The sequence below is a fragment of the Salvia splendens genome, chromosome 20, assembly GCF_004379255.2.
Source record: "Salvia splendens isolate huo1 chromosome 20, SspV2, whole genome shotgun sequence".
NCBI classification, from domain to species: Eukaryota; Viridiplantae; Streptophyta; class Magnoliopsida; order Lamiales; family Lamiaceae; genus Salvia; species Salvia splendens.
The window spans coordinates 7,097,887-7,169,501 of record NC_056051.1 but is presented as its reverse complement, the minus strand read 5'-3'; the positions used below and the strand labels follow the sequence as shown (position 1 = coordinate 7,169,501).

The 71,615-nt window shown below is 39.3% G+C and overlaps 5 protein-coding genes and 1 pseudogene across 8 annotated transcripts in view; 3 read left to right on the top strand and 3 right to left on the bottom strand.

The window, feature by feature from the left end:
- The window catches only part of LOC121781386 (receptor kinase-like protein Xa21), a 7,009-nt gene extending 4,103 nt beyond the window's left edge, over positions 1-2,906 (top strand). Inside the window, exon 4 of the mRNA XM_042179134.1 lies at positions 2,023-2,906. Within this exon, the coding sequence (XP_042035068.1) occupies positions 2,023-2,906 (884 nt within the window). The remainder of the gene's footprint in view (positions 1-2,022) is intronic.
- A 24,343-nt stretch (positions 2,907-27,249) lies between these two features.
- LOC121781385 (receptor kinase-like protein Xa21) lies at positions 27,250-28,569 on the top strand. The gene has a single exon (XM_042179133.1). It carries the CDS (start codon positions 27,250-27,252, stop codon positions 28,567-28,569), a length of 1,320 nt encoding a protein of 439 aa, XP_042035067.1.
- A 130-nt stretch (positions 28,570-28,699) lies between these two features.
- On the top strand, positions 28,700-29,936 carry LOC121781384 (annotated as a pseudogene).
- Positions 29,937-30,121: 185 nt separating this feature from the next.
- On the bottom strand, positions 30,122-33,088 carry LOC121780662 (uncharacterized membrane protein At4g09580-like). The gene is made up of 4 exons (XM_042178280.1): positions 32,325-33,088; positions 31,133-31,403; positions 30,635-30,805; positions 30,122-30,535 (listed from the first exon to the last, which is right to left on the bottom strand). Exons 1-4 carry the CDS (start codon positions 32,672-32,674, stop codon positions 30,407-30,409), a joined length of 921 nt encoding a protein of 306 aa, XP_042034214.1. The 5' UTR covers positions 32,675-33,088; the 3' UTR covers positions 30,122-30,406.
- A 1,469-nt stretch (positions 33,089-34,557) lies between these two features.
- Positions 34,558-37,363, bottom strand: LOC121781261 (NAC domain-containing protein 30-like). Its single transcript, XM_042179004.1, has 4 exons — positions 37,227-37,363; positions 36,145-36,317; positions 35,736-36,007; positions 34,558-35,237 (listed from the first exon to the last, which is right to left on the bottom strand). Exons 2-4 carry the CDS (start codon positions 36,302-36,304, stop codon positions 34,773-34,775), a joined length of 897 nt encoding a protein of 298 aa, XP_042034938.1. The 5' UTR covers positions 36,305-36,317; positions 37,227-37,363; the 3' UTR covers positions 34,558-34,772.
- A 14,574-nt stretch (positions 37,364-51,937) lies between these two features.
- LOC121780831 lies at positions 51,938-57,093 on the bottom strand. Of its 4 annotated transcripts, none has more exons than XR_006046100.1 (13): positions 56,659-57,093; positions 55,514-55,833; positions 55,139-55,216; positions 54,916-55,018; positions 54,730-54,818; positions 54,438-54,549; positions 54,114-54,167; positions 53,985-54,033; positions 53,331-53,431; positions 52,955-53,073; positions 52,570-52,881; positions 52,109-52,333; positions 51,938-52,038 (listed from the first exon to the last, which is right to left on the bottom strand). XR_006046100.1 is itself a non-coding variant. In XM_042178468.1 (12 exons), the coding sequence occupies exons 1-12, from the start codon at positions 57,049-57,051 to the stop codon at positions 52,225-52,227; spliced, it is 1,839 nt and encodes a 612-aa protein (XP_042034402.1). In that variant the 5' UTR covers positions 57,052-57,093; the 3' UTR covers positions 51,938-52,224. The 4 variants fall into 4 exon arrangements, 2 of the variants coding, with proteins under 2 accessions (XP_042034402.1, XP_042034403.1); XR_006046101.1 differs by having other exon boundaries at positions 51,938-52,013; XM_042178468.1 differs by having other exon boundaries at positions 51,938-52,333.
- Positions 57,094-71,615: the final 14,522 nt, after the last annotated feature.

Here is a 71,615-nt window from a genome sequence, read left to right as displayed (position 1 = left end):
CTATTTTCGTTCGTCCCCCAAAATTTGTCCAATTTTACTTTTTATCATTTTTAACTCATTCCTACTCACATTTTATTATAAAACTAATATATAAAAGTAGGTCTCACAATCCACTAACTTTTTCAACTCACTTTCCATTACATTTTTTAAAACCCGTACCGGGTCAAAGTAGGACAAATTTTTGGGGACGGAGGCAGTATGTTGAAAATTTTGTGTAAGGATACACTTAATCGCAATATTAGTCAACGAAATATACCATGGTTTGTCAATTTAAATAAACAAAAGTCAAGTTTTTCTCGTTAATTATGTAGAAAATATTGTAAAACGATAATAAAGTCCACTTTACCAATTCCACAGTAGATTGCCCTTGTAAATCCTACAAGAATAAAGTCAAGTTCTGGTTTTGAAAATTGAGAAAACCATCTTTCTATTAAAGGAAGCTAGCAAAACTATTCTACTACTTCAACACTCCAAAAAAGTATGGCAAAACATGTCATCTCAACTCCCTTCCTTATTCTCTTCATCCTATTCACCACCATTCCTTCTTCACATTCAAACAACCATACTGATCTCGAAGCTCTTCTGGCCTTCAAGAATTCCATACACGACGATCCACTGCATGCTTTGATCTCATGGAACGAAACAACGCATTTCTGCGGATGGAATGGCGTCTCATGCAGCAAAAGGCATCCAAACAGAGTCGTCTCTCTTTCTCTGAGGTCTCAAGGCCTAGTGGGATCACTCTCGCCTCACATTGGTAACCTCTCTTTCCTCAATTTCATCAACTTGCAAAACAACACCTTCAGCGGCCAAATCCCTCAGGAGATTGGTCGCCTCGGAAGGCTTCAAATGACGAGTTCAGTATGTTGAAATTGGCAGATTCAAGTTCGCATGAAAGAGATAGTGAGATGCGGGTGATTTTCGAACATGAAAGCAATGTGCATGGTTGGAAAATATCTTCCTCCAGCTGTCATCGAGCTGGAGTCTAGTCAGCATGCACACGTGGAAAGGGAGTTAGTTAGCTCGTTAGTTGGTTGTGTTGCTTCTTAGCTTAGCTTTTCTTCTTTGTATAAATAGCTCCTTTTTAGATCTTTGTAATCAGTTTTTGATGATCAATAATATGATCCATTCTGACAATTTTCTCTTATGATTCTACATTTACAGTTTTCTACATGGTATCAGTGATTTTTTTTTGAATTTTCCGCTGTTTCTTCGTTGATTTCTGATTTCCACCGTTTTCGATGGCTCCTCGCAGCGACGGCGGCGGCGGCGTTCAGATCCAGCCGGCGGAGAATTTCTCCAGCCCTTACTACCTTCATCCAAGTGATAATCCTGGTCTACAATTGGTACCTCATCTCCTCACCGGTTCCAATTACATTAATTGGAGCCGATCTATGTCGACTGCTCTTTTAGCTAAGAACAAGTTATTTTTTGTTAATGGAGTTTTGTTGAAACCTACGGATGATGATTTGCTACATTCAGCTTGGATTCGATGCAATAGCATGGTAGTCTCATGGATTAGAAACTCTCTTTCACCTCAGATTTGTTCTAATATCATGTACCTTGAATATGCGAAGGAAATCTGGTCAGATCTTCGCGATCGCTTTTCTCAATGTGATTCTACTCGAATTTATCAACTTAAGTAGAGGATAATGACTCTGACTCAAGGAGATGATGATGTGAATAATTACTTCACAAATTTGCGGATTGTATGGGATGAATATAGGCATACTCAACCACTTACATGGTGTGTTTGCACCAACTGCAGATGTCATAGTGCAACGAAGTGGCAGCAACATCAGGAAGAGGAGTGTGTTATGCAATTCTTAATTGGCTTAAATACTTCATACTCTCAGATCCGGTCTCATATATTGCCTATGGTGCCTTTGCCTACCTTGTCTAAAGTTTTTTCTCTAGTTTTACAAGAGGAAAGGCAACGCACAATTGGAGGAAATAATGAATCTCAGAAGTACTCTCTTGCTCCTCCATCTATGAGTGAGTAACCGTATTCGGCAAATGCAGCCTCCTCTAACTTCAATAGAGGCAGATTATGCACTCACTGTGGGAAAACAAATCACACAATTGATAAGTGCTTAGCTCTTCATGGTTTTCCTCCAAATTTTGGTAAAGGAAAGTTCAAACTCAGTCCAAACTCGAAGGATTTTGGTTCTGCTAAGTCAGTTAATTTTGTTGATGACTGTCTGCCTGATTCAAGCTCAAGTGATAAGGCTCCAGCAACTTTTGCTATTATGCCTACTTATGATCAGTGTCAACAGCTAATCTCTCTTTTGCAGAGTCAACTTTCCACTTCTTCCCTTTCACCACCTGTTTCACCAGCACAAAACTCTCCTGCTCCCACTATTTCCCCGCCTTTCACAGGTACTACTCTCTTTCATCCTCTCATAGCTAACATAAATGTTTCTTCTCCTATTTGGCTCTTGGACACAGGAGCTACTCACCATGTTTTCCGCAACTTATCCCTATTCAAATCCACTTTTCCTGTTCAAAATGCCTCTGTGAAATTGCCTAATGGTGCCACAGCTTCCATCACTCACATAGGAACTGTGTGCTTAACACCTTCTATCACTCTATATTCTGTTCTTCATGTTCCTTCTTTTTCTTTCAATCTCATATCTGTCAGTTCATTGACAAGCTCTATGTCTTGCAATGTGATATTTTCTCCTGACTCCATTGAAATTCAGGAAGCTTCACAGGCAATTGTGATTGGGAAGGGTAGAAGAATTGGAAACCTCTACTCCTTAGATGTAAAACCTGATCATGAATTCACTCGAGGTTACTCTACTTCTGTACCTACTTCTTTGTCTGTTTCACATCCTCTCTATGTCAATTCTGTTACAATTGATGTTTGGCATAAGAGATTAGGACATCTATCTTACACAAGCTAAAATCCATGTCTGATACTCTTATCTTTCATGAATAAATCTCATTCATTGTGTGATATCTCTCCTCTTGCAAAACAGCAACTGTTACCTTTTCAATATTCCATCAATGTTGCTAAAGAACCTTTTGATCTTATACATTGTGATGTGTGGGGTCCTTTCTCCCCAAACACACAGCAAGGTTACAAATATTTCCTCACCATTGTTGATGATTGCTCAAGATTTGTTTGGACTTTCTTAATGCAAACTAAATATGATGTTAATCTCATTCTCACTCAGTTCTTCAAAACCATTTCCACACAATGCTCTAAAAACATCAAAGCCATCCGAACAGATAATGCTCCAGAATTTACCATTCCTTCTCTATACACCTCTTTTGGTACCATTGTACAACACTCTTGCGTTGAAACTCCTCAGCAAAATGCTAGAGTTGAGAGAAAACATAAGCATCTTCTCAATGTGGCAGAAGTCTGTTGTTTCGGTCGCATTTACCCATTGAGTTCTGGGGGGATTGCATATTGAGTGCTTCTTATTTGATAAATAGAACCCCTTCATCTGTTCTTCCAAACAATCTCACCCCTTTTGAAGTTCTGTTTCAGAAAAGTCCATCCTATACTCATTTAAGAGTGATTGGTTGTCTATGTTTTGCTTCTACTCTACGTAGAAGCAGGGATAAATATTTTCCTCGAGCAATAAAGTGCATTTTTCTGGGGTATCCTTCTGGATACAAAGGGTATACACTTCTGGACTTAGGTTCCATGCAAAAAATAATATCCAGAAATGTTGTGTTTCATGAAGATGTTTTTCCACTTGCTCATCTTCCATCATCTCCTTTCCCTATATCTTTTCCTTCTGTTTCTCCTGAATCGTCCTCACAACTCACCTCTCCTTCACCTATCCCCTCTTCTTCTGAACCCTCTTCTCCACCTCCCTTAATTTATACTGATCCTCCAGTTCCTACAGTCACCAGAACTGGTAGAAGCATCAAAACTCCATCACATTTGACAGATTTTATCTGCAACTCTGTTGCTTCATCCACTTCTCACCCCATATCTGCTCACTTTACTCTCTCAAATCTATCCCCTGACTACCTGAAATATGTCATTCTTATGTCTGCCATATATGAACCTCACACCTATAAACAAGCTTCTCAAATCAAAGAATGGCAGTTGGCAATGCAAGAAGAATTAGCTGCCTTTATCAGAACAAATACTTGGTTTATAACAATGCTACCACCTGGGAAAACACCAATCGATTGCAAATGGATTTACAAGGTTAAATATCTTGCTGATGCTACTGTTGAAAGGTACAAAGCACGGTTAGTAGCCAAAGGTTTCACTCAACTAGAAGGTGCTGATTTCTTGGACACCTTTTCTCCAGTGGCTAAACTAACAACGGTGAAGATGTTGCTTGCTCTAGCACCATTAATGGCTGGTCTTTATCTCATTTGGATGTCAATAATGCTTTCCTATATGGGGATCTAGAAGAGGACATCTATATGACAATACCACCTGACCTAGAGGTTGACAGACTCAGTGTTGAGGGGGCCACACCTGAATCAACACTAGTCTGCAAATTGAAGAAGTCTTTATATGGTCTAAAGCAAGCCTCGAGACAACAGTACCTAAAGCTATCAGAAGTTCTCAGAGGATTCGGTCTACAACAATCAGCATCTAATCACCCATTCTTCTTCAAATCTGATGCAAGAGGCTTCTTTGGCATTATGGTTTATGTAGATGATATATTGGTGGCAACCACTGACCCTCAAGTGACTGAGAATTTCAAGGAGTTTCTGTCACAACATTTCAAGTTTAAGGATTTAGGAACACTAAAGTATTTCCTTGGTATTGAAATTGCCATAAATAAGAAGGGAATACAAATATCACAAAGAAAATATGCCATGGATTTGATTAATGATGCTGGATTACGGGATGCAAACCTTCATCTGTTCCTATGGATCCTATGAAGAAACTACAACTGGATTCTGGTTCTCCCCTAGAAGATCCCTCAAAATACCGAAGATTAATTGGGAGATTACTCTTTCTTTGCATCACAAGACTAGATATAACATTTGTTGTCCACAAACTAAGTCAGTATGTATCCAACCATGCATAGATCATTGGGATGCAGCTGAAAAAGTTCTGAAATATCTGAAAAGAACTCCAGGTCATGGTCTCTTCTTCTCCAGCAGCAGTAAGCCCACTCTAAGCATTTTCTCAGATGTGGATTGGGCTGCATGTCTTGACACAAGGAAATCCATGACATGATATTGCTTATTTCTTGGTAACTCCTTGATTTCAAGGAAAGCGAAGAAGCAAAACACCATCTCTAGATCATCTGCAGAGGCAGAATATCGTGCCATGGCTCAAGCAACATGTGAGGTTGTGTGGGCAAAAGCTTTACTTGAAGATTTTGGAGTCAAGATTGAGAAGGTTGTGCCTTTGTATTGTGAGCCTTTGTATTGTGACAACCAATCGGCCATCTACATATGCTCTAACCCCGTGTTTCATGAGAGAACAAAACACATTGAGATTGATTGCCACACAATTAGAGAAATGTACTTGAAAAGTGTGATAAAGCCTCTGCATATTAGAAACAATCTGCAGGTTGCAGATATCTACAAAGCCTTTGGGAGATACAGGGAGATACAGCCTTCCAATCCATATTGGACAAGATGAACTTCAATTGTTTGTATAGTCCATCTTGACGGGGGATGTTGAAATTGGCAGATTCAAGTTCGCATGAAAGAGATAGTGAGATGTGGGTGATGTTCGAACATGAAAGCAATGTGCATGGTTGGAAAATATCTTCCTCCAGCTGTCATCGAGCTGGAGTCTAGTCAACATGCACACGTGGAAAGGGAGTTAGTTAGCTCGTTAGTTGGTTGTGTTGCTTCTTAGCTTAGCTTTTCTTCTTTGTATAAATAGCTCCTTTTTAGATCTTTGTAATCAGTTTTTGATGATCAATAATATGATCCATTCTGTCAATTTTCTCTTATGATTCTACATTTACAGTTTTCTACACAGTAATCATTCTTTTAAAGGCGGGATTCCAACAAACCTATCACAATGCACAAATCTTTACTACCTAAATATGATTGACAATGAGCTCATGATACGAGCATTATTTAGTTAGTTAAATTAGAGATTTGTGTATCTTTTCCACATCTTTGTTTATTTGCGTATCTTTTCCATATCTTTGTTTTCTTGTTAAGTAAGTTAGTTATTAGCATTATAAATAGGAGTTATTGTAATCATTTGAGAAATCAATCAAGAATATCAATATTATCATTCTCTTCTCCAAGTGAGAAACCGTCGTACTCGACGGGCACTCGCCCGCTACAAACATTTATCGATCGCCGATCTACGGACGTCGATCAGCCCGATAGGAGGTTTATCCTTTCAGCTCACCGGAGGCATAGTCCCCGAGATAGCTTCTCTTGTCAACCTCCAACATTTAGGCTTGTTGAGAAACATGCTTTCGGGGACTATCCCACCATTCCTAGGAAACCTCACAGATCTAATACAACTTTCTTTAGTAACGTGCCGGTTACAAGGAGAGATTCCAGAGTCGGTCGCTAAGCTTCGAAAATTGCAGCGACTAGTTATGGGCAGCAATGACCTGACGGCTCTATTCCATTAGGCCTCTACAATCTTTCAAATGTTGAGATTCTCGGATTTGATTACAATCGACTCCATGGAAACATACCTATCGACATAGGCTCTACAGTTCCCAAGTTGAGGATAATTTATTTGGATTCTAATAATTTCAGTGGAATGCTTCCAGCTTCGCTATCTAACTCTTCCCTAATCGAACGCATACAAGTACATTCTAACAGTTTCACCTGAATTATGATAGATTTGACTAAGTTTTCAGCTCTTCAAATTCTTTTGGCTGAATCTAACCATTTCAATGGAGATATACGTAATATTTTATCATCTCTGACAAACTTCACCAACCTTCAAATGTTGAGGTTGTCTGAAAACCATTTCACTGGTTCATTGCAGGATTCCATTGGCAATCTTTCGAATCACTTGTTGCTCGTAGCACTCGATAAAAATCTGTTAAGTGGAAGCATCCCATCTAGTATAGGAAACCTTGTTGGTCTCACTACTTTAATAGCTGATACCAATAATCTAAAAGGTCCAATTCCATCCTCCATTGGAAAACTTCATAGGTTGCAAGAAATCAGTCTCCATAAAAATAGACTCACATATGAGATTCCATTTTCATTAGGCAACTTGACATTGTTGAACATGCTTAACTTAGGATTAAAAAATCTTTCTGGGAGTATACCTCAAAGTCTTGCCAATTGTACCAACTTGTTATTGTTAGATCTTTCAGATAACAATCTACGTGGTTTAATACCTTCCGAAATTACTAAGCATTCCTCCATTGCCATTGCACTGAACCTATCTCGCAACACCTTCACTGGTACTATTCCATCAGAAGTTGGGGCTTTTAGAAATATTGGGGTCATGGACTTGTCTCACAATAGTTATCCGGAATAATTCCTACATCTTTGGGGATTTGCGTGATGCTCAGCTCGCTTTACCTAGAGGGAAATTCTCTTGAAGGTGAGATACCTGACAGTCTGAGGGCTTTGCGCGGTTTAGAATATTTGGATATTTCAAGGAATAACCTTTCAGGGATGATTCCAAGATTTCTTGTCGAGTTTCGCTTGTTGTATCTCAACATTTCTTTCAATGAGCTGCAAGGTGTAGTCCCAACTCTTGGAGTTTTCCAAAATGAGAGTGCAATCTCACTTGAAGGAAACCAAGGCTTGTGTGGAGGTATTGAAATCCTAAACCTTCCTTCTTGTCCATCATCACCAAAATCCAAGAAGAAAGGTTTAGGTAAAATCTTGATACCAACTGTTGCTGGAGCCCTATGCCTAGCCCTTGCAGCGTTCATATGTGTGATCATATACAAGCGACGAACATTACAAAATGTTGGAATCCTGATACGATGTGGCGGGTCTACAAGAGAGGAAATCGGGAGGTCGTTTGGCCATCAAACCCGGAGGAATAGCAAGAAGATTTGGACGTTAGGGTTAGCACAAATATCTCGGCAACTTTGTTAGGAAGATTTGCTTTCTTTTGTTTATTTCAATTTTCACATAGTCTATAAATAGGAGCTCTTGTAGAGATATCGGATTATCTTTGGAGAGATTAGATTTAGGACGATTTCATATCGTAGGCCTCCTTTGTGAGGATTTGTTTGCTTTTGTTCTTCTCAATTCCAGTTAATAAAGCCGAGAGTTTTTCATTCCCAAAAGTTATTGAGTTTTATTATGGCAATTTATCAAGCATTTGGTGTGTAAGTGTGTGGTGTGTCATTTCATCGAGCACCACTCGTGCTCACAGCAGATCGGCAGTCTTTCACTCCTAACAATTGGTACGGTGAACGATGGTCAACTCTAGGGGCGATTCACGCCTAGACGGTTTGGAGAAGGCTACCGATGAACTCAACGCCCAGTTCCAGCGGACGGATGAGCGGGTCTCGGCGTTGGAATCAAAACTCGACTCCTCGATAGTCGAGGTGCGCGGGGGTTTCGCATCCCTCACTCCCGGTTCCAAAATACCACCGGAGGACGACACTTCCTCTAAAAATCGGGAATCGAATTCGGTCTCAGCCGGTAACAATTCAACGTCACCTATGCCGACTTTCGATGGCATTGACGCCCTCGCATGGTTAGCAAGGGCGGAGCAATATTTCTTTATTTCGGATGCGGCGCCAGAGAAGCGGGTGGGCGTGGCCATGGTGGCCCTAGCAGGCGCCGCCCTTCCCTGGTATCAGCTGCTGCGGAAACGGGTTCCAGACCTATCCTGGCCCGGTTCGCACGAGAGTTGATGAAGCGTTTCGGGGGAAACGGAGCCTTGGATGAATTTGAGGCTTTTGCGGCCGTGCGGCACACGAGTTCCCTCGCTGAATATGTGGCAGCTTTCGAAGCACGCCTCGCGCAAGTATCGGATATAGCTTGCCACCAGTATCTCGGATTTTTTATGGCAGCCCTCCGCCCTGAAGTCCGCCTCCAGATGAAGGCCACCAAGAGTACGTCATATGAGGACGTCGTCGAACTGGCTTTGGATATCGACATGCTAGCGTCCCAGCCCCCTCCGCGGTCAGGTCCAGCCACCTACACGGTTCAGCAGAGACGCTCATTCTCAAAAGGGGACTCGAACTCCCTCTTTCAATTCTCGTCCACCGGGTCCTCCTGCCCAGTGTCCAAACCTGTCAGGAGTATTTCATCGGAAGAGTATAGGAAGCACATCGCTGCAGGCACTTGTTTCAAATGTGGCCTAAAGTTCGGCCCCACACATCGGTGCCCCCCAAAAAACTCTGAACGTACTGGTCTGTGATGACGAAGAACCTGCGTTCGAGGGCCCAGACTCGGACGACCACCTTGATCAAGACTCAGAAGTCGAGTAACATTCTCTTGGATCAGGACATGGTTGCCAAAGTTGGTGATTTTGGTTTAGCCAAAATTATGTCAAGCATTTCACAAGGCTTATCATCCGCGGAAGGAAGCAGTTCTTATGCAATAAAGGGTACCATAGGCTACATTGCTCTAGGTTTACTTCAAATTTTGAACTTTTTAATTGACATGGTTTCTTATATGCAAATAGCTAAGTTTGTCTTATATGCATGTATTTTAATCAGAGTATGGCATGAGCTACGTTGCATCAACTCAAGGGGATGTATACAATTACGGAGTTCTAGTGCTAGAGATGTTAAGGGTGCCTAAATCTTCAAGACTTCGTTACCACGGCCTTAACCAACCGTGTAACAGAAGTAGTGGATCCATTTCTGCATCAAAAACTTAATGTTGAGGAAAAGTATTGGGATTGTATTGTTTCAATTCTAAGGATTGGAGAGAGATGCACGAAGCAACTTCCAAGAGATCGCATGTCGTTGGCAGAGGTTGTTAATGTTAGAATATGGAAACCAAATCATGGGGAAATCAAATCATGTAACTTAGGAAAGGATCTTGTAATTAATATGTAATTGATAGCACCCAAAATTAGGGGATTCTTTACCATATGTAATTAGAGCAATCCTCTATTAAGAGGATTGCTCCATTGATGAATACAACACAAAAAAACACGTCTCTAACAATGTCTTATTCCCTCTCGGTTATCCAATTCAACATGGTACCAGAGCAGGTTGAGAACTAGGGACTCAGAATTTAACATCATCATCGTCCAAATACCAATCTCAAACCCAGGCCAAGAGGCAGAAACCTGCAATCATCAGGAAAAAACAATGTCAGAATCAGACAAAGAAAATAAGGGTCTGTTGGTGAACGTCCCTGACGACATCACAATGAAGTTTGCAGAATTCCTCCGAAACCTCCAGACCATACCAATCACCCCGCGACCAACGACGGTGAACGCAGACAACCTCGGTGAGGTAGTCGTCTCAACCAAGTTATCGGGAGACAACTACCCACTGTGGGCGAACCTGATCAAATGGGCGATTGGGGGAAAAGGCTTAACCTCCCACATCTCGAAGCGATCAGAACCTCCGGCAGAAACCGATCCCAGCCACGAGACATGGCAAAAATTGGATCACTGTGTGTTTGGGTGGATCATCAACAACATGGAACCCGAACTCGTGAATGAGGTATCACAATATCTAACTGCTCGAGAGCTTTGGGAGGGGCTAGCCGTGACCTACGGCAGTGGAGGCGACTCACTCCAGGTATACAATCTACACCGAAAAGCAAGCAACATCAAACAGGGGGAATTAACACTCGAACAACTGTGGAATCGACTCCAAAGTATTTTGATGTCGATTGATAGGAGGAAGCTAAATCCGATGAAAGACCCGGAAGATATCGCAATCTATAACCGAGAACGACAGGAGACCCGGCTATTCCAATTTCTAATGGCACTCAATGATGGGCACGAATTAACCCGGAGAGAAATTCTCAAACGGGAACCCCTACCCTCAGTCTGGGACGCCTACGGGACCGTCCGACGGGAAGCAACAAACGACGGAGTCCTCAAACCCCAGGTCGCCGATGGAAGGGACCTTCAGACCAGTGGTGGAGTCGGAGTCGGACTTGCTTCGCATGGCGGAGGACGGCCGGGGCAGACCCCGAATCGAGGAGAGGATCGTCGAATCGATGAGGACCGGAATCGACAGGTTTGCGGTCACTGCGGGGGGAGAAAACACACCAAAGATCAGTGTTTTCTCCTCGTCGGCTACCCCGAATGGTGGGACGAAATGAAGAAGCGGAGGGCCTCGCGAAATTGGTCGAATTAGGGAAACAGAGTCGCTCCGGCAGCGGGGGAGAGAGACTAGGCTACCGGCGCCGCAAATGCAGCGGGCAGCTCCGGACCCACCACCACTGGAATGAGCGAAGCAACCGGAACGGAGAAAGCAGCGGCGGCTCATATTGGGGAAGATATTGCGTCGGCTCATATTGGAGAAGGTAAAGAGGGGTTTGATTATGCGGCCCCCAAATAACCTTAAATTAGAGATTGACCGCATATATTCTCACATTGTTGGAAAAAGGCCCCCAGACTCTAGGGAATTAGAATTTGAGCCACAAATTAATTGCAAAAACAGTTTTCAAATCCTAGAGAATATGTCTGCAGCCTGTAGCACGTCCGAATCCTCACATAAGGATAAGGATTGGATTTTCGATTGTGGGGCAACCGACACTATGTCATTTGATAAGTCTGATGACTTTACTGGGATAACCAAACCTCACAAAAAGTACGTTCAAACTGCCAATGGGGAATTACTTACTGTCCAGGGAACGGGAACTATTCAGATTTCACCCGCTCTAAAAATCTCAAATTGCCTATATGTGCCGACCTTGTCTCGTAAATTGTTGGCGGTTAGTCATGTCACGAAAGAACTGAATTGCACCTTACTAATGCAACCATCATTTTGCATGTTACAGGATATTCAGACGGGGACGATTGTTGGGCGTGGCACTGAGCGACGTGGTCTCTACTATGTGGATGAGGTAGCTCAACAGAGTATCGCGATGCTGACTCACGGATCCACAGACAGACAGGCTTGGCTATGGCATCGTCGCTTAGGACACCCATCACTAGGTTATCTTAAAGTTTTGTTCCTTAGTTTTGATAAAATTTCTCATATGGATTGTGATACATGTTTTTTGGCTAAGAGTCATCGACATTCTTTTAAACCTAATGATACCTGTGTGGATCAAGTTTTTTCCCTTATTCATTCTGATGTGTGGGGACCAGCGCCTATTACGGGTTGTCAAGGGTTTAGATATTTTTTACTCTTTACTGATGACTGTTCACGCATGACATGGATCTATTTCTTGAAATCTAAGTCAGAAGTTTTTGATAAATTTGTCATGTTCTACACTTTTGTGCGAACCCAATATAAGAAAAATATACAAATCCTTAGATCGGATAATGGGGGAGTATGTCAATGCCCAAATGCAACAATTTTTTTGCCAACAAAGGCCTCATACACCAAACCACTTGCCCTCACACACCAGAACAACACGGGGTAGCAGAACGAAAGAATAGGAAACTCCTTGAAATGACCAGAGCCCATATTATAGAATCCAAAGTCCCAAAATCTTTTTAGCCCGAAGCCATGGCTACCTCTGTCTACACCCTAAACCGTCTGCCCACTAAAGGACTCAACAAAAAATCTCCTATCCAAGTCCTATCTAACCATACCCAAATACCTCTTCCACTCACCCTTGAACCCAAAATCTTCGGATGCTCCACCTTCATTCACGTACCCAAACACGAGAGGACCAAATTCTCCCCTTGCGCGGTAAAAGGTGTCTTCCTAGGATATGCCCAACAACAAAAAGGTTACTGGTGCTACGACCCCAAAACCAAACGCATGTTCATCACAATGAACTGTGATTTCGTAGAAAATGAGTACTTTTATCACCAACTTAGCGGCCAGGGGGAGAGAAATCAACCAACAGAAACTATGAGTGACCCGCTAAGTTTGTTTCCAAGTATCCTTACCAGCCCTACGCCAAGTCCTGGTCTCGATGTGGGTCCAAACGAGAAGGTTAGCTTTAACACAGAGCAGACCTCAAACACACCGTCAGAGGCCACTGAACCTAGTGACGAGCTCACTATCACCTCGACTGATAATCCTGAGGTAAGAAATTCTGATCCAAGTGAATCGACTGTTATTGAGACTGATCTTGAGCGTAGAGAGGAGACCATCCAAGATGAGACTGGCGCATCAGAACAGCATATTCTTCCACCACGGAGCAATAGAGGAGTGCCCCCAAAAAGATACTCCCCGGATTGTAAGGGAAGAAAAGCTCGCTATCCCATTGTCTACTCCATGACAGCCCCGATGACTGAAATGGCACGAGCATTTGAAGCTGCCCTATATGAAAATGAAATCCCAAACTCAGTGGAGGAAGCAATGAAGCACAAACACTGGAGAGAAGCCATGAAGAAAGAGATGGATGCTCTTCTCAAGAACAATACATGGGAAAAATGTGTGCTACCAGAAGGGAAACGACCAGTCGGATGCAAATGGATCTTCACCATAAAAAGACGAGCCGATGGTTCCATTGAGAGATACAAGGCAAGGCTGGTAGCAAAAGGCTACACTCAGACGTATGGGATTGACTACGCCGAAACTTTCTCACCGGTGGCTAAAATGAGCACAGTAAGAATTCTATTGTCTGTTGCAGCAAATCAGAACTGGCCTCTACATCAGCTCGACGTTACTAATGCATTCTTGCATGGAGAACTGAAAAAGTAGGAAGAAGTATACATGGAGGTCCCACCTGGCTATTCTGGTGAATTCGGCCTAGGAGAAGTATGTCGCCTAAAGAAGACGTTGTACGATCTGAAACAGTCACCCAGAGTATGGTTTGGGAAGTTCAGCCAGGCAATGCAGAAGCATGGATACCAGCAAAGCAACTCAGATCATACTCTTTTCCTCAAGAAAGAAGGTGACAACATAACTTGTCTTCTAATCTATGTGGATGATATGATAATCACATGAAATGACACAACTGAGATCAAGAAGCTACGAGAAAATCTTTCTCAGGAGTTTGAGATGAAGGATCTAGGAGACTTGAAGTATTTTCTGGGAATTGAGGTTCTGCGATCAAAAAGAGGGATCTTCCTGCCACAGAAAAAGTACGTCCTAGATCTGTTAACAGAGACAAGGCTACTAGAATGCAAGCCAGCAGAGACGCCAATGGTACAAAACCATGGTTTAAAAATAGATGAAGGAGCAAAATCAGTGGACAGAGAACGCTACCAACGCTTGGTTGGAAAGTTGATCTATCTAGCTCATACAAGGCCAGATATCGCATATGCAGTTGGAGTGGTAAGTCAATTCATGCACAAGCCGCAAGAAGAACACATGAATGCTGTGATAAGGATAGTGAGATATCTTAAAGGGATAGTTGGCTACGGAGTCTTGCTAAAAAGAGAAGGACAATTAGAAGTCTCAGGCTACACCGATGCTGACTGGGCAAGCAATCCAATCGATCGAAAATCAACAGCCGGATACTTCATGTTCATAGAAGACAACCTCGTCACTTGGAGGAGTAAAAAACAGAAAGTAGTCGCACTCTCTAGTGCTGAAGCTGAGTTTCGAGGAGCAAAAAGTGGAATAACCGAGATTCTGTGGATACGGAGACTCCTAACAGAAGTAGGCTTCCCGCCCGCTCAGAAGAGTCAACTGTTCTGTGACAATAAGGCTGCAATCAGCATAGCCAAAAATCCAGTCCAGCACGACCGAACGAAGCATGTGGAGATTGATCGACACTTCATCAAAGAGAAGATAGATAAGGGAATTATTGAGTTGCCCTTTGTCCGCTCAGAAGATCAACTAGCAGATATCCTAACCAAAGCGGTCCACCCAAAGGTGTTTGAAGAAGTAATAGACAAGCTAAGCATCGGAGATGCCGTCACTTAGCTTGAGGGGGAGTGTTAGAATATGGAAACCAAATCATGGGGAAATCAAATCATGTAACTTAGGAAAGGATCTTGTAATTAATATGTAATTGATAGCACCCAAAATTAGGGGATTCTTTACCATATGTAATTAGAGCAATCCTCTATATTAAGAGGATTGCTCCATTGATGAATACAACACAAAAAAAACACGTCTCTAACAATGTCTTCTTCCCTCTCGGTTATCCAATTCAACAAATAATGAACTGAAAAAGATAAGAAATGTATTTCCAGTGTATTGAAGTGTGATGAGAAGTGATGGCTCAATACTGACATAGAAGAACTCCATTTTGGAGTAAAGACTCAACAAGAAACAAAGTTACTCGGCTGTTAAAATGGCTTGTTTCAGCAGCCGTTGGATGAAGTTTAAATAGTTAGATTTAATCCAAGACATTGGATTAAAAGTAGCTGTTAGTTTCTGTTTTAAATAAGAGCCGATTAGTTAGAGTTTTTGAATTCAGTTTGTAAGCTAGTTTTCTCCCAAACGTTTCTGTGAAATAAAATTCTATTTTTCGCAACAAACATCGATCAATTCGTTCTCCAATTGTTAACAAATTGGCGCCGTGTGTGGGAATCGAAGGAGGCGCGATTGATTTTCTGGTTTGTTGGTGAAATTGCGAAGTGCCATGGCTTCTAGATTTGAGGCTGAGAAATTCACGAGAAGAAACGATTTCGGCCTATGGAGGATGAAAATGCGGGCTATGCTAATTCATCAAGGGCTTGCTTCGGCATTAGAGGCAGGTGGAGAGAAGGATAAGCCGAAGGAAGGGGAGAAAGTGGATCTTGATGAAAAGGAGGTCTTGAAGCAAGCTGAGATTGAAGCGAAGGCTCATAGCGCGATTGTGCTGTGTCTTGGGGATAAGGTTCTCCGGGAAGTGGCGAAGGAGACGACGGCATCCACGGTTTTCACGAAGCTTGAGAATCTATACATGACTAAGTCATTGGCGAATCGGCTGTTTATCAAACAGAGGTTATATTCCTATCGGTTCTCGGATGAGAAAGGTATATTGGAGCAACTTGAGGACTTCAATAAGGCAGTCGATGATCTTGAGAACATCGACGTTACGATAGGAGATAAAGACAATGCGATATTGCTTCTCAATGCTCTGCCTAGATCATTTGATAAACTTCGAGATGCGATACTATATGGACGTGAGGGTACTATCACGCTTCTTGAAGTTCAATCAGCCATAAGGGCGAAGGAGCTGCATAAAAACGGGTTCGCATCGAAATCTGAAGTGATGGCAGAAAGCTTGAACATTAAGAAGTTCAAGAACAACAAAAGGTTCCAAAAACCAAATCGAGAAAGTCAGGAACCCTCAATGAATGATCAAAAGGAAACTCGATCGTGTTACTGGTGTAAAAAGCCAGGTCATCTCAAGAAGGACTGCTTTGTTTGGAAGAAAAGGCAGGCAAATGGTGGGGGAAATCGTGTACCTTCCACTGATTGTGTTGAGGAAGGTGATACCCCAGAGACCCTAAATGTGATGGATGGTGGTTTGGGAGGTTCTTGGATTATGGACTCTGGGTGTAGTCTTCATATGAGTCCAAATCTGGATTGGTTTGAGGAGATTCAAGAGATGACCGGATCAGTGATATTAGGTAATAACCAAGTCTGCAGTATTCAGGGGATTGGCAAGATCCGGCTAAGGATGAATGATGGATCAGTGAAGATTCTTAGTGAAGTGAGGTATATACCAGATGTTAAGAGAAACCTTATTTCACTTGGACTCCTTGAACGCAAGGGATACACTTTTAGCTCTACGGGTGGAAGAATGCTGGTTACAAAGGGTGAGAGGGTGCTGATGCAGGCAGAAATGAGAGGTAGTTTGTACTACCTACTGGCTACTGTCGAGGTTCCAAATACACAAGCTAATGCAGTGAGATTAGATGACTATAGGCTCTGGCATATGAGGCTTGCTCATGCGGCTGAAGGCACAATAAAGGAGCTAGCCAAGAAAGGGATTATTCAGAGCAATGAGTAGATGGATTCAAATCCTTGTGAAGAATGCATTCTTGGAAAATCAAAGAAGCAGCCTTATCCTAAAGGTAAGCACACTTCATCATCCATCCTTGATTATGCTCATAGTGATCTTTGAGGTCCGGCATCTGTAGTTTCTATTGGGGGTGGGAAATACTACATGAGTATGATAGATGACTACTCCCGCAAGATGTGGATATACATCTTGAAGGATAAATCAGAAGCTTTTAGTAAGTTTAAGCAGTGGTGTATTGAAGTTGAGAAAGAAAAGTCTTGTGTTCTTAAATGTTTGAGAACGGATAATGGTCTAGAATACCTATCAAAGGAGTTTGACAATTATTGCAAGGAGAATGGCATTAAAAGGCACAGGACCGTGCCACTAAACCCTCAGCAAAATGGTGTTGCCGAAAGAGCACATAGAACAATTTTGGAAAGGGTCCGGTGCATGCTATTATCATCTGGACTTGGAAAGGAATTCTGGGCCGAGGCTGCAACCACTGCTGTGAAACTCATCAATAAATGTCCCTCATCTAGCATAGAAGGTGACACACCTGATTGGAGATGGTATGGCAGTCATGCTGGTTATTCAGATCTAAAGGTGTTTGGATGCAAAGCTTATGCTCATTTAAAACAGGGGAAGCTGGATGCTCGAGCCATTAGGTGTGTGATGTTGGGATATCAGCCTGGTGTCCTTGTGGTGCATTGAACCAGGGAATCACAAGATTGTGATTAGCAGGGATGTGGTGTTTTCTGAGGCAGAAATGTGGTGCTTTCTGAGGCAGAAATGTCATTCTTGACTAAAGAGAAAGTGGTTCTTGACAACACTGAGCCTAAGAGTGATTCTATCAGTAAAACTGACTTTGAGGTGGAGCATGGAAAGCCTGAGAAACCGATTGAATCAGAGGATACTCAAGATGATACTCATGTTCATGATCAGAATGATTTGAAGAATTATAAGTTGGCCAGAGGCAGAGGCAGAAGGGTGATCAAGCTGCCATCCAGGTTTAATGACTCTGAGATGTTATTTTATGCTTTGTGTGTGGCTGAGGATGTTGAGTACACAGAGCCATCATCTTATAAAGAAGCAATGCAAAGCAAGGAACGGGAAAAATGGATGGCTACAATGATAGAGGAAATAGATTCCTTACTCAAGAATGGTACTTGGATCTTGGTTGATAAACCAGATGGTAGGAAAGTGATCAGCTGTAAATGGATCTTCAAGAAGAAATTGGAAGGTGTTGATGGTGATCAAGTCAGGTTTAAAGCCCGGTTGGTGGCAAGAGGGTTCACTCAAGAGCATGGAGTTGATTTTAATGAGGTGTTTTCCCCTGTTGTAAAACACACTTCAATAAGAATGTTGCTAGCTTTGGTGGCCAAGTTTGATCTGGAAATAGAGCAGCTTGATGTAAAGACTGCCTTTCTACATGGTGGGTTGGGGGAAACTATATACATGGCTCAACCGGAGGGGTTTATCAAACCAGGGAATGAACAGAAGGTTTGTCTACTTAAGAGAAGCCTATATGGTCTGAAACATGCTAGTAGGCAATGGAACAAGACATTTGATGATTACATGATCAAAATTGGATTCTGTAGATCCAGATATGATTCTTGTGTGTATATCAGAAGAAGAGGTAAGCATACTACATTTCTTTTACTTTATGTAGATGATATGCTTGTGGCTGGAGTAAATAAGCAAGTGGTTCAGGAAGTGAAGGAGGAACTTAGTGCAGTGTTTGAGATGAAGGATCTTGGGGCAACAAGAAGGATTTTGGGGATGAATATTGTCAGAGATAGAGTTAAAAGGCAAATATGGCTCACACAATCTGATTACATTTCAAAACTGTTGAGGAGGTTTAAAGTGGAAAACATGAGGGCAGTTGCTACTCCACTGGCAATGCATTTCAAGTTGAGCACTGATCAGAGGCCTAAGAATGAAGCTGAGACTAGGGAGATGCAAAGGATTCCCTATGCTAACATAATTGGCAGTATTATGTATGCTATGATTAGCACAAGAGCTGATATTGCTCAAGCCACCAGTGTGACAAGCAGATTTATGGCAGGCTATGGTAAGGAACATTGGACTGCACTCAAATGGCTTCTGAGGTATTTGAAGGGTGCAGCTGATGTAGGCATATTGTTTGGAGCGAATGATAAGGATGGAACTGATGCTATTGTGGGGTTTTGTGACTCAGACTTTGCTGGAAACCTTGATAACAGAAAGTCACAGTCAGCTTACATATTCACAATGTATGGATCTGCCATTAGTTGGAAATCAAATCTTCAAAGTGTGGTGGCACTCTCCACAACTGAGGCAGAATTTATATCATTAGCTGCTGCCATCAGGCCCGTCCCTTGGCCCGTGCGGCCTGTGCGACCGCACAGGGCCCCCAATTTTCAGGGGCCTCTGAAATATTTCAGCCCATATACATGTATTCCTATTTTTTCAGCCCAACAAAGCCATTTCTCTTGTATAGCAACGCCCAGGCCTTTTTCTAGCACCGTGACTCCGATTCTGATCGGTTTCTTTTCCCGATCGTAGACCTGGGAGCCGTCTGTTCGTGTTCGGTGTTCCTCATCGACAAACGCCGCTGGAGAAGATTTCATATGAGAACATCGTCGAAGATTTCATTTCAAAGAACACCAAAAGAATGATGTTGTTCAAGTAAAGACTAAGCAATCGAGGTTCGAAATGGTATATTTCTTTAATTATCATATAGCTTTAAAATGCATTGTCTTTTTTTCTATAGTGGTAGGCCTCATTTTAGATTTTTGCACAGGGCCTCTGATTTGTCGGGACGGCCCTGGCTGCCATAAAGGAAAGCTTTTGATTGAAGCTATAGCTATTGGATGTGATAATAATAGTGCCATATATCTGGCCAGGCACCAGGCTTATCATGAGAGGTCCAAGCACATTGATGTGCAGTATCATTTTATCAGAGAGGGGACTGAGAAAGGGAGTGTGAAAGTCTTCAAGGTTCACACTTCAGAAAATCCGGCTGATATGTTAACCAAACCATTGCAAAAGGAAAAGTTTCTGTTGTGCATGAAGTTGGTAGGGTTAAAGAGAAGAGAGGTGGTCAGTCATTGAGCAATCAAGGTGGAGTTTGTGATGAGAAGTGATGGCTCAATACTGACATAGAAGAACTCCATTTTGGAGTGAAGACTCAACAAGAAACAAAGTTACTCGGCTGTTAAAATGGCTTGTTTCAGCAGCCGTTGGATGAAGTTTAAATAGTTAGATTTAATCCTAGCCATTGGATTAAAAGTAGCTGTTAGTTCTGTTTTAAATAAGAGCCGATTAGTTAGAGTTTTTTGAATTCAGTTTGTAAGCTAGTTTTCTCTCAAACGTTTCTGTGAAATAAAATTCTATTTTTCGCAACAAACATCGATCAATTCGTTCCCCAATTGTTAACATGAAGCGCCTTGCTTCGTGATGTTTGTTTCTATCTATAGCAATATTTTCAAGTGTAATTGCTGGGCAGTTTCTCCTTGCTTGTTGTAAAGGCAAATTCGTTATGTTCACTCTCATTTTCATATTCTTATGTTATGTCTCTTTTTTAAGTTCTGATGTTATAAATCATTTCGTGATGGGGTACGAACTAAACCCTAATGGCAAGCCCAATAACAGTGACGGCCCATCAGCCCAGAGCCCAAGAAAGAGTACCTGTTCGGCACCAAAGAGTTCGGCACGACCAAAGAGTTCGGACTCAGCCTACAGCTCGGTAAAAGCCGACCAGTCAAGCTCTCCTCTCAGATCGGCAAGAGCTGATCGGTAAAGTCCAGCAGTTCGGTCTCAGCATTCGACCGAACTAGGAGTTAGTGGACTCATGAAAGGCCTCCACGACCTCCGCTATACCCACGATCTATTTAGTGGTACGAAGCAGTTATTGAGCAGTTATTGCTCACCCACGATCTTGTTAGTGGGGCTGCAAACCACGACCTTAGTTCAATGTATAAATAGAACTTAGATCAGATAGAAAAGGGTTAAGCTCTCTAGAGATAAAATCATATAGCAAGGCTGTGTTGTAAGCTGTAATCCCAGATCAAGCAATACAATCTTGCCCTCCCTTCTTCCCGTGGACGTAGATTTACTTCAGTAAATCGAACCACGTAAATTCACCGTGTCGTAATTTATTTTTACGAGCATTTATCATCATCAGAAATTCGCGGAATCATCACTGGCGCCGTCTGTGGGAAACGAAGAACAAAATTTGTGATAAAGCGAATTTTTGATCCATTTTTTCCACCCAAAAAAATGCATACCAGATCGCAGAATACCCGCATTCCTGCCCGTGAGAACCCGGAGGAAGCCAATCCATCCCATAGGTCTGGAAAACAACCTAGGGATAAATCCACCACCAGTTCTCATGGCGAAGGAACAGGCCGCTCCAAAAATCGTCCCACTGAGTCTTCCCAGCAGCCTGATTTGAATGAGGCTGTCAAGCTGTTCTTGGCTGAGAAGCAGGATGAGTTCTTAGCCTTCCTGCAAAAGAGCCAAGAGCCGAAGACGAAAACGGAGGATTCTCCTTCTTCATCCAGACATGAAAGTCACTACCGCAGTAGTGCCGTGTCTTCCAGGAAGAAGAATCCTCAACCCCGACATATTCCTGTTCCTCCTCGGTACTTCGATCCCGGCGACAAAAATCGCCAAATTAGAACACAAAGACGAGTCCGGTCAAAGATGTTTATTTCATCAGACCAAAGACGAGTCCGGTCAAAGATGTTTATTTCATCAGACCAAAGACGAGTCCGGTCAAAGATGTTTATTTCATCAGACCAAAGACGAGTCCGGTCAAAGATGTTTATTTCATCAGACCAAAGACGAGTCCGGTCAAAGAAGTTTACCTCATAAGACCGGGGACGACCACGTCTAGTCAAAGAGGTTTACTGCATAAGACCACTTCGGTTAACTGGGAAAGTCCGATCCACGCGATAAAACTCGCCGAATTAGGACAAGGGAAAGTTCGATCCCGGCGACAAAAATCGCCAAATTAGAACACAAAGACGAGTCCGGTCAAAGATGTTTATTTCATCAGACCAAAGACGAGTCCGGTCAAAGATGTTTATTTCATCAGACCAAAGACGAGTCCGGTCAAAGATGTTTATTTCATCAGACCAAAGACGAGTCCGGTCAAAGATGTTTATTTCATCAGACCAAAGACGAGTCCGGTCAAAGATGTTTATTTCATCAGACCAAAGACGAGTCCGGTCAAAGATGTTTATTTCATCAGACCAAAGACGAGTCCGGTCAAAGATGTTTATTTCATCAGACCAAAGACGAGTCCGGTCAAAGATGTTTATTTCATCAGACCAAAGACGAGTCCGGTCAAAGATGTTTATTTCATCAGACCAAAGACGAGTCCGGTCAAAGATGTTTATTTCATCAGACCAAAGACGAGTCCGGTCAAAGAAGTTTACTTCATAAGACCAAGGACCAAGTTCGGTCAAAGAAGTTTACTTCATAAGACCGAGGACAAGTACGATGAAATTTTTTCGCTAAGCTGTAAATACAGTGTTAGAAGCGAAAACAAAATTTCATTTTTCAAATCTTGTTCGGCATACAACTCAGCTACCATACAAAATGGCGTTACGCTATTACAAAGGACTATTCTACTGTCCAGGGTTGCTGAAGTTAAGCCACCTATCTGCAAAATCCTCTGGAAGCCGAGTTCGGTTGTTCCGAGCAGATGAAGAATAAGCAGGTCGACGAGATGCTATCCTCGACCCAACGCCTCTTCCCCGAGCCCGAGAAGTCCTAACACCTCGGCGATGAAGAGTCTCTGCAATAATCATCTGCTGATCTTGCTCGCTCATAGTCACAACTCCTCGGCGAATTTCAGTCCGTCCCTGTCTTGACGATTCCGGTTGCTCCTGAGCCCGTTCTCGTCTTGACGTTTCCGGCTGTTCCGGAGTTCGTTGTTGACTGGAAGTAGGATTTTGAACAAGGGAACCAGAGGCTTGATCTGGAGTGCGAGCATCTGTTGGCACGACATGCCGAAGGAATCTTTCTATGGAGGGGCGCCGAGAAAGAACAATGTCGTACCGAGAAGCCCAGCGCCGTAATGATTTCACAACTTGTTGGCAAGCCGAGCTCTCCAGCGCATTGTTCCTCCGGAGTACATGATATTCCTCCCACAGTTCGTCAACTCGACTCTGAACATCTGATATGGTCAAGCCCCCGCGCACACGGATGTAATCCTCGTACGCAGTCCTCTCAGCAATGGTCGTATTCAGCTCGGCCTCCAGATCCTTCTTATCGGACTCTAAGTCCTTATTATCGGCCTCCAGCTTCACTAAACGAGCCAGAAGCTCGTCATTCTTCGTCTGATCGGCTATAGCTCTTTTCTCAGCTTCGTCTAAAGCCGAAGAGTACAGCCGTTTCCAGTGAAGTATCTCCATCTCCTTGAGTACAAAGCAGCTATATTAGTTCGGCAGATGTACCGAGCAGATAGTAAAATACTACAGGAATAAAGGCGAGTACGAAAAGCTATACGAAGACAAGTGTAGAGAATTTTTCATTCACAAGGAAAATTTTTTTACACTAGGAGGGCTTCAAGGCCATTTTACAAGGAAGAAACTAGACTAAGAGAAGGGAGACGAAATCATACTTCGCCAGCTTCGTCTCCGGCTCCTTGGTCTGGTTCAGCTTCTTTCTCCTGAACTACCTCAGCCCCGGCCTCGTCTCCTGCCGGCCTCGCCTCCGCCTCCTGATCGGCTTCCTTCTCCGGATGCCCGGCCCGCTCGACTTCGGCCTCCAGCTCCAGCGGCTCGGCCTCACCCTCTCCATTGTAAGTCGAAGCGGGTGAAACGGGTCCCACGGAGGCAAAGATAGCCTCCAGGTTCTCGTCCCGATCAGCTCGACAACTCCGGACTCGGTCTGCAGAAAGCAGGACCGAGGATGAAGCGAGCTCCTCCAGGAGCGGCAGATTCTGAAGCCGAGCTGCTATCTCTCGGCTGTACATAGGCAGTACGACGTCGGCCCCCTGCTCGCCCTTATCGGCAATTAGCCTTACCAGGCTACCGACAAAGGCCGAGAACTGGCTGCTCAAAAAGAGTTTCTCCGTGTAAACACGGAGAGCCTCCCCTTGGGCAACCACGGCAGCAGCATCGCTCCGCTTCGTCTGCTCTCGCTGGATGACGAGCTGGTTTTTGGCAAACTGAGCTTCATCCTGGGCCGAAATCCTAGCAGCTCTGGCCTTCTCAAAGTTAGCCTCAGCCTGTTCGGCCCGATGACAAGCAGCCGCCAACTTCCTCTGCATCTCGGCATAGTCATTGGACGCTTTGGAGAGCTCGACGGCGACGAGCTTGGAGAGCATATCGTTCCTCTGAAAATGAATAAAGAAAAAAGTCAACAAAGGGGCCACAAAAAATACAGGAAAAAAGCAAGGCCAGAAAATCAAGAAGAGAATTCACCTCGGCGAAGTCCGTGGGCCATAAAAACGGCTCACAGATATGTTCCGAAGGAGGCGCCAAGACCACATCTTTCTCTGGCACTCTCGGGGGCTTCTGGGCCTTCCCCCTCCCCTTTGCCGAAGTCGACTCCGGCTTCTTCGGATCCGAAGAGGTTTTTTGCCTTTTCGGAGTCCTCTCGGCATCAGAAGCCGAGCTGGTGGTTTTCGGCCTCTCCGGCTCCTTGGACTCCGAAGATTTTCGGGTAGCCTTACTCAGCATGTACACTGCCAAAAAGCAAGAAAGCAAAGTCAGGTTTTCTTCGTTAAAGCAGTAGAGCATAAAGATAAAGAGAAATCCTCACCCTCGGCCTCTTCGTCCGAAGACGAGATGTCGAACACGACGTCGCCCTTGACGAGCTCAGACTCCGGGTATTGTTTCCTAACTATGGGAATCTTGTTGAGCTCGCCATCGAGCTCGTCCAACGGTTCAGGCCGAGGGTGACGGATAACGGACTCCGGCCCTCTCCAGGGAAAACTAGGAGCCGCGGTCCTATCATAGTAGAAGAAGCGATTTTGCCACTTCGGCCACTTCGTTTTACAAAAGGCTCTAAAGGGCTGTAAAGGGATCAAGTAAAACCAAGACCCCTTCCTCTTAAATTGAAAGAATTTAAGGATCGCCTTCAAAGACAAATCCCTTCCTAACCTACGGAGTTCGGCAGCGAAGGCCGACAAGTGCCTCCAAGAGTTCGGAGTCACTTGGCCTAAAGGAAGCTGAAAAAAATCTAGTAAATCTATAAAGGCAGAAGGGAGGGGGAAACGAAGCCCGCATTCTAAGCAGGCCTCGTACACGGTGGCGTACCCCTCCGGCGGGGAGTCAGCCCTATGATCACCGTCAGGTACCACCGCCTTCCCCCCAGGAAAAAAGTATTTTTCGGGTAGGGATATCACAGTATCCTTACTCAAAATACTAGGGAAATACTCTACGGTCTTCTCCCCGGACTCTTTCCGGCCAGAAGACCCCTTATCCCCTTTCCTACCGCTACCCGACTCCGAAGAAGAAGAAGACATTTTTCTTACTTTTTGAAGATGAAGAAAGTCTGAAGAAGCTCTTGAAAGCGGAAGAAAATTTCTCGAAAAAGAGAGAGTATAGAAGACGCAACAGCAAAAGTGTTCAAATGAGGAAAAAGGAGCATACTTATCAGATTCGGGAAAGATTTCGAGATCGTTGCGCCGTTTCGAATCCCACCTTTTCAGGATTCAACGGCCGGATTTTACTGTCGCATTTAATGCAGGCACGCGCAAGGCACGTCCCCTGACGTCAGCCTCCCCCTTACCATTATCCAGAATGCCGAAGTGACTCACCTCGCCGAAGTGATTCACTTCGCTTTTCGGGGGGGGTAGTGATGGGGTACGAACTAAACCCTAATGGCAAGCCCAATAACAGTGACGGCCCATCAGCCCAGAGCCCAAGAAAGAGTACCTGTTCGGCACCAAAGAGTTCGGCACGACCAAAGAGTTCGGACTCAGCCTACAGCTCGGTAAAAGCCGACCAGTCAAGCTCTCCTCTCAGATCGGCAAGAGCTGATCGGTAAAGTCCAGCAGTTCGGTCTCAGCATTCGACCGAACTAGGAGTTAGTGGACTCATGAAAGGCCTCCACGACCTCCGCTATACCCACGATCTATTTAGTGGTACGAAGCAGTTATTGAGCAGTTATTGCTCACCCACGATCTTGTTAGTGGGGCTGCAAACCACGACCTTAGTTCAATGTATAAATAGAACTTAGATCAGATAGAAAAGGGTTAAGCTCTCTAGAGATAAAATCATATAGCAAGGCTGTGTTGTAAGCTGTAATCCCAGATCAAGCAATACAATCTTGCCCTCCCTTCTTCCCGTGGACGTAGATTTACTTCAGTAAATCGAACCACGTAAATTCACCGTGTCGTAATTTATTTTTACGAGCATTTATCATCATCAGAAATTCGCGGAATCATCATTTCTATATTCTTCAAGATTTGTTTACGATACATGTGTTTTCATTGTGGTAAATGAGATAAGTAGCACATATGAAATATATACGTCTACGAAATAATATGTGCATTTAACATTTCACTCTATCAACGATTTAAAGTAACATTTAACATACTACCTCACTTTCTTTTGAATACATAATTTAAGAAAAAGATGTTTAGGAAGTTAAGTGGAAAAAAGAATAAATTAGGATGTGAGATAAAAATAAAGATGAAATAGATAATAAAGTAAGAAAGAATAATGGTATTATATTTAAACAAAAAAATGACATACCTTAGTTCGGACGTAATAAAAAGAATACAAATCAGTTATGGTGGGGTTGAAATAGTAGTATAATTTTTCTATAACATTCCAAATTTTTAGAAAATTTAAAAAAAATAAATATGAATAATAAGGTTGAAATTTTAAATTTTAAAACTAAAATTAAAAGAAATTAAGAAATATTTACTTTACTTCATATAAGTATATTTAATTTAGATAAGTTTATTTTGATATATAAAAAATATTACTAATATTTAACATTAATTAATATTTTAAGATGAGAATATATTTTTAATGGACTTCGAAGAATTAATACAATTAAGAAAAAAAATTCAAAGCCCAATTTACTAGTACTATAACATAATTTAAGATATTTAATCAAGTAGACTGTTGTTAAAAATCGAGTCCTTTTAAGTATGAACACAAGTTTAGCTGTGGAAAATTGGATAGATTATCTTTCTATATATTTAAGGAAGCTAGCAAAACTATTCTACTACTTGACGAAACCAGAAAACCATGTCATCTCTACTCTCTTTCTTATTCTCTTCATCCTCTTGACTACCATTTATTCTTCACATTCAATCTCTTTCTTATTCTCTTCACCCTCTTGACTACCATTTATTCTTCACATTCAAACAACCATACTGATCTCGAAGCTCTTCTGGTGTTGAAGAATTCCATACACGACGATCCACTGCATGCTTTGAGCTCATGGAACGAAACAGTGCATTTCTGCATGTGGAACGGCGTCTCCTGCAGCAAAAGGCATCCAGGCAGAGTAGTCTCTCTGTTTCTGCAGTCTCAAGGCCTTGTGGGATTGCTCTCGCCTAACATAGGTAACCTCTCTTTTCTCAGAGTCATTGACTTGCAAAACAACACCTTCAGCTGCCTAATCCCTCAGGAGATTGGTCGTCTTAGAAGGCTTCAAGTGATCGAGTTTAGTAATAATTCTTTTGGAGGCGGGATCCCAACAAACTTATCACAATGCACCAGCCTTTATTACCTGAATTTGATTGACAATAAGCTCACCGGAGGCATAGTCCCCGAGATAGCTTCTCTTGTCAGACTCCAACATTTAGGCTTGTCGGTAAACATGCTTTCCGGGACTATTCCGCCATTCCTAGGAAACCTCACTGATCTGTTACGACGTTCGTTAGGAACATGCCAGTTTCAAGGAGAGATTCCAGAGTCGCTCACTCGGCTTAGTAGATTATGGTTTCTAGTTATGAGTGACGATGGTCTAACTGGTTCTATTCCATTAGGCCTCTTCAATCCTCCAAGTGTCGAGCACTTCGGATTTGATTTCAATCGACTCAATGGAAACATACCTGTCGACATATGCTCTACACTTCCTAAGTTGAGGCGCCTTTATTTGAATTATAATAATTTCAGTGGAGCGCTTCCAGCTTCGCTTTCTAACTCTTCCCTAATTGAAAGCATAGAAGTGGGTGCTGTGCTAACAGACCTTGTTGGTCTCACTAGTTTATTAGCTGATACCAATAATCTAAAAGGCCTGATTCCTTCCTCCATTGGAAAACTCCATAACTTGCAATATATCACTATCCATGAAAATAGACTGACAAATGAGAAGCCATTTTCATTGGGCAACTTGACTTTGTTGAACGCTCTTTCCTTAGCATTAAATAATCTTTCTGGGAGTATACCTCAAAGTCTTGCAAACTGTACCAACTTGTCAGAATTAAATCTTTCATACAATAACTTCAGTGGCTTAATACCTCCTGAAATCATCAAGCTTTCCTCCATCTCCATTGGACTTGACCTATCTCACAACGTTTTGACGGGTACTATTCCATCAGAAGTTGGGGCTTTGAGAAATCTTGGATACATGGACTTGTCCCACAATAGATTATCCGGAACCATTCCTCCTTCTTTGGGGAGTTGTGTGATGCTCAGCTTGCTTCACCTAGAGAGAAATTCTTTTCAAGGTGAGATACCTGATAGTTTGAGGGCTTTGAGAGGTTTAGAATATTTGGATCTTTCACAGAATAACCTTTCAGGAGTGATTCCAAGATTTCTGGTTGAGATTTCTGGTTGAGATTCGCTTGTTGTATCTCAACATTTCTTTCAATAACCTGCAAGGTGAAGTCCCAACTCTTGGAGTTTTCCAAAATGAGAGTGCAATCTCACTTAAAGGAAACCAAGATTTGTGCGGAGGTATTGCAACTATGAACCTATCTTCTTGTCTATCCTCACAAAAATCCAACAAGAAAAGTTTTGGGAAAATCTTGATCCCAACTATTGTCGGAGCCATATGCCTAGCGATTGCAGTGTGCTTATGTGTGATCATTATCTACAAGCGACGAACATTGCAAAATGTTGGAACCTCAATATTCCAACTGCTGGAGTTTTTGAGGCTATCTTACGGAGATCTCTTGTATGCCACAAATGGATTCTCGGAGACGAATCTAGTGGGTGCAGGTAGATTTGGACATGTGTATAAAGGAACTATCAATGATGATGATGAGCAGACAGATGTAGCAGTGAAGGTTTCTTAATCTCAATGTAAGAGGAGCTTGTAAGAGTTTGGCATCAGAATCCAATGCATTGAGAGGCATACGACACAGAAACTTGCTCAAGATTGTGAGTGTACGTGACAGCACTGATTTTCAAGGGAATGATTTTAAGGCTTTGGTGTATGAATTTGTGGGCAACGGAAGCCTCGAGAATTGGCTGCATTATGAGAATGAAGGCAAGGGAGCTCTCAGTGCTATTCAGAGACTGAATATTGCTATTGATATTGCATCTGCAGTTGAGTACTTGCATTGCGCTACTGACTCCGTAGTTATTCATGGAGATTTGAAGCCGAGTAACATTCTCTTGGATCAAGACATGGTGGCCAAAGTTGGTGATTTTGGATTAGCCAAAATTGTTTCACAGAGCTTGGCATCCACAGAAGGAAGCAGTTCATCAGCAGTAATGGGTACCATAGGCTACTTTGCTCCAGGTTTACTTCAAACTTTAGACTCTTTAACTATCAAGTTTTTCTTTATATGTATACAGCTAATTTGCCTATGTATTTGGCTTAGAGTATGGCATGAACTACATTGCATCAACGCAAGGAGAGATGTACACAGTTACGGAGTGCTTTTGCTTGAGATGTTCACAAACAAAAGACCAACAAGTGATGCATTTAATGGGTGCCTAAATCACCAAGACTTGGTTAGCACTGCCTTGAAGGACCGTGTAATGGAAGTAGTGGATCCATTTCTGCATCAAGAACTTAATGTGGATGAAAAGTATTGGGATTGCATTGTTTCAATTCTGAGGATTGGAGTGAGATGCTCAATGCAGCTTCCAAGAGATCGCATGTCGATGGCAGAGGTTGTTAATGACTTGAAGAAGATTAGAAATGTGTTTCCAATTTATAGAAATGGCAGAAATGTTGCTTCGTACCAACATTGAAATAGATGTTCGTTTCTATCTATGGCAATATTTTCAGGTGTAACTGTTGGGCAGTTTTTCCTTGTTTGTTGTTATGTTGTGTCGAATTTTTATATTCTGATATTATGTCTCATTTATGTATTCTTCAAGATTTGGTTATGATACAAATGTGTATTCATTGAGGTAAATGAGATAAGTAGTATAAATGAACACAATAATCTATGAGAATAGCATAACCCCTGAATAATGATGTATGGATCAAACACAAGAATAACTATTTCTATAAGCTGACATTAGAAATTTGAGTTGAATAAATATATATACATACAGCAACATCATGTGTTGCTTCATGTCTCAATATAAAATCTCACAATTTCTGCTGTGTTATCTTCAAACAATAAATGAATAGCCTTCAATACTCACCCGGATGAAGGAATCCTTTTGTTCCCAGGACTCCTCTGAGACGGGTGGAAATACACGACCCGATCCATTCATACACTTGCTTTGCTCTTCCGGAGGGTTGGGAATAATAAAACAGACCCAATGAGGAAAAGCACAGCCAAGGTCTTGTAATCGTATAGATCTTTCACCGACTTTAGATCTCCAAGTGCAAGCCCAGCCTAAACAATGAAAACGAGGCATGCTTATCCAATCAATTCCAATAGCCATAATAAACTTCGAAAGAGATATGTATGACTGAGGAAAGTGAAAAGACTTACACTGACAGTAATATAGGAGGCTGGTATGAGACCGATGACTGTTGCGAGAAAGAAGATATAAAATGGGATATCTACAATTGGTGAAGCCAAATTGATGAAAAGATTGGGCAATGTTGGGGTAACTCGCAGGAAGAGCATGTAGTTGAGCAACTTGTCTCTATGCCTCCCTATCTGCTATCAATAAAAGACAAATATCAGCATGTCAAAGTCAAAAAGTTCTGGATAACGGGACTAGCTAACATATCCAGAATCATTGATGCATCTAACATACTTAAAAAGTAAGCAAAATCCAAGGTGTCCACATTTAACCTATACATAAGCCATTTTTATCTCACACACACACATAGTAGACTAACTAGTTTTCTCTCCCGTTCATCCATTTTAACACGATAGCCAAACAGGCACAGCACAGCACCACACCACATTGATCAAATGAATCGTGGGGATATTACATAGGATACTTGCGACTTGAGATCAAAAGGGGAGAGAGAAGCGCACCTCTGTCTGAAAGTATCGCAGCTTTTCAGGCCACAACCAGACAACAATGGGTTTGCCAATTAGTTTAGACAGAAAATAGCAAGACGATGCACCAGCAGTGGCATTAAAGACAACCAAAAAGAGGCCTCGGCCAACTCCAAAAAGAGCTCCAGCTAGCAAGGACATGAAAATTGTCCCTGGTATCATAAATGTCTGCATGAATATGTATGTCGAACAGTAACCAAGAATGAACTTTGCTGGGTAGTGTCGGGCATAACTACCAAGATGATCTCTGGAACACGATATAAATGTCACAATGCTACCATTACAAAAATCCAAACAGAATTGAGTAGAACTAATGGTATCTACACAATATAGCTTATGCAAGTTGAGTTTCTTACATTTCTCATAAATGTTAGTCTGTTTTTGGCAGGAGATGAACTTGAAATATCATTCTTTAACTTAGCATGTTCTGGTGTGAAACTCCGAAAAATGATTTAAAACAAAGCTAATCAAAGTGAATTGCCATGATCATAATCTCGGACTCTCAGTGACATATATTTTGTGCTCTTACATTCTAACTCTTTATCAACAATAAACAAAATATCAAGTAAGCAACATGCAATTCTTCAAAACAAAAATAGGAACCACATTCCAATGCAAATTGAGCTAAAGCTATCAATCATCGATCTAATTTCTATGCTAAAATAAATCAATAAACCCTATATACTAGACATTTTAATCTTAATTTCTCCTTTACTATTCTTTTCACCTTATTCCAAATTATGTTGTAGAACTCCGAAAAATGGTTACAAACAGCACAATCAAGGTGCATTGCCATGATCACTCTTGGATTCTCGGCCACTGCTCCTACATTCTGCTAACTCTATCTCATCAATAAACCAAATTCCAATTCGGCAAAACACAATTCTCAAAAATACAAATTGGCAACGCATTTAAAAGCAAATTGAGTAGAGTCTCGGATTTTTGATCACATATAGTCTGTTTCTTTCACTTTTAGCCAACTGTCTAACTCTATCTCATGAATAGACACATACAACACTGCATAATACAACCCTCAGAATCCAAATCGAAACACATTTAAAAGCAAATTGGGCTAAAGCTATACCTACCATCGATCAATATCCAGCCTAAAAATATCAATCGAGCAACCAATTTAAATTTAAAAACTAAAATAAGAAAAGCTCTTAACTTGAGCAAGCGAAGATCTGCAAGAGTGCGAGGCAGCTTGAGGATATTGTAATCCGCTGCGGGCATCGTAAGGTAAATAAACAACAGAGCCGACGAAAATGACAGAAATACCCCCAACGCCGCCACGAATTCCCACCTCGAGGGCGGCGATTTTTCCGCCCTGTATTTCTTGTCCGTCGGCGAATCCGCATTCCTCTCCCTGTCCTCATCCAACGCCCTCCCCCCGCCGCCGCTCTCCGCGTACACGCCCCGCGGCGCCGCCATGGAAATCGATGGCGCAGACGACGTTGAAAACGACTCGAACAAAGCGTTGGGAGCCGACGAACTGCGCAGGATTTCAGTAGCCTTCATTATGATCAAAACACGAATTCGAAAAATTGCTTTGGGAATCGATCATTCCTGCTGATCCTGCGATTAGCAGATCGAAACCGCCCCCGCTCAGAAACGCGCTCAGAAATTGAGGGAGATTCGTTAATGCAATTGGAATCGGGGGAATTTCATCAAATTGAGCTGGAATAGAGGGGCAGATAACGGAATTGCGTGAATGTGTTTATATATCATCAAAATTGAAGCAACAAAAATGAGGGGTAGATATTGTTCATACAAAAAACAAACCCTAGGATCAAAGTTGAGAGAGAGAAGGTGTGGAAGAGGAGTAAACGATTGTTCAATAATTGTTTGAATTTGAAAAAACAAACGCAAATTTAGGGAGTTGGAGTTGCTGGATCATATCTCCAGCTATTTGAGCTAATCTAATCTAACACATGTAGCATATGCCTTTTGGATTCTATTATTCTTATTTATAAACGCATTTATAAACAAAAATTTAATATTGATATTGTATTTTATTTTGCTTGATTATAGTAATTCCTCCGTCTCATAATATATGGCACACTTAGGAAGTGACACAGGATTTTAAGAGATGTTATTTTGTGTGTTAGGTTGAAGAGAGAAAATAGTATATTTATATTAATGTGAGAGAAAACTTTTTTTAAAAAATAAAATGTGACATTTTTTGTGACATCTATTATGAGATATGGGGATTACCATATTACTCTTAACCTAAAATTATGTAGTGTATGTAAACCATGATAATCCGTTCAAATCATGTCCACGTTTTGTATCTTGAATCATGCAAAATATTATGACCTAAATCCGTGAAAGTAGTTTAATTTATCACTAATTATTGAAAAATTAATATTTTCTATTTCAGAATTAATAATTTTATTTTACTATATTTGATATTACTAGACAATTTAAAATTTAGTGAAGGACTGTAAAATTTATACGGAAAACAATTAATTTGACCCGCATGGTTTTTACCCTTGGGCTAGATGGCCCAGCCCGAGTTGGCCCGACCCAGCCCAATTCTTTTTCTACTTACTCGACTCTGTAAATGAAAGAAAAACTCTAGAATTTTTTTTAGGTAAGATTGTGAAGTTCATAATTTCTTTTGAATGCATATAAATATATAATCACTAAATTGGTAGCCAAAGAGAACTATAGCCGTGTTAGGAATGTGAAGGTCAAAAATAAAATATTTTTTAAATTACAATCAAGCCAAATTAAATTATAGTATTCAATATGAACAAGGCAATAGCTAATTAAAGTTAATAAAATAATTTCAAGAGCGACCAATTGCCTTAAAAACGGTACAAAATTTAATTTATGATGAGTTGTGCAAGTGTGTGTAATTATGCATGAAATACAAATATTGGATAATATGAGCTTAATTTGGATTAAAAACGATACAAATTTAATTTATAAAAATATTTCATAATACTATAGCAAGTAGGTTAGTATGATACAGATCATCCCTATCTTTAAGATATTTTCATTTAACATTTTTTTAAGGATATACTAGTGATTTTTAAAGATATATTATCTCTTTATAAATAAAACCATTTATTTTTTAATGATAAAATTTTAAGATATGGGGCATAATATTATCTTTTTTTAAGGATGTACTTAATTTTTTCTTTGTTTTATGCTTGTTGATGTCTCTATGTTATATGATATTGAAAATGACCAGATGATCTTCAAGTGATCCAACAACAAAAAGAAAACAGTATTAGTATTTAAAAACGATTCTTGATAAAATAATATTCAGATATGGACATACTTATCATAGTTAATTTCCAATATTAATACATAGTTCAAAAAATGTATGAAAAGAAGACCCAAAAAAACCATGAAAAAAAAGATGCACTATATCTTCACTATGAGGCAATCAATAACAACACATATAATATTCATATTATAATAAAATTCACAATTGCTTACAAACAAAAAAAGCAGTCAAGAATCATCAAAATCAACAATAATCAGCCTACGTCGCAAGATCAAAGGCAGAGCTACCTTTGATCAAATTTACCAACGAAAGTCTTGTTATTTTTTACAACTTCCTCCCTTTCCCTCTAAATAAAAACCTAAATAAAATTGCAACCATCTATAAGTCAGGAAAGCATTCAAGTACATGGCTCAAATGGCTTTGATCATCCAGCTCATCACCATGTGGGACCAACGGCGCCATGTTCGCGTAGTCAAACGACGTCGTTCCCATCATTTGATGCTTATAATCGAAGCTGCTAAAATGGCTTCCAAAGCCGCTCTTGATGTCTTCGTGAGCCTCCTCGTTGGCGAAGCTCGTGGACATGGAGGGGCTGTCGAGCTTCGGTATCTCCACAATCTGGCCGAGAGATTTGGCCATGAAAGTGGGCTGGTGGTGGAGGTTTAGGTTCTGGTCGAAATTAGGCATGTTGGGATATGATGGAGGTCTGTAGCAATAGTTGTTGTTGTTGTTGATGCTGCTGGCGTTGCTCATGTTTGACCTCATGTAGCTCCAAGCGTCGTAGCCTTGCTTGTGGCTCGGGTTTGGCTTCTTGAACGCGCGACAGACGACCCACCCTTCTTCCTGCAAAACGAGATACGAGATTTAACATGAAAACGTTGTAAGAATTGAATTCTCTATTTTAGGGTTTAGATGTTCAAAATGTAGAGAAAAAGATAATAAAAGAGATTTTTTTTATTAGCGTTGCATAGAAGCGAGGTGTAACATGAAAATGTAACAAAAAGTAGAGAATGTGGAAAATACTAATAAAGAGAAATTGAGTTAATTTTGTCATTAGTTTTTGAACCTTAGAAAGTGCTCTAAGAAAGAAAGAATGGGAGACTTGAAATCATTACACCCCAAAAGAAAGTGGTTCTTCACATGAAATTCAAGTAACATAGCATGCCACTATATTCAAAAGGACCATTTTCAAACTAATAAAGTTACAAAAACTACCAAATTGTGAAATTGATCCTATTATATAGGATTAAGTACATGTTTATGAACCCAAATTTAGATAATTTTAAAAAATGATTTGATATTTTTTGTTTAATTTTTTTAAAATCACAAAGTTTCAATTACCTGAGGCGGTCCGTGCTCGGAGGTTTGAAGGCGATACTCGTGCATGATCCAATCCGTTTTCCGGCCATTTGGCGCGCGCCCTTTGTAGAACACAAGCGTCTTCCTCATGCCAATGATCTTGTCCTTGGACAGCACCGCCTTATCCCTTCCGGTCGCCTTCCAGAATCCAGCTGTCGTCGCCCTATTGGTCCGTGTCCCGGTCGGATACTTCCTATCCTTATGGCTGAAGAAGTACCACTCATTTTGCTCCTCATATCCAAATTTGCACCTATCTATTAATCACACACAATAGCATCATGTAATGAGGCAATGACAAATTGACAATATATGTATATATAATTTGGAAATCTATTTTTTTTTCTTAGGTGCGCTACAGTGGACTCGAACTTGAAATTAAATTGTTACTTACCATGAATGTCCCATGGCTCAATATTATAGAGATCGACCTCGATGATAACATCAAGGTCGATTTTGAGGTCGTCGATCTTCCTCTTGAGGTAGTAGCCAAGGAGTTCTTCCTCGGTGGGGTGGAATCGGAAGCCGGGAGGGACGCAAGACTCCATGTCCATCTTCTTCTTCGATCTAAAGAGATAGAGAGAGAGAGAGATGTATTTAGATGAATCTTTGAAAGGTTTTCATTGATTTAGAGATCATGAAAAGCACTAGAATGGTGTGGGGGCGATATATTTGTCAATGTGTGCAAAGGCACTTTAGTGAAATTCACACAACTCTTTGATCCAAGAAATGAAATGATTCATTGCATATCCATTCGTGAGCCAAATGGAATGATGGTCCCAGCAATGTTTGATAACATGTGTTGACACAGTGGTTTATGAGGGAAATTTAGGGGTGGGGGTGGGGGTGGGTGGTGGGGTGGGGTTCCCCACCCCCACCTATCTAGTAACATAGGCCAATCACTTACTTGCATGTATAGTGATTAAGAGAAAGTATATTGAACACAAAAGTATAGATGGTATTGGCCGAAAACATTGACTTTTAGAGAGAGAGAGGAGAGAGAGAGAGACATGAGCATGTTGTTTTCTTTGAGTACATTCCACTCCATGCTTCCTGGTGTAGAAGGTGTTTTCAGTACCCATCCCCCCCTCCCCCTATACTCTTTGTTAAATAATTTATGACAATATACATATAATTAGTAAGCTAACATATTTGTTTTTATAATATATATTTCCTCCGTGTATTTAGTGAGTTAAGTGGAAAGAGAATAAATAGATAAATGAAAAGATGATAAAGTAGATTAGAGAACAAAGAAAAATATTTAGTGTGTTGATTTTTGCCCTGAAATGGAATGATTAAGATACAGTAAAACTATCAGAAAATGTGGCTCAACTATTGTAAAACAGAAGTAGGAGTATTTTCTCTATTTCTTCAAACACGTATATTGTGTTTTTGCCTTTTTTTTCTCTCGAAACGAGGAAGCAATTTGCTCGTTCCGAGCAAAGCTACGAGCACAAGAAAGAGAATTGTACTAACCGGGAGGCTCGGGTCTTGAGATCGTTCCGTTCTTGAGAGAGAGGGAGGGAAACTAAGAGGAGAATGGTGTGTCGATATATATTGGTGTATATATAGAGAGAGAAGGTGATGAGTATGCAATGCTAATGAATGATAACAAGTTATCAAATGTTGGTTAATTTGGTGGGGAGAGTGATATGTATGCATATTTATATGATCAGAAATTGAAGAGGAGAAGCAAAACCGCACTAACACTTTTATATTTAACTTTAATTTACACATTCCCTCAAAAAACAAAATAGTTATAGATAGAGAGAAGTTATAGTATTGTGTAAAAATAGTTATTGATTGCGCGTGGGGTGGCTGATATTGGCTCAAAGGTTTTGTTTGGACGGCGTGACAACAAGCATTCACGCCGCCGCCACCACCACCACCCCATGGTTTATTTTCTTCATTAACAGATGCTGTCAATATCCTATCACAATCCCTACACAATTACATTAAGCTATAAATTATTATGGCATAATTGTCACTTCAATTTTGAATAGCTTTCTGAATTTGAATGAGAATATTTTAAGTTTCATATTTTTAGTGTTTTTCAATAATGACAAACAACTACGGCGAAACCAAATGCCAACATGGACAAACTGTTCGACAAACGACAATGTGAGTGACGCGTGCATCTGCCACCAGAATTTGTATGTTGGAACTTCGAATATGATTTTAACATGTCGACAACTCAGTCATATAAGTTATCCACGCCGGCCTGACGTCCGCCACTGCGGATGCTCTAATTAACCGAATCTACACATATTTGAACTAGCACCCGAATTTCAGACCTACACACATTAAACTGATACTCGGATTTGTGATATGTGCATTTGATTATAAACGTCAATTTTCTTAAGCGCGCATGCCTAAAATATACTCCCCCTCCCACAAGAATATAGACTTTCCAATTTTGAAAACTTTTTTCTCTCTAATATGGTGGGACTCATAACAATACTTTAATTACTTTTTTTCTCTACCTTTCACTTACTTTACCAATTTTGAATTAAGACTCATCGTATCCAAAGTGCATATTCTTTGGGGACTAGTAAATATACATCAACTAAAATGGGATGGAAGAAGCATTAATTATCCACATCATTAGTATTACTAATACTTGATCTTTGATTTACTTGGAAATCTTTAATAGTATAAAAAATGAACTTAATAAAACAAATCATATGGATATTTATTCGCCAACATTTTTTTTGATCCAGCAATGTCATGTCTGTTTGGTGCGCCGCCCTTGTACATTTGGCACCAATGGATGCCTTACACGTGGATAGGGCAGAGCTGTCTACTTTGGGAAGGCCATCATTTCTATGGGGTTCAAGCATATGTTCTTATAGGGGATGAGTCTGAGGAAAGATATCTAGAAACCATTTTCATCTACACTATTCTTCTTCTATTTTCTATTGAATTTACTTCAATTTCGTATTTTATTTCATACTAATATTTTTATAGAATTACATTGACAGTATATGTTAAGACAACGCAGAAAAGTAGTTAGAAAAGACTAGTATTGTTATTTTTGCAACGAAGGTAAGGTTTTATCGAGAGAAGTTTAATGATTTGGTCTGTAATAAGCACCAGAAAGAAATAATTTAATAAGTTGGGTGGAAGAAAACTCCAGTTTGAAAAAATCACCATCCTTCGATTAAGGATTGAATCGTAGATTTAGATGCCGATTCTCATTTTTATTTGTTTGTTCTTGTTCTTTTAACAAACTTCTAACTAGTGGTCATGTTTTAGCATTTTATTTTCATAACAAAAAAGAATTGGATTAATATTTCTACGTTTTATCCTTTTCTTTTAGTAGGAATTAAATTACAGACATTGAATCCTTCAATTACCCTTTAATTCAAGAATGTGTAAGATCAAAACTTTGTTGTACCACAATTATATCAATTTTATTATGTAAAATGTCAATTAATTTAAGGTTTTCTATATATAGAATTCCATCTGTTCTAGATGAGTTCTTTTCTTCTTTTGTGATTAGAAATAGAAAGATCCCAAATCATTCTTAAATTCTTTTAAGAAAAAAACAAAAGAGAAAAGTAAGAGTTGTACATATATTCTAAGTCCAACCAGACAATATAAAGCCAAAAATACATTTTGGGTTCAACATTTATACATAATTTTCATCAGGTTGGACTTTTGGTCCCAAACTTCAAGAACTTTCATATCATCATAAGATGGAAAGAAAATGTATAAAATTTGCACTTTTTTGCGTAAGGGGGGAGTACTTTTTTGATTATAAAAATGAATTACCCGATTTTTTTAATTGAACTTTGAGTATTTTGCAAGAGTAGAGCTAAAAAGGAATAATATTTAAATCCATCCTGTCAGTAGAAATTAATTGAAAATTTTGGACCATACACGAAAGACTAAAGACAAAAAGAATATCAATTTAAATATTATCTTAGCTAAACCCCATCCACAACTTTTTTCTTAGGGAAGTAATATTTTAGAAGCCTTACGTTTCTTGTACATCTTTTGATTTGTCACAACACCTACTCAATCGAATATAGTAATGTGCTTGCTTATGTAGATATTTTTGGGGTTGAATCCCTTATTCTAATAGTACTAGTATTTCTTGTGTCATATATTATGCCCCATTATTATTTACGTAATAAAATTGAATACAACCAATTCTAACTATTAATGACAAAATTAAACTCAAAACCAATGCCTCGACTCTCGAGGGTATTTAATTTCTCCATCATAGTCTAAATGGCACTATATACATATCGATTAAAAAATAGAGTGAACTATAAAAATGGTCCTTGGATTATGGGTTTATCTCGCTCATAGTCCCTAGACTTTAAAAATATCACCAGATAACCCTGAGCTAAGGGTTTATCTCAAAATTGGTCCTTTTGCCTTTTTCCACCCGAAAATGCCCTTTTGGGGTGCTGGACAATTTGGTCTTTTGACATTTTTAAATCTGATATTATTTCAGTTATACACTAAATCTGATATTATTTCAAAATTACCATTTTTCTTCCCTTTTTTCATCTTGTACTTTGTTTCTTTATTTTAATAATAGATTTAATTTTATAAAATTAAATTTTAAATTTAGATTTTTAAATATCGATAAATTTTTGTTAATTCTTAAATTATTAAATAACGAAATTAATAGTTTTAATCAATATTTGATAATGTCTAATATTTAATCAATAAGGTATGCCAACGCCAACTTAGTATTAATCAATATTTAATAGTTTAAATCATAAATAGATCATATAACACGATTTATTCTAAAATAAATATGCATCTAATGTAAGACTATATTTTTCGTTTATTTATTTGAAAACAATCAAAATCAACTAGAAAATTTAAACAAAAATACTTCTATATTAATACTTCTATTGGGTAAGTAGTAAGAAATAATGGATAGCGACACACAGACTTATTATAGCGACACAAAGATGAACTAATTTTGTGGGATGGACAAAAATGACAAAAAAGACTATATTTTTGGAATGGATGGTGTATAATAGAATAATAGCAGTCTCAAATTTTTAGTTAACTTCATAATATTTTATCACAAGCAATTATAACAAACCGAACAAAGGCTAAGTAGAATAACCCTTATATTTCCATCATGATTAATATTGTTTTTCTATACTCTTTAATTCAGCTGAATATTATATTAAATAACAAAAAATTAATAAAGTCAATCAATATTTATAATGTCCATGAATTAATAGTTTTAATTAAAAAATATTGATATTTAAAAATTTAAAATTTAAAATTTAATTTTATAATTTTAAATTTAATATTGAAATAAAGAAACAAAATAAAGGATGGCAAAAGGAAAGAAGAATGATAATTTTGAAATAATATCAGATTTAGTACATCACTGAAATAATATCAGATTTAAATAGTTAAAAGTGTAAAAAGACCAAATTGCCCAACACCCCAAAAGGGCATTTGAAGATGAAAAAAACCCCAAAAGGACCAATTTTGAGATAAACCCTTAGTCCAGGGTTTTCTGAAGATATTTTTAAAGTCCAGGGACTATGAGCGAGATAAACCCATAGTCCATGGACCATTTTTGTAGTTCACTCAAAAAAAATCACAAAGGAGATCCAATAAAATTTTGATAAGTTGTAAAGATAATAAGCATGACTTTCTTAAGCATGTTACTTATATACATCATGATCGCTTCAAAAAAATTATATTATATAATGATATGGCGAGTCTTTAATAATTACAATGCAAATAAATTATGGATATTCATAAATGGAAATATGCAAATTTAATAAGAATGATTTCACCATGCTCTTCTAAGCAATTTCTTCATGATTTTTTAGTTTTGGAAGATGATCATGAGATGAATACATAATTTGATTTCAAATCAATTTGATCAATATGCTTTCTATAGTTATTATACACGCTAATTAATTTTTCATGAATATTTAATTTCTTTTGAACAAGAAAAAACTAACAAGTTGTTGATAAATTTTCGAAAATCAAACGTTTTAGATTAAAAATAAAATTAATGAAATTTATTTCTAATTAACTCAATAAATTAATTTTCATCCATTACAACGACAAAAAATTGTTAAGAACATCTTTTAATGCAGTTAATTAAGAACACTTATTTGTGTTTCTAAATATGTCACCAATGCTTAAAAAATGGTCCTTATTGTTGGCATCGCAACTAAAATTAGAGGATGCAAATGGAAGCGTCATAAAAAACAAAAAATAAGTTAATTTGTTCTTAATTTAGGGACGCTTTCTTTTGCATCTTAAATCGTTGTTTTTTTTATAATTTCTATTGCGTATCGATTTTTATGTTCTTAAAATTTAAGTTTTTGTAATGATCACAAGAATCGGCAGTCGTGCTACCTTCAGTATGCATTGGGTAAATCTTTGCTCTTATTCAATAAGTTGCAAACCACAAAAAAGACATAAATAAAATTTGAAAAAAAAAGAAAAAAAACTAATGTGACTAACTCATAGATTAGACAAAGAAAATTTCTTTGATAATGAATTTCTAGTAGGACACTAATACAATATTATTCCAACCTATATTTAATTAAATCAAACCTTCAATGAAGTACTAGCTTTTAAGAGATTAATGGAATAGTAAGAGATTGCATTAGTAGATATGACTACACAAATTCAACTTTGATAACGAATATCTAGTAGGACTAAATATTTTCAACAAGTTGGTAATAGTTGAGTGTAAACTTAACAAATTCTACTTGAAGTTTGGACCTTCCCATGTATGAACTTAAGCTATACTTAATGTTCGTCAGAACACTATTAAGATTATGTCATAGTATTTCAAAAGTGATCTAATTAATATTCTTAAAATTGCATAAATTTACACCCCTAAATTATATAAAGGAAAAATGTAACGCGCGTGGAGAAGCACTTTGCGGCTCCTTATATGACAAGGTTGAAGGATTGGAGACATAAAATCCAATGAGGGCTCTGATTATTGATTAGGGCTGCATTGGTAATTCTTAACACAAAATATTGTACACAATTGGTGTAATACATTATGATAATATGGACTAATGATAATGGTCAATGATTCAATATTGTTGAACGTCTAAATTAGGAAGAGACCAATTAAGTACTACTCTATTCCATCTCAAGCTACTTAGAGACATTTTCTTACAATGAATTTAAAGAGTATTCCCTCCATTCTGTGGTAATGAAGCCGTTTTTTTTGTATGCAATTTAAAAAAAATTATATTAAGAGAGTTATAAAGGAAGAATAAAGTAGGAATGAAAAAGATAAAGAGATGAAGAGAAAATAATTAAAGTAAGAGAAAATATAGTACGGAGTAAGTGAGAAGAAATGTGTTGACTTTTACTAAAAAGAAAATGAGTTCGCTACTATGGAACGTACCAAATTAGCAAAATGACTCTACGACTATGGAATGGAGTGAGTAATATTTAGTGGATTAAAGTTTAAAGAATTGATTTTTGCTAAAAAGATGAAATTATTCATTTAGTTTAGACAATCTAAAAGAAATATGAATCAATTATTTTGGAACGGATAAAATATTTTTCTATATAATAGAGATCAATCTGAATCATTGAACTTTGTATATATCTATGATTCTTATAAAAATATGTATATATAGTAGTATAAATCAACAGTGTTATAAAAAGTTATTTGTTGTACATATAAACGAGTAATACAATGTTCACAATTTTTAATTAAGGTTATTTTATTTACTAAGTACATAGCAGCAAGTAATTCAAAAATCATATACTCCATAACCATGTGTTGTAAAAATATACTAAAAAATTACAAAAGGATTTCATGATTGAAATGATTCATGCAACATATTGATATAAAAAGAGCATTTTTTTTATAATTATCACTAGTAATTGGGGCCAATTCCTCAAGGTTAATTATGTCACACTAATTGTCAAAATGACAATGTGGATATTTTCTTCTTATTTGTTTTATTTTATTATTTGGCCAAAGTTTGTTGATGTGAAGTTTTGAGATGGTCGGAAAGTTGCTTTTTCTTTAATAATATCTACACTTATGTGAGGAAAATTTAGCTACCACTAACAACATCAATACATCTAAGAATCTGTATGGATCTATCCATTCTATTACAAATAAATATTGTTCGAAATATTGGTGGAAATTGTTTGTTTTATGTACTTGGACATTATGTAGTTTGGATCTGTAATCAAATTTTACAAATCTTCGCAAGTCCCAAGTTGATTGATTCTTATGCTGTTTTGGATTAACACTTCAAGTCCATAGTGAAAATGAGATGTTGTAATATAAGGTCTATTACCAAAATTAGTTAAAATAATAAGAAATTTAATAATGGAACGTCTAAAAATAAAAAGGTAAGATATATAAAAAAAGAAAAAAAATAGAAAAGAAAAAGAAAAAGAAAAGGTAGAGGTCCCCAATCCGAACCGAACCGGACGAACCGGCCCGGAACCGTCACCGGCGGTTCGGAACCGCCGGTTCGGCGGTTCCCGGCACAATTTCAGGCCTACTCCTAGCCTTTTCAGAAACCGGGCTCGCGGCCGCCGGATTTGACCGAAACCATGGGCGGAAACCGCCGGTTCTGCCGAAAACCGGCGGTTCCGGCGGCAAACCGGCGGTTCCCGCCGTTTTTTCCAAATTTTGAAAATTCAAACGGACGCCTAAACCGCCGGTTTCCGCCGAAAACCGGCGGTTTCCGCCGTGTTTTTCAATTTTTTTTTAAATCACAATTTTCCCCTATAAATACCCCCCAATCCTCTTCATTTCTACTCACCCCATTCTTGTGTAACTGTGTTAATAAGAATTTCTCTCTCAATCTCAATTTCTCTATTCTCCATTTGATAAGTATCTTATTGGTGAAAAAAGTGGGTATCTTTGGGGCAGATGGTACTGGAACACAAATTTATATATGGAATCTGGATGAATGAGGATCAGATTATAGTTTAAAATGGAAAACTGGGTTCACTGGCGGGAGTTCGTTTCATCAGGCCATCAGGGTGGTATATTCATCTGAGTCCGACGATGAAACGAACTCCCGCCAGTGAACCCAGCTTCCCATTTTAAACTATAATCTGATCCTCATTCATCCAGATTCCATATATAAATTTGTGTTCCAGTACCATCTGCCCCAAAGATACCCACTTTTTCACCAATAAGATACTTATCCAATGAGGAATATCTTTTAATGATCTTCTAAGTCTTTTTTGTCAACACTTGTAAGTTGTAAATTTGTAGTTGTTGTAACTTGTAATTGTTGTAACTTGTATTTAAATTTTTCGATTTGTAATTGTTGTAACTTGTAATTGTTGTAACTTGTATTTAAATTTTTCGATTTGTAATTATTGTAACTTGTATTTAAATTTTTCGATTTGTAATTGTTGTAAGTAACTTGTATTTAAATTTTTCGATTTGTAATTGTTGTAATTTGTAATTTTAAAGTTGTAATTTGTAATGTTAAGTAATAAGTTGTAATTTGTAATTTTAAGTTGTAATTTGTAAATTTTAAGTTGTAATTTATAATTTTAAAGTTGTTTGTAGTTTGCAATTTTAAAGTTGTAATTTGTAATTTTAAAGTTGTAATTTGTAAATTTTAAGTTGTAATTTGTAATTTTAAAGTTGTAATTTGTAATTTTAAAGTTGTAATTTGTATTAATAAAATTGCATTTGAACATCGCTTTATTCTAATTTTATTTATGCAAACATATCTACATATTTTACTTGAATTACAAATTTAAAATGCAAAAAAAAAAAAAAAACCGCCGAACCGGATGAACCGGCCCGGAACCGGGCAAACCTAGGCGGTTCCGCGGTTCACGTGAACCGGCGGTTCACGGTTCCGGAACCGGAACCGCCGATCCTTGGCCGGTTCGGTTCCGGTTCCATTTTTTTTCGAACCGGAACCGGCGGTTCCGAACCGTGAACCGCCGGTTCCCGAACCGTGGTGACGTCTAAGAAAAGGTAGTCGAATGTCAGTTACACATTTATATTAAAATGCGAGGAGGAATAATATGTATATATCTTATGTGAGCACTATTATCGTTTAACACACATTTAGCGTTGTTTGTTTTGATTTATATATTTTGTTTGATTCTAATACATTAAAAAATGTTATTGGAATTTTTAATTTCACAAAATTCAAAAAAATTCAAAACTTCATTTGTTAGTTTATTAATTTATTTGAATTTATAGAGAAAATGAGCAAATCGAACTTTGATTTATATGAATTTTGTGAAATTAAAAATTCTAATAACATTTTTCAATCTATTAGAATTAAACTAAATATATAAATCGAAACGAATAATGTTAAATATGCGTTAAACAATAGTAGTGCTCACATAAAGTATGTAGCATATCATTTCTCAAAATGTGAGTATGCTAATTTAGTGGAGTTCATTGTATTTTTTATAATAGAAAAAAATAAATAAAACTTTTAATCATGGATGTATTGAAATGGCAAATGAGAAATGTTATCCCATTTTATCGTATGCAGTTGGAGTAATATTTTAAAAATTGACATGCTAACGGTTGTTTCATAGTATTATTCTTGAACTTAATAAACTCATAATTCACTTAATCCATACAAAAAATAATCATCATTCGTACTTACAATTACATTTTGATAATTCACTAACATTCACTAAAAAAATATTTAGTTGTGGACCTATACCATGACTCCAACAGATGAATGCTTTCCCAATCTGAGAAAATGATAACAAATCTTGAGTGAGCTACCGACCTCTCCTTTTCAAATCACTAGATTTGATTAGTTAAATTAATTAATTGAGATGGATTAGATATATTAATCATTCCATCTGGAATACGACATTTTAACAATAAAAGAATACCTGTAATTATTGCTTTTGCAAGACAAAGAATTAAAAAATACATAAATTACACTCACAAACATAATTTCTTGCGTGTCGATGGAAGATTCATCGGATCAAGGGCAATTAAATTATTAAAGCATGAGCGAAATAGAGTCTCAAACTTAAAAAAAAAAAGTTCCTAACAAAATGTTGGAATAATTTCCTAAAAAAATGGATTGTGCTTATTTTTTTCCCATAAAACTTTAAAATGTGATGGAATAACTAGAAACTGATTCTAAAATTTTTCATACTCCCTCCGTTCAACGAAAAATTGGTCCATTGTTAACAATACAAGTTTCAATGGAAAATTGGTAAAGTAGAAGAAAAAAGAAGAAAAATTGGATAAAGTATAAATAAAAAGAGATTTTAATAAATGTAAAGAGATTTTAATATGAAAAAACGATTGTATTTTTTTATAAAATATAGTAGAAAATATCCTTTTATGGTCTGTATAGTTTTATTCTTTAGTTTTCTATAAAGTGTAGTAAATTTTTTCCACTCTTGAATTATAATTTGAATCTCTCCTTTAGGTCAAAAGCATTTAAACTTTTAGAACAACTTTCAAAAGGCTTGGAATTTAAATGTCACCTCGACATTCGAGATTCAAAAAGGTTAAAGAGTTGCATAACCAAAAGATGATATTTATGGGGTGACATTTCACCAATTTCGCATGGCGTCCATGTTCTCTTAGCTGCAATTTCTAATGTCAAAGACACCAAAAATAGTTTATAAAAGTATAATTTATATTATTACTTTCACACTTTGTTAAGGATAAAATTCCGCAACGATAGGAAATCACGTCGAACGTCGCGGGAGCTTTGCCCGTCGATCAATCCGGCGTCGAATTCTAGGTTTTGTGTTTTGTGCACGAGAGAAAACAATAAATTTGCTAAAAGAAGTATTTTATTTCTTGAGAGAAAGAATAAAATACACACTTATTTATAACTAAGGACCCTAGGGTTGATTCGACTTCGATCCGGAAAAGAATCAACAAAGAAAACCCGGAAAGGAGCTTAACGAGCACTCAACGATTAAAATAATAAAATTATAATATTCTTAACTAATTACCAAAAATAAATGACGCCTAATTAGCTAAAAACCCTAACTCACGACATGCACTCTAACGTGCGACAAAGTCCCCATAACGCGATGGCCTTCGCGTTTGCCTTCTATCCTATCGATCCCTTCGCGCCGGTTCCGCTCTTCGTTGCTCTGTCGGCACGTTGGTGTCGGCGTCCAGTTCCACTTCTTGCGATTCCTCGCGCTCCTTGAGCCTAGCCAACGGGGGTCTCGTAACAACTCCCCCTCTCGGAACGCTCCTTGTCCACAAGGAGAGAAGGAAACTTCCGGCGCCCCAAGTCGGTCGGCTCCCACGTGGGGCTATCCCCCCGAGTCATCCGACCATTCGAGCTGAACCTCCTCGACTGCCGCACCATCACGCCAAACCGTTCTGCTATCCAACAATCGCACCGGCCGCGCCACTAGCTTACCCCTTGCGAATAAGGGTGGTAATTCCGAAGACACCCCACTGGCATTCTCCACAAACGGTTTCAACAACCCTACATGGAACACATTATGGATGCGACTTCCCTCCGGCAGGGCCAGGCGATAGGCCACTTGGCCAATTCGTTCCAACACCTCGAAATGCCCATAGTAGCGCCGAGATAATTTTGACGACAACGGCTTTGCTACCGAATGTTGCCTGTATTGCTGTAGTTTGAGCAAAACCTTATCCCCGACGTTAAATTCCACCTCGCGACGATGCATATTTGCTGCCTTTCGCATTTGTTGCTGCGCCTTCTCTAAATTTTGTCGAAGCAACCCAATTGTCTCCCGCTGTTGCCGGATCTGCGACACCACATCCGGAGGAGTCCTTGCCGAAGGTTGCGCCACGATCAAGGAAGGGGGCTCGCGTCCGTACAGAGCCACAAAAGGCGACGTTCCCAAAACCTCATGATGGAAACAGTTCAATGCGAGCTCTGCCCATGGTAAAAAATTCGCCCACTTAGTCGGGTTGCCTTCTCATTTCCAAAGGCTCTCTTAAACAACACTTCCCTTGCTTCACCAACATTAAAATTTCAAATCTTTCACAGAAAATATGGATCTTGCACCTTAAGATTTTCAACACTATACCTTTTCTTTCTTTCTTTTTTTAATTATTTTAAAAAATTAAAAAATTATTGATTCCTTTTGAAATGTTGAGCAAAAACCCCATCCCCAATGGAGTACAATATTTTGCTTGATAAGTTTCAAACTCGAAATTTAGTAAATTTGGCCCTAATCACCATTTTTTGCCCACGGACCCCAGAGTAATCATCGGTCACTATCGAAGTGCGCAATAGATAAAATTCAGGTTATTTTTAAAATATAACTCAAAATTTTAACCCATGGTGACTTTTTAGTTTGTTATCTCTGAAGTAACTTTTATCCGTTCAGTGGTTGCCCTTCCACTTGGTACCATCAAATCACTAAGGCCGACTTTCGTCCCTAGATGAATCTTGCAACATGTTTTCACACTCGAGCACATGCTATATATAGCATTTATAATATTTTTAGATTCAAACTAAAATGTAATCATAAGATCAAATTCGAATTATAATTTAAGAATAACTAATAAGAACATGAGACATAAAAATTTGTGGAAGCTCCTGATGTCTGAATTAGTGCATGAAGCATGCAAAGTTTTGTATGTTATGGCCAAATGTGTTTAACATGTCAAAAAATTCAATCATTTTTCTTGGGAATTGAAATAGATAGAGATCTTTTATGGGACACTGTAGCCCCAACAGCTTAACAAAGCGTGACGAAATTCGAGTATGACCAAAGACAACATTCATACCTGTAATGTGAACACAGCCGCCAAAACAAAACACAATCTATGACATGAGTGCAAGTATCATATTTGGTGTAACTATGTTTTCCACTCTTCACGAGCCTAGGATAGCTACTACTCAGAGTCGCGTCGTGTCGACTCGAGCTAGTTGAACTATTAAAAGGTGTTGAATTGAATCAAGTCGAATCGGGTTAGCTGAATTGATAAAAAAAAAAGTCTAGTTGAATTGAGTTGAGTCGAGCTGAATTAATAAAAAAAATATTATCAGTATATTTCAGTACTCTTTTATTTTGAATGCTATGATAGATTCATAAATATACTCCAAGCTCATACACTTTTACTTCGATAGAATGATTAATTCTAAGCTTGTTTAGTCATCTTATTCATATTTCACTCAATTCTATGTTTTATCAATCGATTCTATCATTCAAAGTAAAACGCCCCGATCATGTTTTAAATTCTTATCGATTAATAAATCTAACATTTGAGTATATTCTATGTGAGATTCTCAGCATTCGGCCAAATTTCACTTTTTGCTAAGTTCAAAGTTTAAAATATTTACAAATTTTGAATCATAAACTATTTAAACTTAACATATAGTGATAAATTTACAACCCCATTAGCATTTAAGTAAGAGTAACACTTGATATATTTACATTGTAAACCAAGCAAAAGTGGCTGGTTGTATTTTGGGCGGTTTGTGGGACAAAAGGAATGTTGTGCTAAGACAACATTTTCAAACATCTCATCCACATATCAACATTAAAATAATGTCATGTTGTTGTTGGATAGGGGGGTGTTTTTAACTAAACTTGAAAATGACTTTAACAAAGCTTCTAGAGAAGGGGTGGAGACTAGGGGCCTTTAACTAAGGATGATAATGACATGTCTCCACACAAAAACAAAAATATCTCTCCCTTTTCCATTTTTCCTTGGATATCAGACAGAGGTGGCTTTATTGATTACTTCATCACAATCTTAATTTATTCTACTTGCGTTTCTTAATGTTCTGTTTTAAACATTATCTCCATTCTTTTTTTTTGTTGTTAGTGTAGCTTTAAGTACTCTTTTAGTTTCTTCAAATACATTTTATTATTAATATTTTTTTTATGTTTTTTAATTATTAGAACCCAACGACCCAAGTATGAACTTGAAGTCAAGTCCAATTTTGTGGTTCCCCAGTTACTTTGCCAGTGCAAACATAGGACATAGTAACAGAATTTATGTCTATGATATGATTTTCATTTATTTCAAGATTTTGAAAATCAATGGCCTCTCTCACTCATCCTTTGTATATACAAGAATTTTGGAAAGCAGTGTTATCTCTCTAATAAGGAATGCGTTGTGAGGGTGTTTAAGGGACGTGCGATATACTGTTAGAGGTGTAGGTTGCACCGAGACGATGAGATAAAAATTCACCCGGGGGGATGGGGCGACGGGGCACGCAGCCAAGGAATTGGGGCACTCTAACGTTAGTGCATAGCTATAAATGATAGAGAGGAGGAATAAAAGAAACTAAATTGGTAAATAAGCATAAGTGCAAAGACATAAAATGAGCAAAGAGTGTCCCTATGACACAATAATGGCAAAAATGAAACAATATACTTCATCCGTCCACGAAAAATAGTTTCATTTTCAAAAATGGAAAGTTTCTTTTTTATACTTACCCACTTTTTCTCCTTTTCACTCTTACTTGAGCAATTTCATGTTAAAACTCATATCGTCCCCAAATGAGTCTACTTTTCACGGACGGAGAGAGTAACATCTTTAACGAGTCTAAATGTGCGCCCTACCGCACCCCCTGCTCGCCCTAAACACCTCGGCCAATGGCAATCGCGCTAAGGTGCAACTTTAACAACAATATAGGACATGTAACTTAATTAAACAAAATGTTAAAGGTTTCTAAGACAATTTTTTAGCCGATATCGTAACCATATTCCCTCCGTTCCATTAGAGTTGGAGCATTTCTTTTGGATACGAAGATTAAGGAATACATATTTAAAAAGTTAAGTGGAGTGAGACTTAGAATAAAATAGAGCAAAAGAAAGTAAAGTATGAGAGAATTAAATAAGAGAGTTAAGTGTATTGACTTTACCAAAAGAGGAAATGTGCCAACTAAAATGGAACATCCCAAAAAAGAATATGTTCCAATGCTAATGAAAAACATGGAGTGACAATTTCGCTTATTTTCTTTTTATTTTGTTGTTTTTGTCTTTTGCTTTATCTTTCTTTAAGAAAATAGTATATTTAAATAATTATTAGCGTATGAATTTAAAAATACTATGTGCATACATAGTTAAAAATACTGTGTGCATACTTTGGAAAGTAATGCTCTCTCTCTCTCTCTTATAATACACACACACACACACACAGTATTGGCCATTGCTTGGATTGCAAGTAGGACAATGAAGGCAACTATAATAATATAGCCGAAAAGTTAAATCAATTGATGATTGCTTCACTTCAAGCACTAATCAATTTGGTTTTGTTTCGGCAATCATTTCTCGAATCTGCAATGGATTAGCTCATAGATTCCCACTGGGATGGATATACACTGCGCTGCTTCTCTTACACCACTTCACAAATTTCCTCAAAAATCAACTACATTTCCCAGTTCAACAACCAATTAACTTCAGTGAATCTTTCTTTTTTTATCGTTAGTAAACTTTACCTTGTGTTTTCTTTTATTAGTGCATGTCAGTTTTCATCATCACTTTCTTTGCGAAACGTGAACTGGTGGGAGACATGATAAGGATCCTGTGTTTAGGCAGGCCAGCCAGCTTTGTCTCAGCAGAAAGGAGTAATGGAATAAATTTGTTCCATCATTTTCGCGTTTAACAAAAATGAATCGATTTTCGGATAGCTGCAAAAAATGCCAATTTCCGAAAAAAATATCCTGCGAAAAATTGGAGATAACTGAAGAGCATGCATCCAATGAGACAATGATCATGTGATGTAAAATTAGATGTATTTTGGAATGTGGAGCTACAACATATATGAGTATAATTATAATTATAACACTATCAAGATGGAGAAAGCAACAGATCACAAATCTAGATTCACACGAAACGCATAACGATGCAAGCGAGTGGTGTTTAAAGAAAGTTTCTTTGGAAGGATCCAGAAGAAAACCTGGAAGTTAGACCCTTAGCCATGTTATCCGCGTCCAAGTTTACGCTCTGCCTTCCAGCAGTCAGATCCTTCTCCCGGTCCCAAGGTTTCCACGGGTGATTCCCTTCCCATTCTTCATTTCTTGGCTCCTGCTTGCCCTGCTTGGTCTTTTTCTTTGAACGACTCTTGGCAGACTCCATGTGCTTTTCTACCAAGGATTTGGATCGTTTGGCTTTGTTGTACTTATCGACCAGTTCTGCATCAGCACTATTTTTTGTGCTTTCTTGTTCATTTGAAGCAAGCGCTGCAGCTTCATTGTAAGCTTCCAGATAACTGATCAAAGGAGTCTCATGTCTGAAAAACTTTCTTGGGTGTCTTAAACCTATTAAAAATAAGAGTAACTTACTTCATTTTTGCCTTTTGAGCTCGTTCTGAAGGTGTATCTGTCCAAACACTTGTATCGCCACGTCCTTCTTTGCCGGTCTTGCTAAACCTTGTTGAATGCATGCTCGCGCCGGTGGCAGGCTGAATAAGAGTACCAAGTTAAAGAAAAATAATCTTAGAGCGTCCTCATCAATGTTCACTTTATTGTTGTTTTTAACATGATAATGTAAACATGATTGATTGATATTAACTGAGGAAGAGGTACTACACACATACTACATATTGTTTTTAACCAAAAACTTCACATATGTTAATAGGCTATAAACTATTGCTGCCATTCTTAATTTACAGCTCACAGTTTCATGAAGATAAGCATTCAGAGAATCAGGTTTTTTTACCTTTCTTTCGGGAGGTAATGTAGTCATCCATTCATCTCTCTTTGGGGGAGCTTTTGCATCCATCTCTGCCAGAAGTAGGTCATCACCCTCCATCGCTATACCTGCCAGCACATGCATGCGTTCAACTTTTTAATATCAAGTGTATGAAGTAAAATGGATGTGCTACAGCCGCCTAAGAAGCTTGATGCAGACCCTGACCCTCCTTCCCTACTCCTGCTCGTTGTTCCATTCTAATGGAGTATATTATAAATGACTTCGAGTTCTTAAGGGAGTGGCAATGACCATGTACTAAAGAGGAGAGAGGGAGCTGATACATTTATAAATTATTGGGCTAAAACGATGAGAACACAGACCAATGGAACAAATTGCTAAGGAAACAGAAGTTATCAAAGTCGGGTTAAGTCTGCAGTAGTAAAATACTTGCCTATAGGTGGTTGCAGTTATTGATTGTCATCTAGAAGCCCACATTACATAGATTAGACAATTATGCTGACTTTAAGAATCATGAACAAAGCTTTAGTGAGAGAGAATGAAACACATTGAACGCTTTCTAGCCTTTTCGTTCACATCTAATACCATAACTACGTATTGATGCATTGATGCATTTAAATTGCCCGCATGAGAATTGCAAGGAATTTAGCAGAACATGCATACCTTGAAGACGTCTCCATTGAGCAGCTTCACGCATCGCTTTCAGCTCTATCTGCGAATATAGAACATTTTCTGTACGTAAATCTACTACATGGTGTCTAACAGACTATATTATCATGGAGATAATGGTACCTGAAATGCTTCTCGTTCCTCCTTTTCCTTTAACTTGTCATCTAGTACTTTTCGCTACAAGAAATTTTAATACATTATTAAATAAAAATAAATAAACAATAATATACTTCAAAATATCAAGAAACATGCAAAGATGCATAAACTTCCACTTTCTACAGAGGTTTAGGAATGTAAAAAAGAATAAGAAGCATTTCATTTCCGAATCAATTTCAACAAATTTCCGACAGATCAACACATGTTCCAAACTATTGATAAGCATAGAAAAGGAGGGTGATAAAATATTTCAAAATTTATTACAAAGCTATAACATTTAACAATCCTTACCTTTGCAGGATCCTGTAAATCCTTAAATGCCTTATTCAACTTAACAAACGCTTGGTGAGCTTGGGGATGTGAAGATTTGTCAGGATGAACCATCAGTGACAACTTCCAATACCTAAGCAATAAAATATCAGAAAACAGCTTCATCCAGGGAAAGATAATGTATACAAGTCAATAGAGTGAGAAAAAGATGCAAGAATGGCCAAAGTGAAGAGAAAGCTGTAATTAAGCAGTTCTGCCTTTAGTACCCAGCATAAGAGTTTAAGCCATTCCCATAACATAAATGCATGCACACCTTTTCTTTATATTTTCAGCTGCCATATCTTTGTTGGCCCCAACAATATCATATGGACTATCTGCATCGGCACCAATTATTCTTGTGATCTAAGCATATAACAAAGCTGTCAGACCATGTAACAATATAAAATAACTTATAAGTTATAACTACATAAAATACAGCTTAAGGATAATAGAAAGTAACCTCCTCAAAACGCTCAGCTTCATTTGCGGATTCAGCTTCTTTAACAACAGCAGGAGGTGGAGGTCCTATAAATAGGTCATCGTCTCCATCCAACTCAGCCTCCCTGTTGATCATTCCCGCATATTAATACAACATTACAATGGTGGGGACTGATGATTAACCTTTTTTATATATAAACTACGAAAATAATATATACATACAACTATATAGCTATGAGCTAGACCTTAGTTCCGCCTCAGCTTCTGTTAGTTTGGCTGCTGCAGCAAGTAAGTCAGCAGATGGCATTTCAGGCCCAATGACCCTGTAGGAACCAGCAGCAAGGCATCGATCAATATAGGTACCAGCAAGCTCGATGTAGAAGGTTTAAGGTATAACCAAATACACAAATGATCTTGTTCTGAGCACTTCTCCATTTGTTAATTGCAGAACCAAAACTATGATAACTAATTAAACGTTTTCTAGTAAATTTACATGGCTTTAATGTTTCTCTTTAAGACTCTACCCATATTCATAAGAGTTATACATATGAGGAAAATTAAATTTAAATGGTAAGCTGCAAAATAGAGATCAGCTCAAATAACATAACCAAATTAGATACCTCCTTCTTGGCCCAACAGGATCTTCCTTCTTATCGTCCACATTGTTAGTCACAGGATCCATTTCTGGTACTGGTGGCACTGACTTGGCCTCTTTATGTGACTCTAGGTGTTCATCCACTTTATGAGGTTGATTATAAGATAGGATAACTGGACCAACAATATCTAGCGTAGGGCTCGCCTTATCTGGCAGTAGAAAAACTTTGTCACCATTTTCTTTGAGGTGCAAGGAGATGAACAGCCTCCGAAGATGCTTGACCAATGACTTTTCTGATAATCCACTTATATCAACTGCTTGCCCTTCGTCAATCATTCGCAAAAGCTAGACAAAACACCATGTATAATAAGGAAACTTCACAGAATGCTTATATAAACATTGTTAAGCAAAATATGATTGTGGATACAAAATGAAGTCAAAGCAGGCGGGAAAAGAAACATAAAGCAAAAATTCAATCTAAGTGACTTTGGCACGAAATAGAATCATAAATTCAAGGGCTTTTTATAAAATTTTCAACTTCCCAATACAAGTTCATATAAGAGATTACTGGAGTCATTTTAGTGGTACAGTATTGATAGAACCACAACCCACAATCATCTTGTAGCTCAATATTATCTCCACGACTCGAACCAAAAGGAAAAAAACTCATTCTAAAATCTCCACAAAGCAAAACCTCTAAAATCCAACAGTGTCGATATTAAAGAAAGTATCTTGACTAAGTTACAAGACTCAAGTTGGCAAAGATCATAAGGATGTAAACATCTACGACTTAATACTATTACAATCAAAGAACACAACTGCCACATGCATAGTTCATAGAGAATATAATCTCTTCCAAATAACACAGTCTTTATAATCTAATGATGATCTTTTTACCTCTGTCAATCCCAGTATCTAGACAATTCACACTACTATAAGAATGAAAGAAAACAATCAAACCATTAAGCATCCCAAAATTAAACCTAAAATATTATGAAACCTACTTTGATCTAAATTCCAACACTTCTCAAAACGAATTCAATGCGATGCTGAAAACATTATTCAAAAACCTACTTTGATCTAAATTCAATCAACGAATCATAAAACCTAATTAGCAACACCGAAATGGTAAGTTCCTCGTATCAATTTCCAAAATTTGCTCAGAAATACCTGCTCCAAATCCCCAGCAACGCCAGGAAATTCCTTCAGTATAAACCCAACAACGCTCTCCGGACTTTCCAGCTCGGAATCCGACCCGGAGCCGCTCTCATCCTCCGAATCATATCTCCGCTTTCTCCTATCCCTTCGTTTGTGCTTCTCTCTATCCCTCCTGCTGTGTTTTTTCTTCTTCTTACTCTTCTCCTCATCTCTTCGCGATTTCTTACTCTTCCGCTTCTCCTCTCGGTGACGGTCCCTGTCACGACGTCGTTTGCGTGATTTCGACGAAGAATCGAGCTCCCCCTCGGAAGACGATGCGGCGGATGAGGACGATGTGTCGGCGGTGGACGTCGAGAGCTCCGGGGACGAATTCCGGTGCCGTGATTTTCTCGAACGGCTTCCCATGGAACTTTTTTGTTGCGAAGATTTGTGTTCTTCCCCATTTCGATTGATAGCAGATTAGCAGTAGCTGCATAATTTGTCGGGTTCGGGTTATGCAGCGGGTTTGCCCATGAAAGGATCCGGATTATTCTAGGCTTTATTGCGTATTGGGCCGATCTGCAAAGTCCTGGGCCGAACTATTTATTGCAGCTCAATTTGTTTTGGTATTATTTTAATTTTCCTCCCCGAAATTTTGTCGCATTTTTCCATTTTCATCCGCCCCACAAAATTTATCATTTTTCAAATTTTACCATTTTTTATAGTAGACCTCACATTCTACTAACTTATTCTCACTCACATGTTCTTATAAAATTAGAGGAATGATATGATATATACCTTATGTGGGCTCTTTACGTGAGCATCACTCTCGTTTGACACACGTTTAGTGTTGTTCGTTACGATTTATCTAACTATTTTGATTCTGATACGTCAAAATATGTTATTGCAATTTTTAATTTCACAAAATTCATAAAAATCAAAGCTTGATCTATTATTTTATTCATTTATTTGAAATTATAGAGAAAACGAGCAAATCGAGCTTTGATTTTTATGAATTTTGTGAAATTAAAAATTGTAATAACATTTTTTTTAATGTATTACAGTCAAACTAAATAGATAAATCGAAACGAACAACACTAAACATGTGTCAAACGAGAGTGGTGCTCACGTAAGGAGCCCATATGAGGTATGTAGCATATCATTCATCTAAAACTAATACTTTAAAAGTATGACACACATCCTACCAATTTTTCCAACTCACTTTCCATTATATTTCTTAAATTCCGTGTTCAGTCAAACTGTGACAAAATTTAGGGGATGGAGGGAGTACTTCTTCCGTCCTTTTAAAAATAGATTTACCATTTTGGAATGTTCCTTAAAAATATAGACCAATTCTATTTAAGAAAATTTGATCTTAATCTATACTAATAATATTCCAACTATTTTTTTATCTCTATTTTATTTTATCAATTATATATTAAAATTATATAACATGACAAAAAGAGATTAAAGCATATCGAATTATTTCCGCTCAATTTGTTTTCGGATGACACCCTGATCCCTATAATTTGATTTTTTCGATTCTAAATATGACAGAATTGGAAGAGATTGAAGCATATCAAGTTAAACTAGTGAACCGATGCTTAGATATCTATTCATATATTATTAAATTTAGAAAATTGTCATATTTATCTCTAGCCTATCAATTTTATGATATACATTTACGGATCTCAAGCAATGGAAAAATTATATCGAAAATTGAAAACTTTAATCTAGTCCGGTTAGTTCTTATATTTTTTACAAAAATATTCATCATTATAAACATTTTCTTTTTGTATTATTTTTATGATAACCAAACAAAAAATAAAAAATTTATGTACAATTATGATATATATAAATGAACAAGACCAGATGAAAACTTAACCTAAAAGCCACAAACCTTATTAATTAAATTTTATGTTTTGTTGTTTTAAATTTTAAATTTTGCTATTTTTTGTAATTCTATTAAGAGCAAAATAGTCTATTTATACAAAAAAGTTATTACCATTAATAGATATTTATTTATAGTGGCTCCAGTGGATTATGATTAATGCAAAACTCAATCTTAATCTAAAAACGCAGAACCAAAGCATACAGAGGTGATTATTAGGCCATTGTTAGTTTATTTTTAGGTCATTCTAATAACAATGGCATAAAATAATTTAACAATAACCTCAAACCGGGATTCTATAAAATGACTTGAAACTGAGACCTTCCATTTTTTGCTTAATTATTGTTCATCTGATTGGCAAATCGTTATGCATTTCATTTATGTAATAAGATGCATTTTTGTTTTGATTTCCGTCTACAAATATTATTTTGCTTAGAAAATGATGACTTATAGAGCTTTGTATTAAGAATAACATCTGCTCTTGAAGGACTTATTCCTCCGAATATCTGGAAGTGCAAAAATCTTGAGGTCTTGGGGTTAAGATTGAACAATTTCAGTGGCAACATCCCTCATACAATTGGAAATATGAGCATGCTTAGATGGTTGGACTTGACTAACAACCATTTCACAGGTATTAGTTATACATGATACTTTCAACACTTTTTATTATTACTAAAATTCTTTATCAAATACTATCCCGTTAAGGTAATTAAAGAAAACTAGTAGGATTTTTTTTTTCAATTTGACAAAATATCATCAATATGAAAGTTCTGTTTAAATTATTACTATATCACTTAGAGTACGTATAAAAACGTATCAACTTTGAAGAATTTACAAATTACATGTAATGGCTTTTCAGGTACTCTTCCATCAGATTTGGGGAACTCACTAATCAATCTTGAAGTGCTTCAGTTGGGTTTTAACAGACTCAGTGGCTCAATTCCAAGCACTATCGCCAATGCTTCTAAACTTACCATCTTGGAGATGCATGGCAACTCATTTAGTGGCTCTATACCACACTTCGGTAATTTGAAGCTCCTACATTCACTTCTCCTTTCTGAAAACAATTTGAGTGGAGCAGAATTCACTACTCAGGAATTAACATTTCTCTCTTCATTAACTAATTGTCGATTTTTGAAGTACCTGGTAGTAAGTAACAATCCACTGAATGGCTTCCTACCCGCTTCACTAGGAAATTTTTCTTCATATCTTGAGAAATTTAAAGTAGCAAACTGCGGCATCACGAGTGTCATTCCTTCTGAAATAGGAAACTTAAGCAGTTTGTTATATCTAGATTTGGCTGGAAATCAGCTGAGTGGACTCATTCCACCAACAATTGGGAAAATGAAGCAACTCCAAAGACTATATCTTGGTGGCAATCAATTGGTAGGGTCTATCCCTAACCAACTTTGCCAAATGAATCATTTGGGGGAGTTGGACCTAAGCATGAACAAGCTTGTGGGTCCCATACCTGAATGCTTAGGTGATGTTAAATCCTTGAGAGTGATCTACTTAGATTACAACCAATTGAACTCAATCATCCCTCATAACTTGTGGGTTCTCACGGACCTTCTAACTTTGAGCTTGTCCTCCAATCATTTGAGCGGTCAATTGTCTATCTCAATTGGGAAATTTAAAGTCGATCGCCTCATTAGATTTGTCATCTAATCAATTTTGAGTCAATATTCCCACCTTGATAGATGGTTGCCAATCATTAGAGTTTCTTAACATATCAAATAATTTTCTTAGCGGATCCATTCCTCAATCCTTGGCAAATGTTAAAGGTTTGAAAACATTGGATTTATCTTACAATAATCTTTCTGGAACAATACCCAAGCCCTTAGAAGACCTCCTCTTTCTTGAAACTTTTAATATTTCCAACAACAAACTGGAAGGGAGAATACCAGATGGTGGTTGTTTCCGTAACTTCAGTGCATCGTCTTTTTCCAACAACTTAGGTTTGTGTGGTCCAATAACATTTCAAGTTCCAGCCTGCGCAGAAAGCAATCGTAGATCATGGTTGAAGAAACTCATGGTTTCATTAGTGATTTTAGCTGTCATTGCGGCAATTGCATTGCTTGCTTTCATATGGATGTGTAAACAGAAAAAAGTAGCCATCTCGGTTCATTTTTCAGCACAAATTACTGAATGCATAGGAATTCCTTACAATGAACTTGAACGAGGAACGGGTTCATTTAGTGTAACCAACCTACTTGGAAGAGGTAGCTTTGGTTCTGTATTCGAAGCAACACTTTCTGCTGGGTTGAAAGTTGCAGTAAAAGTTTTCAACTTAGAACTACAAGGAGCAGCAAGGAGCTTTGGTGTTGAAAGTTCTATATTGAGCAGCATTCGACACAGAAATTTGGTTCGGGTTATTGGATATTGTTGTAATATGAACTTTAAAGCATTGATTCTCACATACATGCCAAATGGGAGCTTGGACAAATGGTTGCATTCCAGCAATTATAGTCTGGATCTTATACAGAGGTTGAAAATAGCAATAGACGTTGCGGCCGCCTTGGAATATGTCACGCCCGCATTTTCTAAGGATAGAAAACACGGTTGATCGCGACTAGGGGAGGATTAAAGAGCGGGGAAGAAAGGGGAAAACAACACAACTCGGCCATAGCTCGAAACAAATGGGAATGGCTCGAATAAAATCAGAGTATCTCAACAATCAACAACTCCAAATGAAAATATCTCAACAATACACGAACTCAAAAGGAACAATATTTAGCGGAAGCATTTCGAGAGTAGAATAATGCTATGTATGAAGACACAACATATTCTAGACATTTGATAGACATTCTTCACTTTTATGCTCAACACCCACCGCACTCGTCACCGCTCAACCTGCACATAGGGAAAACACATGCAGGGCTTAGTACTTGATGTACTCAGTGAACAAATGCCAAAACAATTTAAAAAAACAGTTATATCATGCCACCATTGAGTGACCTCGGGGTTTTAATCTTGAAAAGGCCCGAGACACTAAAAATATCTCAAACACAAACTTTCAACTCATCCTCAAATCCTTTTTCCTCATCATTTCAAAACACAATCATTTCTCCTTGATTTATTTAAGAAACTGCCATATCTGTTCTTTAGGGTGCCGTGTAAGGGGGGCCACTTTCCATGAGCACGAAAACCGGCCAACCCGTTCGATGACTCACAGTCCTCATCGTGTACACTAGCCCAAGCAGGGACGCACCCTTGCTAGGACCCGAATTCGATTAAACTCATAGTAGGGACTCACTCCCCACTAAGCAATCATCAACATCAACATCATCATCTCAACAACCTCAACAACATCATCTCAACAATCTCAACATACATAACAAGGAATGCGGCCACATTCAAAGTCACTAGACCGGCCAACTCGAAGAGATAGCGCACGATCTACGTGGTGTACACTAGCCTGAGTAGGAACTCACTTCCTAGTCAGACCCGAATTCGATTTCCCTTGCTAAACAAACAGATAGGCATTTCTCAAAACAAAAACATGGCATGACATTCCCTTTGCAAACTTTATTTTCCTCAAAAACGTATTTGAAGCATAAATCACTTTTCTGTCAAGGTCGAGCATCAATTCACATCAACAAAGCCAAGCAATTCACAAATCACTCGATAAATCAACACATATATCACATAACATCACTTTCACTTTAATGATTTCACTTTAAGCACATAAATCACGTCATCGTCGAATAAAATTAATAATGCTTGCAATCTCAGTTAAAAGGAATTTCGTCACATAAAATGATGTTCGAATCAAAATATTAAAACTAAAGCTCTTGAAAGTATTTAGTTCGAAAGCCAAATAATACTTAGTTAGAAAGCCCACCTCGTTCGTTAAAAGTCTTTACTTGTGCCCCATTCTATTCTCGAAAATCGTGTGTCAAGTCACCCATCCATCTCCTTAATTAAAACAAAAGGCCCAACACTTAAGATTAATTCACATGGGCCAAACATTTAAATAAGAAAAGGGCCCAAAACTTCCAACTTTTCTCACTTACGTGAATAGTGAACTCCTAGAGTGAGATTTGAATTCCCCTTTTTCTTCTCGATCTCTACATCCGTCTTTCATCTCTCTCACTCTTCTACAGCTCTCCTTCGATCAGAACGCAGCGTCGTTGCTGTCACAGTGCAGTCAACGTCGTATCACCGCTGCTTTCGCCTTCCGTCTCTCCATCTTTTCTCTCCGCCGTCGTGCCGTCTCCTCCGCGCCACTGCTGTCTAAGCGCTGCCGGCGTCGTCGCTGCCGGCGGAGTTTCATCAGCCCGTTGCTGTTGTCCGTCATGAGCAGCCGCTGCTGCTGCTGTACATCTCCCGAAATCGTTCGCCGCCGCTGTCCTCTCGAAGTTTCATCAGTACGCTGCTGCTGGCCGAAGGTTGCGAGGCTGCTGATCGGGCAAAGAGGCGTCGCCGTCCAGCACCGCATCATCTCGGTCAACGCCAGTCAGATTCCTGAACGTGTTGGGTTTGAAATTGAGTTCGAACAGAATCCTCCTTGCTGAATTTCGACTCGCCGAACTCTCTGCTTTCACTCGGGTGCTTCCTCTCAATTGTGAAATATGGAGCAGATTAGGAAGTATAGAATGGATTATGAAACTGCCGTTTGGAACATGGTGTAAATGAGAGTTTCGCTTGTAACTGCAGATCATGGGAGAAATATGGAGAAATCACGGTTTCTCTGAAATTGCATTTATGTGTTATCGTGGGATTGAGGAAGGCCTACACGTATATAAAAAAAACGGTGAATCTCTAATTGTTGAGATTTTGTAGGGAGTGATTTACGGTAACAGTTTTGTGTTGAGAGAAAGACTAACTTGATCTTCTCCAAAATTTGGGCTTCAAAAAGTAGCTTCAAATAAAATGAATTGGGCTTGAAAAATTAAATAAATTGGGTAGGAAAAGAATAATGGTTATAGACCAAAAAGTAAAATCCTTCTCTCGATAAAAGAAACAATTGCCGAAAATTTTTTCGGATGCACCAACGATGTCCTTTCAAGAACAAATAAAAAGGTAGAAAAAGTCGGGGTATTACAATCTACCCATCTTAACAAAAATTTCGTCCCGAAATTTGCTTACATCATTCGAATGTAGAATTCCATCATCTTGTCTTCTAATTTCCAAGCAGCTTCCTCGTCTCGTTAAAATTAATAACTGTAGTTGCAAGTTGTATTTTAATAATATTCTTGGCATGTTGTAAGCGTGTTTCTCGTAAAACATTTTAATCCTCGTGCTTCTTCTGTCTGCTATAAAGATCGTCTCCATCGTGTCGCCACTTTTAGCAAAATTATGCGAGATAATGTTATATTAATTTGCATCGCGAGTATGATCTCTTGTCATTGTATAGCTACATCACTTAGCATCAGCTCTTCTTATCTCGCACCTTTTTCGGGTTTGAAGCTTCATTTCGTCTTCTCTATCCTCATCTTCTTGAAATCTTCCTCGTATTCTTTTTGTTCTTGTCGTTCAGGGAAAACGTAGGAAATAATAATATAGTTCACACATCAAGCTTGCTCCAACGTTTCGCGCCATTCCAAGAATAGAAAAAGTTTCATGGTTCACCGGCCTCCATTCGCACTCTCGATCTCCTTGCCACGAGTGACTTGACAAATTAGGGGTTCACCCCAAACTTTTAGATTCTCGTTCGTTTTTATCACTCGGGAAAGTCATAGATTATTTCAACTTAAAACTACGGTTCGCGCGTATTCAATATAGCCTACAACATAAGCACTCTATGTTCGCAACATACTTCATCATCATTCTTACATAAAGATAACCAAGTATAACACACAACATTTTAACATCGCAAAGCAAAACACTTTCATACTTTAAAACTCAAACTCGAAATCAAACTCATAATTTCTCTTCAAAACTTGCTCTTTTCTCAAACATCAGAAAATACTATTCTCAATTTGAAACCAATCCCTTACGGAAAGATTCTACTTCCTCATTCTTATAAAAATTTTCTCCTCTTTCTTTCTCAAAAATTTTCTCGTTGGCCTATGTCCGAAACCTTCTCATAAAAATTTTCACATAAAAAAATATATTACCTCTTTTTGGTTGAGCGTGGCGAAGCGGGATGTTGAGCCTTCAATACACAATTATTATTTTATTTTACTTATTTATTTTTTTAGTCTAGCGAAACGAGTCTAGTCTAAGACTGAAAAAGACTCTCGGGTCCAGAGCGGAAAGAAAAATTGCTCTGATACCACTCTGTCACGCCCGCATTTTCTAAGGATAGAAAACACGGTTGATCGCGACTAGGGGAGGATTAAAGAGCGGGGAAGAAAGGGGAAAACAACACAACTAGGCCATAGCTCGAAACAAATGGAAATGGCTCGAATAAAATCAGAGTATCTCAACAATCAACAACTCCAAATGAAAATATCTCAACAATACACGAACTCAAAAGGAACAATATTTAGCGGAAGCATTTCGAGAGTAGAATAATGCTATGTATGAAGACACAACATATTCTAGACATTTGATAGACATTCTTCACTTTTATGCTCAACACCCACCGCACTCGTCACCGCTCAACCTGCACATAGGGAAAACACATGCAGGGCTGAGTACTTGATGTACTCAGTGAACAAATGCCAAAACAATTTAAAAAAACAGTTATATCATGCCACCATTGAGTGACCTCGGGGTTTTAATCTTGAAAAGGCCCGAGACACTAAAAATATCTCAAACACAAACTTTCAACTCATCCTCAAATCCTTTTTCCTCATCATTTCAAAACACAATCATTTCTCCTTGATTTATTTAAGAAACTGCCATATCTGTTCTTTAGGGTGCCGTGTAAGGGGGGCCACTTTCCACGAGCATGAAAACCGGCCAACCCGTTCGATGACTCACAGTCCTCATCGTGTACACTAGCCCAAGCAGGGACGCACCCTTGCTAGGACCCGAATTCGATTAAACTCATAGTAGGGACTCACTCCCCACTAAGCAATCATCAACATCAACATCATCATCTCAACAACCTCAACAACATCATCTCAACAATCTCAACATACATAACAAGGAATGCAGCCACATTCAAAGTCACTAGACCGGCCAACTCGAAGAGATAGCGCACGATCTATGTGGTGTACACTAGCCTGAGTAGGAACTCACTTCCTAGTCAGACCCGAATTCGATTTCCCTTGCTAAACAAACAGATAGGCATTTCTCAAAACAAAAACATGGCATGACATTCCCTTTGCAAACTTTATTTTCCTCAAAAACGTATTTGAAGCATAAATCACTTTTCTGTCAAGGTCGAGCATCAATTCACATCAACAAAGCCAAGCAATTCACAAATCACTCGATAAATCAACACATATATCACATAACATCACTTTCACTTTAATGATTTCACTTTAAGCACATAAATCACGTCATCGTCGAATAAAATTAATAATGCTTGTAATCTCAGTTAAAAGGAATTTCGTCACATAAAATGATGTTCGAATCAAAATATTAAAACTAAAGCTCTTGAAAGTATTTAGTTCGAAAGCCAAATAATACTTAGTTAGAAAGCCCACCTCGTTCGTTAAAAGTCTTTACTTGTGCCCCATTCTATTCTCGAAAATCGTGTGTCAAGTCACCTATCCATCTCCTTAATTAAAACAAAAGGCCCAACACTTAAGATTAATTCACATGGGCCAAACATTTAAATAAGAAAAGGGCCCAAAACTTCCAACTTTTCTCACTTACGTGAATAGTGAACTCCTAGAATGAGATTTGAATTCCCCTTTTTCTTCTCGATCTCTACATCCGTCTTTCATCTCTCTCAATCTTCTACAGCTCTCCTTCGATCAGAACGCAGCGTCGTTGCTGTCACAGTGCAGTCAACGTCGCATCGCCGCTGCTTTCGCCTTTCGTCTCTCCATCTTTTCTCTCCGCCGTCGTGCCGTCTCCTCCGCGCCACTTGATGGGGTACGTACTAAACAAGCCCAATAGCAGTGACGGCCCATCAGCCCAAAGCCCAAGGAAGAGTATCAGTTCGGCATTACCAAAGAGTTCGGCCCCAGCCTACAGCTCGGTAAAAGCCGACCAATCAAGAGTTCGGCCCCAGCCTACAGCTCGGTAAAAGCCGACCAATCAAGCTCTACTCTCAGATCGGCAAAAGCTGCTCGGCAATAGTTCAGCAGTTCGGTCTCAGTATTCGACCGAACTGGGAGATAGTGGACTCATGCAGAACCTCCACGACCTCCACTACACGATCTATTTAGTGGTGTCAACTCATGCAGGATCTCATGCAGGATAGCGGACCAAACAAAGAGATAGTGGACCCATGCAGGATCTCATGACCTCCACGACATCCACTACCAAGTTAGTGGTGATGCAAGCCACGACCTAGTCAGTGGTGATGCAAGCCACGATCTTAGTTCAATGTATAAATAGAACTTAGATCAGATAGACTAAAGGAAAAGAGAGCTCTCTAGACATCAAATATCATATAGCAAGTCTGTATTTGTAAGCTGGTAAACCAGATCAAGCAATACAATCTTGCCCTCCTTTCTTCCCGTGGACGTAGATTTACCTCAGTAAATCGAACCACGTAATTCCTTGTGTCGTGATCTGTATTTATTACCTGCATCTACTACTATCAAAAATTCGCCCAACCATCACTGGCGCCGTCTGTGGGAAACAGAGAACCAAATCTGTGATAAAAGCGAGTTTTTGATCCTCTTCCACCAAAAAAATGCATACCAGATCACATAATACCCGTGCTTCCGTTCGTGATAACCATGAGGAAGCTAGTCCAGCCCGCAGGTCTGGAAAACAGCCTCGGGAGAAATCTACTTCCAGTTCTCACGGAGAAGGAACAAGCCGCTCAAAGACTCATCGCACCAAGTCTTCCCAGCAGCCCGATTTGAACGAGGCTGTCAAGTTGTTTTTGGCCGAGAAGCAGGAAGAGTTCTTAATTTTCCTGCAAAAGGGCCAAAAGCCGGAGACGAAAACGGTGGATTCTCCCTCCTCATCCAGACATGAAAGTCACTACCGCAGTAGTGCCGTGTCTTCCAGGAAGAAGAATCCTCAACCCCGACATGTTCCTGTTCCTCCTCGGTACCGGAATCACAGGAGAACTCCATCTCCTCCATACCGAAGAGATGTCGGGTTCGCCATGTACGGAGCATTGAAGACTCCGTTCTCGGACGATATCACCCCGAACTCCCTTGCCACAGAACTACCGAACTCCGTCAATGACTTATGACGGGTTAGTGAATCCTCATGACTTCCTGGGACGCTATCAGTATAACATGGCGAACCAAGGTCTCAATGAGGTCCATATGTGCAAGCTGTTTCCCGAGCTGCTTATCGGGAACGCAAGAAGGTGGTTCGATAGCCTCCCCCAAGGCAGCATTAGATCTTACCGAGATCTAATGGATGCTTTCCACAGGAGGTTCTTTCAGAAAGCGGAAGCCCGAATCACTTCGGCTCAACTGCTTTCTACACGTCAAGGTCGCGACGAAAAGATCAGCGACTTTATGACGAGGTTCCACAAGGAATGCCTACAAGTAGATGATCTCAATGATCTACTTGTCATTTCGGCATTCCAAAATGGAATCCTGCCCGGAGCTCTCTACAGAAAGCTCGTGGAATGCAGTCCGCAAACAGCTCAAGAAATGTGGGACATTGCGGACAAGTTCTCCCGTGCCGATGAGGCAGACCGTCGCAAACGGTCTTTAGACAGCTCATCCCGAGGAGACGAGAGGAAGCCCGATCATAGCGATCAGGGACATCCTCGCCGAACTCCTTTTGGCGATCAGGGACATCCTCGCCGAACTCCTTTTGAAAGGATTCAAAGGACTCCGGTGCAAGACCGATTGGGGCCACGTCTCAATCCTGAGAAGCCGCCCGCCCGCCGTGATTCCGGTTGAGATCGGCGTACCCAGTCCCCGAACTCTAAATTTCTCCTCAGAAATGAATGATGACGGACTGAGAGCCGAACTAGATCTGGCCGAAGAAAGAAGAGAATTGGCCTGCATAAAAGCAGCCAAGTACAAGGAGCAAGTAGCCCGGTATTATAACCAAAGGGTGAAAAAGCTGCAATTTCAAGTGGGAGATCTCGTCTTGAGAAACAACGAAGTAAGCCGAGCAGAAAAGCTGGGCAAACTCGAACCCACATGGGAAGGTCCATATCGGGTGTCAGAAGTCCTCGGCAAAGGGTCTTATAAATTGACTCACATGTCAGGAGAACAAGTACCCCGAACATGGTACATTTCCAACCTCAAGAAGTTCCATTTGTAAGAGACAGTCCGGTCAGTCAGTCTTGTGTCTAGTTCGGTCCTAGGGGTATGTGCTTTCTTTGTTTTTTACTTGTTTTTCATGTTTGTCTATATGCGTTTTGTCTGTCTATGTGCGTGTCGTCTCTTACAAATGTTACTGAGGTATCTTGTTCTTCGAAGGCTGATCCCCTTTTTAGAACATATATAAGCCAACGATTGTGAGTCCAAGCTTCTAAGGAGGATACAAGACCACAATTCAGCTTAAGAAACAAGCAGTTCGTCTGAAACGAACTGCAACAAAGGGAAAGTCCGATCCACGCGATAAAACTCGCCGAATTAGGACAAGGGAAAGTCCGATCCACGCGATAAAACTCGCCGAATTAGGACAAGGGAAAGTCCGATCCCCAAATTAGGACAAGGGAAAGTCCGATCCGAGCGATAAAACTCGCCAAATTAGGACACAAGCTTAGTCCGGTCAAAGAAATTTACTTCATAAGACCAAAGACGAGTCCGGTCAAAGAAGTTTATTTCATAAGACCGAGGACCAAGTCCGGTCAAAGAAGTTTACTTCATAAGACCAAAGACGAGTCCGGTCAAAGAAGTTTATTTCATAAGACCGAGGACCAAGTCCGGTCAAAGAAGTTTACTTCATAAGACCAAAGACGAGTCCGGTCAAAGAAGCTTACTTCATAAGACCGAGGACGAGTCCGGTCAAAGAAGTTTACTTCATAAGACCGAGGACGAGCACGATGAAATTTTTTCGCTGAGCTGTAAATACGCAGTGATAGAAGCGAAATGAAAATTTCATTTATTAAATCTTGTTCGGCATATAATTCTGCTGCCCTACAAGAAGGCGTTACGCCATTACAAAGGACTATTCTACTGTCCCTGGTTGCTAAAGTTGAGCCATCTATTCACAAAATCCTCGTGAAGCCGAGTTCGGTCATTCCGGGCAGCTGAAGAATAAGCAGGTCGACGAGATGCTCTAATCGACCTACCGCCTCTTCCCTGAGCCCGGGAAGCTCTGGCACCTCGGCGGCGAAGAGTCTCTTCACGAAGCATTTGTTGATCTTGCTCACTCATAATCACAGCTCCTCTACGAACTTCAGTCCGTCCTCGTCTTGACGTTTCCGGTTGCTCCTGAGTCCGTTCTCGTCTTGACGTTTCCGGCTGTTCCTGAGTTCGTTGCTGACTTGGAGTAGGGTTTTGAGCAAGTGAATCAGGGGTTTGAGCTGGAGTGCGACCATCTGTTGGCGGGAAATGCCTAAGGAATCTCTCGATTGAGGGACGCCGGGAAAGAATGATGTCGTACCGAGAAGCCCAGCGCCGCAATGATTTCACGACTTGTTGGCAAGCCGAGCTCTCCAGCGCATTGTTCCTCCGGAGTACGTGATATTCCTCCCACAGTTCGTCAACTCGTTCCTGAACTTCAGAGATGCTCATTCCCCCGCGTCCGCAGATGAAATCCTCATACGCAGTCCTCTCAGCGACGGCAGTATTCAGCTCGGCCTCCAGATCTTTCTTTTCGGACTCTAAGTCCTTATTGTCGGCCTCCAGCTTCACTAAACAAGCCAAGAGTTCGTCATTCTTCATCTGGTCAGCTATGGCTTTTTCTCAGCTTCGTCTAAAGCGGAAGAGTACAGCCGCTTCCAGTGAAGTACCTCTAGCTCCTTAAGAGTTAAGAATACAAAGCAGCCTATGTCAGTTCGGCATTTCAGTTTACTGAGCAGGTAGTAAACCACAACAGGAGTAAAAGAGAGTACGAAAAGCTATACGAAGACACAAGTGCAGAAAGAAGAATTTTTTCATTCATAAGAAAAATTTTTTTTTACACAAGGAGGGCTTCAAGGCCATTTTACAACAAGGAAGAAACTAAACTAAGAGAAGGGAGACGAAATCATACTCCGCCAGCTTCGTCTCCGGCTCCTCGGTGAGGTTCAGCTTCCTTCTCCTTGTCTGCCTCAGCTTCAGCCTCGGCCTCCCTGCTCCCCCCAGCCTGCTCGGTGCCCCCATCACCGATCAGCAGCACCTCTTGCTCGGCCTGCCTGTCTCCGGTCTGCTGATCAAGCTGCTCGGTCTCACCCTCTCCGTGGAAAATTGGAGCGGGTGAAACTGGCCCTAAGGAGGCAAAGATAGCCTCCATATTCTCGTCCCGGTCAGCTCGGCAACTACGAACTCGGTCAGCAGAAAGCAAGACCGAGGACGAAGCAAGCTCCTCAAGGAGCGGCAGACTCTGGAGACGAGCTGCTATCTCTCGGCCGTACAGCGGCAGGACGACTTCGGGCCCCTGTTCGGCATTATCGGTCATCAGTTTCAGCAGATCACCGACAAAGGCCGAAAATTGATTGCTCAGAAAGAGTTTCTCCGCGAAAGCACGGAGAACCTCCCCTTGGGCCACCACGGCGGCAGCATCCCTCCGTTTCGTCTGCTCTCGCTGGATGACGAGCTGGTTTTTGGCAAACTGGGCTTCATCCTGGGCCGAGATCCTAGCAGCTCTGGCCTTCTCAAAGTCTGCCTTAGCCTGTTCGGCCTGGTGACGAGCAGCCGCCAACTTCCTTTGCATCTCAGCATAATCGTTGGACGCTTTGGAGAGTTCAACGGCGACGAGCTTGGAGAGCATATCGTTCCTCTGAAAATGGAAAAAGGAAAAAGTCAACCGAGGGGCCACAAAAAATACAGGAAAAAAGCAAGGCCAGAAAATCAAGAAGAGAATTCACCTCGGCGAAGTCCGTGGGCCATAAAAAGGGCTCACAGATATGTTCCGAAGGAGGCGCCAAGACCACGTCTTTCTCTGGCGCTCTTGGGGGTTTCTGAATCCTCCCCTTCCCCCTTGCCGAAGTCGACTCCGGCTTCTTTGGATCCGA

What these genes read in the sequence shown, in the direction of transcription:
- LOC121781261 (XM_042179004.1), bottom strand. Translation starts at nt 36,304, where the DNA reads ATGGACATGGAGTCTTGCGTCCCTCCCGGCTTCCGATTCCACCCCACC. An exon ending in TGAGCCATGGGACATTCATG is followed by an intron (nt 36,008 to 36,144) that starts GTAAGTAACAAT and finishes TGTGATTAATAG; the next exon opens with ATAGGTGCAAATTTGGATAT. An exon ending in CCGAGCACGGACCGCCTCAG is followed by an intron (nt 35,238 to 35,735) that starts GTAATTGAAACT and finishes CTCGTTTTGCAG; the next exon opens with GAAGAAGGGTGGGTCGTCTG.
- LOC121780662 (XM_042178280.1), bottom strand. Translation starts at nt 32,674, where the DNA reads ATGAAGGCTACTGAAATCCTGCGCAGTTCGTCGGCTCCCAACGCTTTG. An exon ending in TGCGATACTTTCAGACAGAG is followed by an intron (nt 30,806 to 31,132) that starts GTGCGCTTCTCT and finishes TATTGATAGCAG; the next exon opens with ATAGGGAGGCATAGAGACAA. An exon ending in CCTCCTATATTACTGTCAGT is followed by an intron (nt 30,536 to 30,634) that starts GTAAGTCTTTTC and finishes TTCATTGTTTAG; the next exon opens with GCTGGGCTTGCACTTGGAGA.
- LOC121781385 (XM_042179133.1), top strand. Translation starts at nt 27,250, where the DNA reads ATGTGGAACGGCGTCTCCTGCAGCAAAAGGCATCCAGGCAGAGTAGTC.
- LOC121780831 (XM_042178468.1), bottom strand. Translation starts at nt 57,051, where the DNA reads ATGGGAAGCCGTTCGAGAAAATCACGGCACCGGAATTCGTCCCCGGAG. An exon ending in TTGCTGGGGATTTGGAGCAG is followed by an intron (nt 55,834 to 56,658) that starts GTATTTCTGAGC and finishes TGTTTTGTCTAG; the next exon opens with CTTTTGCGAATGATTGACGA. An exon ending in GCTAAGGGTCTAACTTCCAG is followed by an intron (nt 52,334 to 52,569) that starts GTTTTCTTCTGG and finishes AATTTTTCGCAG; the next exon opens with GATATTTTTTTCGGAAATTG.